We start from the raw sequence: 70,883 nt of genomic DNA on the forward strand, positions 1-70,883 counted from the left end.
AGGTGGTCACCTAATACAATTTCTCCTAAAAACTCAGTTTCTATCAGACTTTTGCTAACATTCATAACAGCAGCAATGAAACTGACTGACTATCCCTATTGTTTATATCAGGGGTCTCTAACCTTTTAGGACCTGGAGTCACAGCTGTAAACCTAAAGAAACTGTTGAGTCCAACACAAAATACTGATTTCATGGGTGGGTGGCGGAGGAAAGGGATTGATGTTCAGATTTCTCCCCAGAAAAAACACCTACACATACACAAAACAAGTATGACCAGAAACAATAGCAGGCAAGTCATAATAAAACAATCCCCCAAAAAAAGCACAACAAAAAGACAAAACTCAAATTAAAAAATCGAAAAGCATGTAGGAGGGAAAGAACTGTATGGGCACAAAGGGGAGTGCCTGTGAGTGCCACACTGGAGACCCTTAGTATACACAGTTGTATTGAGGTGTCTTTCTTCTACCCTTCACTATTTTAGTCGCAAATCTAGTGTTGCCACTTATTTGGGGTCAGCATCAAATGATTTAAAAAGTACAACTTACTTTTTTTTCATTTAGCAGAAACTGGCCAGCATAAGGAAAAGAGATCACAATGAGGAACAGAATTCTGCACATATATCCACAACTCAACTATTTATCACATTATGTCTGGTACGAGGTTACATTCTACATAGCATTACTGGAAAGGATATGCTATCTAAGCTAGAGCGAAATTCTGAAGTCTTTAAGATGGGAGAACAGGGGCTATATAACACTTGAGTCTAAGATCACTAGAATATGCTACTGAACTTCAAGCACTTCCTTTTGCCTAATAATTCAAGCATGTGCATGCCTGGCTTTCACTCCTGGCACTGCTGCAGGTTTTGTCTCCACTAATTATGACTAGTCTGCTTTTCTGCCCCTTAACAATGGTTTTATATGCAGAAATCTATAGGTGAAGATACTCACGGCAATGGTATCACCTGATAATTTCTGCAATAAAGGGGTGAGGATAGGATTCAAAAGCGATAAACTACACTCTCCAATCCAAGCAGAATACAGTTAGGGGAGGAAGAATGCTTTCCTGCAGCACCCAATGAATCTGCAACATTGCATAGGAACAGCAAGATGGTCTCAGTTTCTGAACATATTAAGTAATCCACTACAGCCTCACAACTCCTTCCATTAAAAAAAAATTGTCTGCCACCTTGAAAAGAATCCAAGCCTGAATCATGACGGTTGTTTCTGCATTATTAATGCAAAATCTGAGCAAAAGTGGCAAAAGAATGCAGGCCACCACTGCATACTGTATATATTGAAGCTGAAATTCCAAAGCCTGGCAACTTGTGCTGGCTTGAATTCTCTTCATCTGTAGAACATAATTACATCCAATACTGGATTGAAATCCCTATCCACAATATTTTTCATATTCAACTGTTATATCCCGATTCTAAAAGTTCACTTAAATTGCTGTGTCACAGTAAGTCTCATAGTTACTAAAGCACGGCCCTCTGCTTGGCAGGAGAAGCACAGCCACAAAGCTTCCTTACTTGCCAAACAGAACTTTCTGAACACCGGGGCCGGGGGGGGGGGGAGCAGCACAGAGTTGTGAAAATATTAAGGCAGCTGGAAGGATCCAACAGCCATTTGGATGCCACCTCTGTGAGCAAAACTGGGCCTGCCCCAACCAGTGTCTGGTCCCAATGGGGATGGGGATTAGGCCAAAGAGTTCATAGAAAAATATGAGGTTTGAGGGATGCTCGTCATTTTGGAACTGCACTAATCTTCCACTACCACTAGGTCCCTCAGCCCTAAGAGCAGCTACAAGCTTAAATAGTTCAGCTACCACTGTCACTTTTTACTCAAACAAATTGTTTCTGACTTCATTTTAAAATTAGCTTCAAAAGCCAAGTCTACTTTTAGTGATTTCTGGCAATTTTGTTATTTCTTGGGGAAAAATAACTTGGACACAAATGTTTTGTGAGGGTTTTATACAAACAAAACAAAATGGTTGAGCAGAGAAAAACAAATTAGCTGACTCTGTGGCAAAGTATTTTCAAAAGCAAAAAACACCATTGTTCCCTTACTAGAGCTAATGCTCAGTTTATAAACATCAAGTATATAAACCTATATTTTATTGGCAATTATTTAAAATTTGATTGGAGAAAATTGTAATTCCCAAAATGCACTCATTCTCCTTTAAAAACTATCAGTGAGAATCAGCAAATATCACCTCCCCTGCCACAATCAGATGTGATGAATTGTGTTTAATTTTACTGTATTGTTTTACTCATTAGCTCTAATGTGTAACACAATACTCCTGGTACACATAAGCCAATCATTTAAAATCAGAAACTGCTAGTTTATAGCACAATGATGGCAAACAAATGCAAACACACTCAAATCCAGCACACCCAAGTCCACTGCAAACAACCAAACCTAAGAAACAGATACAACACTCACCTGTATGAGTTCGAATATGTTGCACATAGTTGTTCTTCCGGTCTGAGAAGTAGGAGCATTGTGAGCATGTGTACACTTTCCGTGGGAAATGGTTTCTTAAATGCTTCTTCCAGTGATATTCACTGACAGTTGTATATGTGCAGATGGTGCATTTGTAGACCCTCTCATTTTCTCCAGCTTTGTTGTGGTGCTTCAAATGAGCCAGATAGTGATCATACCTGTTAGTGTTGTAGCCACAGCGATCACATCTAATGGGCCCCTTGGAGAAATCAACTTCATCTGTAGCACTGGAGGCAGCTTCTTTAGCTTGGCCATGCTTCTCAGCTTTTTCTTCTACAATGAATCTCTTGGCACTGTGTACCCGAATGTGATGGACAAACTCCTTCTCTGACTCTGCCTCATACTGACACGGCTTACAACGAAATGGTTTGTTCTTCAAGCTCTTACATTTGTCATCTGCACTCTCTGGAGTATCTGGCACCTCCAACGGGTAGCCCTTGTCTTGGCTGCAAGTATGAGGAACAGAAGGCTCTGTCAGTTCTGCCATTTCCACATTACGAACCTCAGGAGCTTCAAGGGGTCCCAGATCCATATCTTCCAGGCGTCTATGGTTGTTCTCCATGCCTTGTGCTTCATCTATTCCTTCTCCATCGCTATCTGAAAAGTTGGCATTGCCGACGGTTGTCAGTTCAGCCATTTGCCTCTCTTCACCAACCATGTAGTCACAACAGTTGCCATTAACTTCTCCTGTCAGGGCCACATTTGCCAGCATAATAAGCTGTGGAGCTGCTAGCTCAGCTTTGGAAAGTTCTGAAAAGTCATACATGTCATTTGGCAAAGCCATGCCAAGGTTAGTATTTCCAGGAAACAGGCCACTGCCACCAGACTGCCCCAGCACTTGCATTGCCATATTAATAGTTCTGTTAAAAAGGGAGGGAAAGATTGTTTAAGTGTCTGTCTAGAAATTATTGTGTAATAATCCAAAACTGAGAACACTTCCGATAACAGTGACAATTTAATTGATACTGTACTTATCTTGATTAAGAGAAACTGTGGTCAAATACGGCCACATTTTCCAAAGTCAAACTTTTAATTGCATCATGATTTCATTTAATAGCAAAGTCTCAGCGTCCTTCCCTCCTAGCATGCTCCCAGGCAAGGACTTTATTTCAAACAAGTTGTTCACATTCAATCTTTCTGTGTACACAATTGCCATGCTAAATTCCACAACTGATTTTGTTCCAGTTACACTGTTATTCTGCTGCTTGCTGTCCACACCAGTGCCCTTCACTACCTATTTCTGTACCTGCACACACACTGCATTAAAATAGATCTACTGAAAGTAGCTGGGGATTTCTTTAAAACTAATGTCTTGCACAATAATTATATTTGGCTGGGGCAGGTGGCTGTATCCAAAACAATTTGGAATGTCCCACAGTCCCTTTTTACTCTTAAAAGCACAAGCACACTTTCCCTAGACTGCAAAAAAAATCACAGCAGCAATGAAATATTTAAATTATGATAAAGAGGTATTATGCAAAGCCTATGCATTTTAATGTGTTGAGATCTTCAAAGAACAGCTCCTTTGAACTGGGTTGCTGAAATTCAAGCATTTCCAGCATGCAGCAATTGGTAGAAATAGGTCTTTTTCATTTGGTTTTGGGGACCACAGAGGAAAAATGGCTAGGTTTTGCTCAGGTGAGGAGCAAATAGTGATAGTGGCCATCCAATGGAATGTCACCACACATGATAAACTTCTTGACAAACCTCCTACCAAAAAGTGTGCTAATGAGCTTCTATGCCAGTGGTGACTAGATATGCAGCAGGATATACAGTATACTGTATATTTTTTCGTATCAGTTTTCCCACAGTAAGATAAAATCAGGATTATATGCTTAAAAAGCACAACTATAATTTTTATGACATGTGGATGCTGCAAAAAAATTATCTGAATGCACTGATTCCACAATAAACTCCAACAATAAGCACACCTACACCCAAGCATGCTTCATTTAACAGCAAACACCAAGAGCATTGTAACCTAGCCAAGTGTGAATAAGGTTATTAATTATAAACTGGTTATCATTTTAAAAACATGTCTAGGATCCAAAGCATTAAATCTGAAGGCCACACTACTCATCTTGAAATGAAAAGCTGAAACTAGGCATATTTTAGTTAAATGTGCAGGGTTTTATGAATACTGATAACAGTTGTAGTCAAACAATGCTTTGTCTTTTCCAGAACATTACAAGGAAAAAGAGATTTAAAGTGCTAATTGTTTTGAGATGTCTCATGGGAAGATAATTGTTGATTAACTAATGAACATTATTATTAATTCTTTAGCAGCTAGCACATAGTCCAATAATTCTATATAAAACAGGCTTCCTCAACCTCAGCCCTCCAGATGTTTTTGGCCTACAACTCCCATGATCCCTAGCTAGCAGGACCAATGGTCAGGAATAATGGGAAATTGTAGTCTCAAAACATCTGGAGGGCCGAGCTTGAGGAAGCCCAGTATAAAGGGTGAGAGTGGGTCAATAGTTGTCATTGCTCCTTTGCTTTGGAAAACCAACTTTCAACACCAAATTTGAATAAAAATAGCAATTAAACAATGATGGTCTAGATTAAATTTTCTTTAATCCAAATCTTTATTTCTAAACACCAAAATCCTTCTAGCCACACCATCACCCAGACACTTATACAGTGGAACCTCGGTTTATGAACACCTCGGTTTATGAATTTTCGGTTTATGAACACCGCGGACCCATCTGGAACGGATTAATTCATTTTTCATTACTTTCAATGGGAAAGTTCGCTTCAGTTTATGAACAGACTTCCGGAACCAATTACACCCATGCTTCAGTTTATGAACGCTTCAGTTAAAGTACTCCGCGGACCCATCTGGAACGGATTAATCCACTTTCCATTACTTTCAATGGGAAAGTTCGCTTCAGTTTATGAACGCTTCAGTTTATGAACACCGCGGACCGTCTGGAACGGATTAATTCATTTTCCATTACTTTCAATGGGAAAGTTCGCTTCAGTTTATGAACGCTTCAGTTTATGAACAGACTTCCGGAACCAATTGTGTTCATAAACCGAGGTACCACTGTATTAGTTAGTGTAATGCAATACTGCAGAAGTCCCTACCAAGCAAGGAGCTAAGCAGTCCTCTTACCATAATGTAAAGAAGGAAAGGCCATATTAAACATATATTTTGTTAAGGCCTTCTTGAAAGCCAGAACCAATGATCAAACGCTACCTGGAAGACAGTTCCATTATTGCGGAACCTTCACAGCAGCATACACACAGGCGAGTCTCAAACACAGACCTTTGATTACAAGACCAGGCTTGGGCCTTACTTCCTGTTGTACTACTTAACCTTTCCATAGGCCAGACTTCTTAAAACCTACTCAGAGTTGTTCTTCTGATATAATTACCTACACTGCACAAGTAAAAAATAAAACGTTGAAGCTACCTGGAGTAAGGTATCATGTAACCATACATGTTCTTTGAATTAATTCAAAGTAAATACCTACAGACCAGATATATCCCCACACTATGTAAGAATTCACAGCAAAACAGGAACTGCTGTCGGTGATATGTATTTTTGTGCAATTCAGGATTTGTTTTCAAAACTGAAAATGCATTCACCATGGCTTTCTCAGCTCCCTTCTCTTCTACTAAGGTACTGAAGAAAAGCTCAAACACACACACATTCCTCAACAAAGTGTGTTTGGCAGGTTACTTGGTCTTGAAATTAGTCAACCAATAGCAGGGTGGGGATTGTATTTAAATAAAATGCTGGTCTCGTTTTTGGCCTAAACGCAAACGAGCTCAATGACCTACATACACAACGTTGAACTCGATATCAAGGCAGAAAGTAAAGAGAACTAGCAGTGTTTTAAAGTCTGGAAGCTTTCAAATGCCGATGGTCTTTAATTAAGCTTCTGCACGTTTGCTGAGAAATTAAATTCCAATTTTTTACTCCCAAGTAAGTATGCAAAGGAACTTGAGGCCGCAGAAATTCGCCGAAAAAAGCTCACAATGGGAGAAGCCTGTTACCAAATGTGTGTGTACCATCAGCCCCAACCACCATCGACTGCCGCTGTTGCTGTTGCATTCCAGAAATAGGCATTCGGCCATTTTCTCAAATACCAAGTAGAAGCACAAAGCAGCTCTCTTTGCAAAACTCTTGCCTGCAGCACACAACGCACAAACTCACCGAACTTACTGCTCGGGAAACCGGGGGGGGGGGTTGCCTTCGCCTCGACAACCCACTTTGCCTCCCTTTCCTTAAACCTTGCCCCCCCCCCAAACTACCACCTCCCCCACAAAAAATGTTACAACTCTCCAGCAACTTTATAAAGGAAAAAAGTGAGCGAGGGCGAAGATTTGCCCAACTTCCTCCCAGCCACCCCCAACACTCCCCCGCCCCCAAGAGAAGGAGGGCTGGGGCCTTTTCCTTTCTCTCCCGAGACGTAAGCAATGCAGCCCGTGTGTGCGGGGCGATTTTGTTGCCAGGTTGTTCTGCAAACTCTCCTCACAGCTCCCCTCCCCCCCCACCGCCGCCCCAATAATACACATGCAACTTCCCACGGACACACGCCACGAGTCTCCCTCTCAACTCTTCCCTTCGAGGGTGGGGGGCGGAGAAGGAAGCTGGGGGAAGGAGTGGAGAGAGTCAAGTTTCGTACTTTCCTCCTCCCAAGAAAACGTGGTTGGAGGTGGGGGTGGGGGGCTGGGGAACGTGACCCGAGGCCCACCCGATTCCCCCCCCCCGCCCCCGCCCCGCTTTGGAGATGGTGGGGAATGCGCGAGCCTTTCCCTTGCCCCATCCATCCCTCCGCACCGGAGAGCGCAAGGTCACCGCGCGCACAAAAGCGGCAACTCACGGCGAAGAGGCCCAGCGGCGGGGGAGGGCGAGAAATCGCTGTCCAGCTCCACCACGCAGGGCGGCGGCTGAAGCTGCTGCGGCCTCGTCGGCTGCTCTCGGCCCGGGAGACGGCGACGAAGGCGGCTCCTCCTCCCCACCCAGCACCAGCCTTCCTTCCGGCCACCGGGGACTAACGGCCGTTGGTCGTGGCGGCGGAGGAGAGGGCGAAACGGGAGGCTGTTCCTCGGGGGGGCTCCTCCGGCGGCTTCCTTCCTGAGAGGCCCCTCAGCCAGCCTGCCTGGCTGCCTCGGCTTTCCCCCCCGCCCGGCCGCCCTCACTCCACCCACTCCGGCGACGCCGTCCCATGCGCAGCAGCAGCAGCAAGCAGCCGCCCTCAGATCAGCCCTGGACAGCGCCACAGGCTCGCTCCCGCTCCCCTTCCTCCCTCCCACCGCCAGCACCACCAACGCGGCGGCGGCGACGGCGGCGGGGCAACTCACCGCCTCTCCTCCGAGGCCAAAGGGACTCAAGGGGGCGACGACGGCGACGAGCCTCCCCTCAGCGCCGAGACTGGCGGGCGGCGGCGGCGCGCATTCCAGCACTCACCACGCGCGTGGCAACGGCAGCCACGGCGAGCGAGCGAGGAGGCCCGCCCAACCCGAGGCAGTTATTGCCCCGGTCCCGCCCCTTTCCTCATGGCGCGTCCCCTCCTCTCTTTTCCCTCCCCCTCCCCACAGCGCCTCGATAGGCCGGGTCACGCTTAGTCTGGCTCACGAGCAAGGCCTGCCGAAGTGGTGGCGGCGGCTGTGTTGCCGTAGCTGGTGACTCTGCCAGGTTGCTTGGATAACTCTTGCCTCGTTTTTTGTTAGTCCCAGACAGGCAGCTGGAGGAGGTTTATCGAGGGGAGGTGGGGGTGTAGGCCCTGAGTTAAGGAACTTCCTCTTCTCCTCACCCAAGATTTACCACACACAGCCCCTGCTTTTTTGGGGCCTCCGTTGGTTCGTTATCTGCCACCTCAGAAGAACCTACTTAAGAAACACATACAAAACACACACACACACTGTTGACTCAAGAAACTCGAGAGACTCTCATGCACAGGAGCACACTGAGCGCCTCAAACTTGGAAAACTCATGACCAGCTTGTAGAAGAAGAGGAGGAGTGGTGTTGAGGTGATGAGACTTAGGCTAGTTTGGGGATTTTTAGAAATGCCCAACCTCGGCGCATGCTGAAGCTGACCCTGTGCCATAAATCGCATAATTACTCAGGCAGCCTGTTCTTCAACAATATGGAAGGCACTTTCCCCTCCAAAGATTCAACCTGTTCGCTTTCTGTTAAAATAATACTCCCACAGACTGTTCTTGCAATCTTTTTTTTGCAGGCAGAGCTGGGAGAAAGCTCCGATTAATATGGATCTAAGCAGGGCTTTTTCCAGCCAGAACCTCTCAGGTGGGCGCCATTGCCGTTCTAAGAGAACGAGGGAGGCATTCGTGGTGAGTTCTGGCACCTCTTTTTCTAGAAAAATAGCACGGGATCTAAGCAAATGTATTTAAGATTGTGGTGCACAAAGGTTAAGGCTACAGCTCCTTTGCACCAATAGGATCTTCCATCCCATGTAAATAGCAGTGGTGAGACCATGTTGGGAATAGACAAGTTAAAAGTACTCTTCCCTTTATACCTGTCCTCAAATTGCCCCCCCCCCACTTTTTGATTTTTTTTAATAACAATACATAATTAGTGTAATCTCCATATTTGCCTCTGTAGCTTTTCCTTGAGTGTGGTTGATGGGCACCTCATACACCAACTTCGAGTGAGACAGCCAATGTAAACCTGAGAAGTCACACTGAGCTTAATATGGCTTACTGCCGATTAAATGTGCATAATTTTGCATCCCAAGACTGAGTCAGGAAGTCTGTCATTCATTACTACCCTGGATGAACATATGCAATCCAGGCTGATTCCAACCATCATATTGTCTTAAGAATAATGCAGGTTTACCTTATAGGGTTGTTGTAAGGTACATTGAGAAAATATGTCCAAATCACCTAGAACATTCTAAAAAACTAGATAAAAAGCTATGTAATATAAATAATGTTGACCAACTTTTTCTGAAGCCAAGAGTTTCTGGATGCCGTTGGGTCAGCTGCTTAAATCCTAGAAGAGGGCAACTGCCGAGGGAAGAAGGGAAAGAAACAGTGTGGGAAGCAACACAGCGGAGAGTGGGGAAATGAAAGCTGGGATTTAGATATGATTGCCAGATGTCTCAAGGCCTAGACTCGAGAACAGACTTCTGGAGTGAGACTTGGAAGTAATTGTATGTTTTTAGAAATTATTTCTCATCTGATTTCCAGATCAGGATCTCATGGTCATACTCATATGCTATATATTATACTTACCTTTCTTTACTATATTTGTAAAGGGTGTCCTATAAAATAACATTCTCTGGAAGTCTCACTAAAATAAAATGCAACATAAGAATAAAAAGCATTATCCTTGTTTATTTCCAGCAGAGGGAGAAATAATACCAGTTGGCAGCACAGTCATAAATCAAATTCTGAGAACGAGGTACTATTCAGCTAGGTTTTACTCATAGTTAGTCCCAATTAGATTATTTAACATGATTATCAGAGAATCATAGAAAAGTAGAGTTGGAAAGGACCCTGAGGATCATCTAGTCCAACCCCCTGCAATGCAGGAATATGCAGCAATGCAGAATGACACAGCTGTCCCATATGGGGATCAAACCTGCAACCTTGGTGTTATTAGCACCACACTATTACGTTAGGTCCATTAATTTCACACTATTATGTTAGGTCCATTAATTTCAGTGGATCTGCTCTGAGTAAAATTTAGTTGAATACCACCCTCAGATTTTAAAACCACAAGTTGTTTAAAAGGCCCAGGTAGATTAAGAGGACTACATCCGGCAGTGAAAAGGCCATAGAGAAGACATGAGGTGAGCTCTTGGGATACTAGTCCACATCTGGAATGCCACCATTGAGATGGCCCTCTCACTAGTAGACACCTGCCTTGTTTCACTTGGCGGAGCGCCGGGAGTATGGTCTTTTAAGAGGATCTCAAGATTTAGATAGATGTAAGCTAGAAAAGACTACGGTATCTGTCAGGTAGCCAGGCTCCAAGCAGTTAAAGATTAGGACCAGCACTAATGGACCCAATAATTGGGCCCACTAATGGACTAGGGGCCAGTGCAGGCATCCCCAAACTGCGGCCCTCCAGATGTTTTGGCCTACAACTCCCATGATCCCTAGCTAACAAGACCAATGATCAGGGATAATGGGAATTGTAGTCCAAAACATCTGGAGGGCCGAAGTTTGGGGATGCCTGGGCCAGTGCATCTGACAAAGCACTGATGCAATATGGCCAAAACCCCAATCCCAGTCAATAATCTCATCACACTATTTTGAACCAACCACAGCTTTTGGACAATTTTGATACAACACATTGTAATATAGGAGCATAACTGGCCAGCTATCTCCATCCAAGTATGGGCACAGCTAATAGATCACCAGTGTCAACGTCCTAGCACAGAAAGGGAAAGATATAAATACTAACATGATGGGTGGGTGGGTGGGGGAGGATGGTGGAATGAAGGCTGGAAATGGACTCCAAGGAAAACCTCTGGGCCCCTTTCTCCTTGGGATTTAAGTTTTCCCCTAAACTGAACCCTTCCCTAGTCTAAGGAGGTGGCTAAAATCCTGACCAGTTCCAATCCTGAGATCCGGCAACCATTCAGTTAAGAAAAGGTATAGGAGGCAAGAGGTCCAGACCCAAGGAGTCAGGACCAAGGGGGAAAAGAAAATTTAGAAAGAATTAGTAGAGAAAGGAGAGGAGTACACAGTCAGGAGCTGTTGAGTTGAGAAATCATATACTGTAGCTATTTGAACTAACCCGGCATGTTTTTGGCTGTGGGCCAAAGTATATCAAGGATTCTGTATATACTTTTGAGAAATGCTAAAAGGAAGCTCAGAGAAATTTGGCATGTGTGAGGGAGTTACATTTAAATGAGTGTGGTTTGTTTTCATCCACTGAAGTATGGGTCTGTTGAACTTGTTGCCCAATCATTTATGTGAGCTGGAGATCCCATTTTTAGAACAAAAGTGCTATCTGATGAGATGCAAATTGTGACCCCACCTGAAGTTGACACCCTCAGGCACTTTTCTCCCACCCTGCAAATTAAAGGTATGCAGATTGCAGGCTGTTGTTTTGCAGCAAGGAATAGTTTTTGTAATGGGAAGAGGCAGGTGGGGGCATAGTTGCTGGCTTCTTCAGCTGGATATAATTTGACCAGTCCATTAGGCTGTGAGTACATTTTCTAATATTTTTGCAGGTACTGAATGGTTCGTGCATAGCTAGCTTTCCTTGACAGTGCAAAAGCTCGTTGTTGTTGTTTTTTTTTTAAGTAACAGGGTACCTTCAAAAAGTCTGTTATGTGGCCTAGGGAGGGGTTCTGCTTTTGAAAAAGAAAGTCAAAAATTCCACCAGGCACTCCCAAGCCAAGCCCTTAGGCTTATCTATAATACCGTAGCTTTTTGGATCCCAGACTGTTTGCTATAGTTTGAGATGTAGGCTAGATTTTCAATTTACTTGAGTGGCCACAAAAACATGCAACCTAGTCTTTAAATCTTTTGCATTTTTAAAATATCCAAACCTTTTAGGCAGTAGAAATTACAGCATTTTATTGTTTTCTTGATCTCAACCATTCTTTCACAATCAACAGCTAAATCACATGCATACAATCCACGAGTATATCAAAATTATATCAAGTTTAGCATGACATTGTTTACAGTCCTACAGCCTGATTTCACATATCTCTCTCAGGTACCAGTATTCAAGTTACAAAAAGTCAACAATGTTTTCTTTCTAATAATATTTCAGCTAAGAATTTTACATAATCCATAATCAATTATGTAGCTGCACCTTCTGCACCTTGTTATTTCAAAGCATAACAAATAGGTAGAATGTTAAGTTTTATTTATTTATCTCAATATATTTATACATAAACATAAGTGGTTTAGAATAAATATTTAAATAATTGGCAAAAAAGCAAAGAAGTAATTAAAACAATTAAAAGTTTGTTAACATTAGACTAAAAATAAATTAAAACACATCAACATTATGTGTCTGAATGGACTTGCTCAAGCAAAAGTGTTTTAAGCATGCGCTGGTGCCGAAAAGAGGTGCAAAAGCACCTGTCATTAGGCAGGGAGTTTCAAAGTTTACCGATAGGTGCTGCCACAATAAAAGACCAATTTCTTAAAAGTGTTGAACAAGCATTATGTGGCACCTGTAACAATGCTAGTTCTGAAGACTGAAGCAGTCAAGTGATTACATATGGAGTAAGGCAACCTTACAAGTACACTTTCATCTCCTGTTATTCTCCTCAATCATCTCCCAGAGAATCACAATACAGTATTTGAGCAATACTAATAAATATGTGCTATATACTCTGTTACACTTCTATACCTCCAGTTCATATCTTCCACCCCAAATACTATTTTTGAGTGTCAAATGTCATCTTAATATGAGTTTGTAAGATTAATAATATTTATTACAAAGCCCCAAATCCATTTCTAATAATCCTTCCAAATGCTTCTTCCTAAGCCTCTGTTCCATGTATCTTGGTATGAAATGTGTTGCTAGTCTTGCTCAATCAAATACATTTTACTTGTTTATTTACCTTAAATTCTCAAATTCGGAATAAATACTGCATTACGATTGTGCCTTACGTGGAAGTACCAAAAATAAGGGAATTTATGAGCCTCCATTCACTCAGTCATATCATTATATAGCTTCATTTTTCTGATATTATATAATCTATATTTATGATACCTTCTTCCCTTGATTGAATATTACCTAGTAATTTTCTATCCTTTATTTATTTCTTTATTTCAAAAATACTGTCATAAATGATTATCCTGGATGTTCCTTTTAATTTAATGCCTATTTAGGAGGTACCGTACGGTATATAAATGTTCTGTGACTGGATTTAATTTAAAACTGTCTTTTTTCTCTTTTCTTGCAGAGCTGTCAAGTTTTCCCTTTTCTTGTGAGGAAGCCTATTCAGCATAAGGGAATTTCCCTTAAAAAAGGGGAGAACTTGACAGCTATGTTCTTGTAAATAACATTTTCTAGCGAATACCTTGTTGATCAGCAGTTAAGGCTAAACCTTTATCCTGAGTAAACCAAAAGATCACATTGATGTGTTCTTTTACTCATTTTAATTTTTTTTGGGGGGGGGGATATTATACCGTATATCTTTCTTTAATCAATTTATAAAACTTTTTAGGTGCTGTTTAAGATCTTCTCCCTTTCCATAAAATATCTGAAAACAATTGATGCTGAGTATTTCAGAAAATTACAGGCACCAGTAGGGGAATATTTAACAGTAACAACCGTAATCTCAGGAGAACATCCAGTTTTAAAATAGATATTTCCTTTAGCATACAAGGACCCCACCCCACGAAACCAGTCTAACCTGACTTCTCAACTTTTGCGCACAGGAGACAAATCAGTCCTTTGATTTTAACTTCTAATAATTGTTTTTAAGGGCTTTGAACAACTAGTGCTACTTTACTGCACAGTCTTAATGTATACTGTACTCATATGTAAGTGGGGTTAGCTATAATGCGGATGGGGAAAGCTGTAGTTACAGTATTTAAATTTTATTTTATGTGCTCCAGCTCATATCAAATATTACAAAGCCAGCTGGGTAAAAAGGAGCTAGAAATAATATTAATGGTTAATGAGAGTTATGGGAATGAGAGTTATGGGCTTCTATGTTCATTAGCTTCTCATTCCAGTAGTCTGTTGAGATGTTATGAGAAAGATAAGGAGTGCAGAAAAAATAACCTATAATAATATGTATGGTTATAGATAAATCAGCATTATAAATTATGCACAGCACAGTATTATTATAAAATTTTTAGGGTGCACACACATAGCAGACACCCACTCCACAGAGAAACAATCCTTCACCCTTCAAAATTCAGGAAATATTCCCTGAGGAAACAAATACACTTTGAACAATCCCAAAAGGCATCTTTGCTCTCTATTTCCTCTGCAAAATAAAAAAAACGTTTTCCAATAGTTATTTCACTTACAAATCTTTCAAATCCTGCCTTAAGGGCATATTTTCTGTATGAAAAGGGTATGCCTGCGACTTGGATTCAAGACTATTTATCATCTCAAAAGAAGGGCCAGACTGCCCAGGTACTGTATTGCAATCAGTAAAAACATTATCAGACTTTGGGGAGAGAAGCAACACTTCCAAATTTCCATGGAAGTCCCCCCTTTTCTGTGATGTATGTATATTAGGGTGGTATTTGGCTAAGGGGTTGGGAAATTTCTAAAGTCTTTAAAGGTTCCTGCACACTTTGTTCTGGGTCTCTCACCTCATTGCAAAAAGGCGGCAGGGGTGGGGGTGGGGTGGGGGTGGGGAAGGACTCTGTTGCAACAGAATAGTAAAGCAAAATCTGCCTCTCTTTCACTGGATCCTGTCCCCATCCATTCTTCTCTGACTGATCATGGACTTAGGGGACTCACTTGGGAAGTTGGGCAGCAAAAGCCAACCCCCAATTTTTCTACAACAATGCTGTATACTGCTTGTGCAAAATGCAACATTTTACAGAGATTAAAGTTACATGTTTGTAGAAAGTATTTTGGTGGGAAGACGTTCAGAGACAGCATACAAACAGCATAATTCCTGGTACGGAACACAAAAGACATTGTACACAATCCTGCACAAGTTAACTGTGACTAAGGCCTAAGACAAATATAATGTTCTCCAACGTATCTCTTACCTGTGTTTAGAAGATTGGGAACAACCTGCAGGCTTTCACAATGTTTTATCCCTTCCTTTTTTGGAGGTCGTCATGGCACAGCAAAAACTGATAGTTTGGGCACTTGTATGGGGTAATTGGCCAGGGACAGGAGAAGGTGTATATGCCATTATATAGGCAAATGAGACACAATTTACCCACCCACCAACCACAGCTCTTTGTAAATACAGTAAATAAATATGCTTACTTTTGTTGAGGGAAACAACTCAGCCTGTTAGGCCTTATTCTGTGTGTCAGTGGCTATAGGGTGCCATGAGGATTTTTTAGTGGAGGAGGCACAACTATTCCAAGACCCAACAGAAAACACCCAGAGTTCAGCCCCCCTGGGCCAGTACCATATCACATCCCTCCCTTCCTTCTCCCATCCACAAATGTTCTCCTGACTATACCCCCAGTCTGGTGTTCCTCTGGGTTTCCACCCCCCACCCCCACTCCTGCCAAGGTCTGAAATGTAAATGTAAACCTAGAGAATTGGCTTGGGGGGTATTTCCAGGACATAATCAACAGCCATAGGAAGGTTTAAGATCCTCTTCCACCATAGCCAGTGCAGTAAACTTATAATACCTTGGGAAACACAGCTTTGGGAAATAAAGCATGTAGCTGTTACAACTTTTTAGCACGACTTTTTTTGAATACTTTGAAATTCCAAAAAAGTTGTGCTAAAAAGTTGTAATGTGACTTGGGAATGCAAAATATATTTTGATTAAATTATTTTGATTAAATTAGTATAATTTTGTTTAGCTTGGTAAGTAAAATGTTTGTAAAATTGCATAGGAATAATTTTAAAAATTGCCAAATACTTGCAGTTAAAATTAATATTATTTTTATGTATGTAGGTATGTATGTATTATTTAGTGTTATCTGACATTTTCAGAAAGTAAAATTTAAATTCTTTGGTTTTCCAAGAGCAATTTACATGCTTCTTCATCAAATGCATAATTACTAAGAGAAATGCTGCCATTCACAAAAAAATAATAATTTATCACACCCAAAAACATATTTCACTGAAGAAATTTGCAAAAAATAAGTTTCACCTCCTAAAAATCACTCACCCTGCTCTGACATGCTAATCAGCAGAAAAACTGTTCTATCTTGATTCAAACAGTGGTTATATCTTCCGTTGAAAAACTCATAAATAGATCTGTCCTGGGAAATTTTGCTTGAGAGTTTTCCAATAGACAGACAGGTCAAAATTTACATAACAGAAGAATTACTTGGCACCATTTGATCATTTCAAAACATGGGAGAATGTCCAGTTTTGTTTCTTTGTCCCAGCAGCTTCCTCCTGAAATCATTTTGCACTGAACAGCAACTACGGTATTCTAATTAACAAAGAGTCTTGTGGCACCTTAAAAGACAAACAAATTATTATGACAAGTTCAAGTTCCATTCTTCAGATGCATGATGGAGCATTATCAGTTTGCAGGGTTATTCATTCACAACACAAATGATAATGTTAGAAGCTTAGCAATGCTGAGTTAATTAACCTGGGACAGGAAACCATTGCCTGTATTCAGACTCAAATGAACAGAACAAAACTCCAGCATTTTCCCTTTGAGATTCCTTTGTTTTAGGACCAGTAGCAGATCAGCAACAGAATATCCTGGTACAGTCATACCTTGGTTTAAGTACGCTTCGGTTTTAGTACTTTCAGTTTAAGTACTCTGCGGACCCGACTGGAACGGATTAATCCACTTTCCATTACTTCCAATGGGAAAGTTCGCTTCAGGTTAAGTACACTTCAGGTTAAGTACAGACTTCTGGAACCAATTGTGTACTTAAACCAAGGTACCACTGTTCAGAGAAATGGTCTTAGACTGTTTTCAAAATAGTGCCACCTGAAAGTACAATAGTAGGTGAATAATTCAACCAAGTAGGACACTGGTAAGGTAAGGAGACTATAATATCTTTGCTGACTATTTAGCAACATGTGATTGCTGCGGGTCATCCCATGTGTCAAGCCCTAAAGAAACACATCTTCCAACCATCTTATTTGTAAATCATTATTATTATTACTGATATTTCATGGCCTGAATTGTGGTTCATTACTGTGAGAAGTGTTTTACTTGGCCTGTTGAGTATTGCCTGTTCTCTCGAGGGGAAGGGGGCTTTCTAGTTCTTGTATTGCTGATACTTTGACATTTCTATTATTATAAAGGTAGAAAAGATAAAGGCAAAGAACCCCTGGATAGTTAAGTGCAGTCAAACTTGACTATGGGGTGTGGCACTCATCTCCGCTTTCAGGCCGAGGGAGCCAGCATTTGTCCGCAGACAGCTTTCCCAGGTCATGTGGCCAGCATGACTAAACTGCTTCGGGCACACTGAGCACTGTGATGAGTGCCAGAGTGCATGGAAATGCCGTTTACCTTCCTGCTGCAGCACCCACTGCACTCTCTCAACATTAAACATGTGCCCACTGGTCCACTCCCTGCTTTACAGCCTTGGTTCTTTCCTATCTTACTTACTTTGCATGTTTCCCAACTCTGTGAAATCCTTTCAAGGTGAGCCAAGCAGAATCAGCCAGCCAGCCAGCCAGTCGACAGATCCTATCCTGCCTTTCCACCCTGTAGACCTGCAAGGTGGCTTACAAGCAGCTTTGCATACATTTGTTTTGCACATGTAGATCTTCTGCCTTAGTGCAAACCAACAGAATTCCTCACTTGGCATGTGATGTCTACTGCGGAAGGCCAGTACCCTCAGGCGCTGCCTGTAGGAAGATAAACAGCAAGTCCTCCCCCAAAGCACCTGCCAATCTGGGAGTAGTTAATAATGTTAAGGTTAGGGCCTCCTCGCAAGCAGAAACTTGAAGCGACTGTAATTGCTATTCCAGATATGTCGGTATTATCCGTTTCTGCAAAGGCAAAAGCATTTACTGGCTGTTTTATTTTCAATCCTCTCCCTAAGAATCCCAAACGTTACATTTGTCTTTTTCACCACCACTGAGTTGAGGCTCTCCTTGTACCCAAGACAAGCACGTAGCCCTGCTGCTGGATCAAATGAAAGGTGGCCTGCCAGAAGCTTCTGGAAACCCCACATGACAACAGCCCCTCACCCCAGGCTTCCTCAACCTTGGCCCTCTAGATTTTTTGTCCTACAACTCCCATGATCCCTAGCTAGCAGGACCAGTGGTCAGGGATGCTGGGAACTGTAGTCTCAAAACACCTGGAAGGCCAAGGTTGAGGAAGCCTGCCTTACCCCATATTTGCTCCCCAGGCCTTGGAGTAACTGGGAAACGACACACATATGAAAGCATCAAAACATATAGTTGCCCCACTTCAGCCTTCAAAAAGGGACAGGAAGGGCACTGCTCCTACCTATGTTTTCGCCTCAAAAGGGATGACAGGTTTTCCTTCTGCCAGAGAAACCCTAGAATGTGACAGAATGCTGTGACTTATTTTTATAGATTATATAGAATAGGGTAGACCAGGCATCCCCAAACATCAGCCCTCCAGATTTTTTGGACTACACTTCCCATCTTCCCAGACCACTAGTCCTGTTAGCTAGGGATCATGGGAGTTGTAGGCTAAAGCATCTGGAGGGCCACAGTTTGGCGATGCCTGGGGTAGACCAAGGGGTGTGTTGGAATTTGCATGATTTCATACCTGACAATTTGGAAGTGTTTGCTGATTTTCAAAATCTGGTTAATTGAATCCTGGTTTGACTGGTTTGGCATCACTTTAAGTGGAGTTAAGTAAGGAATGACTCAGAAAAGATTAGCATTTCAAAGCCCTGCTAGGGGGGGAAAATTATTTGTGGTAATGTTCAAATTTTACAAGGTGGGTATTTCACATTGCACATGCCCAGTGTGTGTGTGATATCTTCAGCGGGAACAGGGAAACAGGTGCTGGAGCTGCTAGTATGTTATAGCAGTGGTTAGTTTGGGTATTGGAGCAGGCAGATCCAGATTCTCCTCCCCTTTCAGGTATGGATGATTATAGATGGCCTTGGGCCAATCATTGTCCCTTAGCCTAAACTATGTTGCAAGGTGGTTGTGAAGATAAAAAAAGAGGGGGAGGGGAGAGCCATGTGTGTTGTCCTGAGTTCCTTGGTAGGATGTATAATAATTTCATCTTCAGCCTATTAGAGTGCTAGGACTTACACAGTGTATGTTGATACTGATATTAAGTGCCTCACTGTATGGAACTTCATCACCTCGTGAGAGATTTGATAAGTTTTGATAATCAGGTGCACAAATTATTATTTGTTTCTGGCATCTTACAAATTTTAAATTGCAGTCACACACTTCACTTTTACACTCCCAAGCTATTCCTTGCATACTGACATAAAATACTAGAAATGTTGCAAATTTATTTTGTTTGGGGGGGGGGAGAGCTTCATATATGTTACTAGTGAGGAGTGCCCAATGCTGCCCGGGTATTTTTTGAAACAAAAAAGATTGTAATTTTTAAATGTATAGTGCAATTTGAGAATTTGGACCCATCAAGCCCAATATTGGGTAAAATCAATCCAAAGTCATGTTTTGGTATGCCATATTGATTGAAAATTGTACCTGGCATCCAAAATGGATAAAGACCACTGTTCCCATCTGGGGAACCCTTGTGCCAAGTTTGACTTCTCAAGAGATCGTCTCCAAACTTGTTCCTGAGGTGGAAGTGGTGGGACAGAAAACATCCACTTTCGAAAATATAGATTTCAGTATTCCTTCCTGCCCTTGAAGCTTGTCTAATACCATGATCCTCATATTGTAGATGAGGGGCACCTGCTGGGAGAAAAGTGGCTCTCCCAAGGCCACCTAGTAGTGAGTTCATGGCAAGACAAGGATTTGAACCAGGTACAATAGCACATGAAAGCAAGCCTTAGGCTATTGCCTCAGGAAGGCAGGAGATCCTGTCAGGCAAGTTCCCAACTGAGCTGTACTTGCTTGAAGGCAGCAACTGATTTGCATGAGTGTGGGTGCTGCATGGATGGCAATTACCATTTCGATGATGCATGCGAAGACAGGCTCCGGTGGATTGAGCAGGCAAGACCAATAGTGGGTCCAGTGGTCAGTAAGACGGTTTCTGCATGTGTTGGTGCCTTGTATGCCTCCTTCTGGTAACTCCTGCAGCCAAACTGGTGCTCTGCTTTCCTCTGGATCACATCAGTGAGACTGAGAAGGGGCTCTTGCCATTTGGGCAGCCCAGGATCTCCATACACACTGCCCCAGAGAGGTCACTTTGATGCTGCTAACAGTGGTTTGGCTTCACCCTTGGAGGCACACTCTTGTTTCTTGGGACTTTGATTATGCAACAGGAAGAGCTGGTTGGCAACACACTGGTGCCTTAGGCACAGAATCGACATAGTATCCCATAAGAATTAAAACAAGACCCAATTCACAAGAAAGTTCTCTTGCACAATCCCTATTTAAATAGGAGCTCAAATTGAGGACAATTTCAGAGACTTTAGATGTGCAGGTGACTCCAGTAAGGGGACAAGAAACACTCCCCCAATGAACTTCCTTCCATTCAAGTATCTTAGGATCTAAACCATTGTATGTTTCAGCTAGACTTGTTTACCAGAATAGGGCTTAAAGGTAGACCAGACCAAGGAAGAAGTGGAGAAAGAAGGCAGTCCTTGCACTCTTCCTATTTTCTATATGTTACGGTAGAAATAATGCTAGTGAGCTCTCATCACTCTTAGTGCTATTCATTCAATTTATATCACCCCTTCCAAAGGAGCTCAAATGCTAACTAGAACGATGCAGCTATTTTGGTACTAAGGTAAATCATAGCCACTGTAAAGAGAAACTTGAATGGCCTCATCATGGTAAATACCAATATATCTGTGGTTTTCCCAGTAGTGATGTATGGAAGTGAGAGCTGGACCATAAAGAAGGCTGATCGCCGAAGAATTGATGCTTTTGAATTATGGTGCTGGAGGAGACTCCTGAGAGTCCCATGGACTGCAAGAAGATCAAACCTATCCATTCTTAAGGAAATCAGCCCCGAGTGCTCACTGGAAGGACAGATCGTGAAGCTGAGGCTCCAATACTTTGGCCACCTCATGAGAAGAGAAGAATCCTTGGAAAAGACCCTGATGTTGGGAAAGATTGAGGGCACTAGGAGAAGGGGACGACAGAGGACGAGATGGTTGGACAGTGTTCTCGAAGCTACGAACATGAGTTTGACCAAACTGCGGGAGGCAGTGCAAGACAGGAGTGCCTGGCGTGCTATGGTCCATGGGGTCATGAAGAGTCGGACATGACTAAACGACTAAACAACAACAAATCTGTGAAGTTGCCTTTCATGGAGACAGACCAGAACTGTACAAGGTAATTCAAGCATGGTCTCATAGAACTGTTTGGCTGGCATTCGTCTGTCTCACGAGATAATCGAAGAGTGTACCTTCTAGGGAGAAGTCAAACAGCTGGAGAGTTACAGTGCCTGCTGTAGAGACCAATAGGGGAAAGACATGATTTCTTACAGCTGAGGCATTAGAATAGTGGTAGTTTTCAATCCCTTTCCTAATGAACCGTAGCACGGAATTCACCTTTTGCACATCTGCCACAACCTGGGTCAACATCTTAACAGAGGTATCTGCTAAAACCCCAAGGTCTCATTCCATGTCAGTAACCACCAGTCTGGACCCCATGAGTATGTGAAGATACACAGGACAGAAGCAAAGGGAGAGCCTGTGAGGGCCTGGCTTCCTCAATGAAGCTCCAGGCCCTCTCCCCACATGTTCAAAATTCTGTAGTGAAAAAAGAATTATTTCCTTTACTCAGTTTTAGCTTTGCACATATTAAGTTCTGCATTTTATTTCAACATTTGCTGCTTATTATTTGTCAACTGTGCTTATTTACTGAGTTAAGCATACAGCCAAAAGAGAGCATGCCCACTGCTGAATAAAAGGCAACAATATAGACACACAGTTCCAAACCCATTCTCTTCACTGTTACATCTGTTAGATTTCTGATCAATGGGGGGGAAATGCAGAGTGACTAGATAATCAGTAATGCTAAACCCAACCATGGCTCAGTTCTGGGTAGTACAGCAACAACAGGACCAGGGGAGAAGCAAACCAGCTGCATTTTTTTTGCTCTGTGTACCTGCATGTTTGTTCATTCACACCAAGCCAACCTTTGACTTAACATTATGTGCAAACCAAGCCAGTTCCACTATCTCCATTCAATACATTATTCTTTTCCATATAGGAAAGCAGTTTATATAAAACCATCCAGAAGATCACAACTAACAAATCTATACAGTAGTTTTTTTAAGAATGGCTGTCAACTTAATGCAGGACACTGGATTTTTCAGTTAAATTAATCCAGTTCTTATGAATTCATATACCTATTCCATTAGCCATTGTTTCTAGTGTTAAAGAAGTTACAAATTGAAGAAATCAGTTACTTTGACACAGTCTTAAATCCAAAGTATGAAGGTTTTTAAATGCAAACATTTTGGGTTTTTCTCCCCCTCACAGGAGAGGAAGGAGAACCAAGACAACAGTCACAACTGTACTCTCAATAAGAGTAAAAGGTTGTGTACAAGGAACTAGTAACATATATATTCAGCAGAATGAAGGGCATGAAGAAAGAGATGGTATGCCCCACAGAGGACCTTAAGGTCCACAAACAACAATATTCTGGAGATCCCGAGCCATAAGGTGGCTAGATTGGCCTCAACTAGGGCCAGGGCCTTTTCAGTATTGGCCCCAACTCTTTCACAGGAGACCAGGGCCCTGCGGGATTTGTCATCTTTCCGCAGGGCCTGCAAGACAGAGCTGTTCCGCCTGGCCTTTGGGTTGGACTTAGCCTGACCCCTGTGTTTTCCTCCCTCATGGTTTGGATTTATGGACTACTTAAATTTAGGCTGCATTTTAAATTTTAATATTGTATTTTAATATTAAGCCTGGTTTTGACTGGGGAGGGCGGGGTATAAATAAATTATTATTATTATTATTATTAGTGAACACATGTACAAAGTCTATTATGGCACCCAAATTCTACCATATGAAAAAACCCTCTGATGCAGCAAGGGAGATAACTTACAGGGGAGCTGTATTCTGCACAAGGACCTGATATTTTTTAAACTAGTTTTTATTTTTTTTAAATTGCATTACAAAACAAACAGTAAAGCAGGGAAAAGTACACCTATCATCTCCATTTTCCATTCATAAGTCTTTTTCACAGTTTGTTTACCTTTAGTAAAAGTCATTTTTGTCATAGACATCTTGCAGTTGGTGGGAAAGGGGGGGGAGAGATTGTTCTTTCCTTCTGTTGCCTAGTGTTAGTGTAGGGCTTTGTGTCAGCATCATGTGGACAAGGACCTGATGTTGATGAAATCCACATTATGGTGCTCATCTAGGTGAATTGGCTGGATATGTAATTTGATGATATATTACTGTGTACAACTAATGTGATTCTTGCATTGCAGGGGGTTGGGCTAGATGACCCTTGGGACCCCTTCCAACTCTACAGTTCAATGATCTATGTACTAGTGGCCTATGACCAGAACTGGTTAGGGTCAAGGTCTACAATTATATGTATACCTGGAAACCAGCTCCACTGAGCTCAATGGGTTGTAGCCAACCGAATCCACAATGAGTCTACTCAAACTATGACTAAGTTGGTTGCAACCCAAATAAGACTTACTTTTATAAACCGCATGCATGTCTATTCTTGCGTTTCCCCCCAGAAACCAAATAAAAACAAGTTAAAGCAGATTTTTCAAAGATGTAGATATGCCATTTCTTAGTTATTATCCCCAATGTTATTTCCATGTTATTATCCCCAAAAAGCAAACTGGAATTCTCAAAATTTCACTTCTGTTTTTTACTTCTCAGGCATAAAGGTAACCATTCAGAAAGGTCCTTCTCTCTCACCCACCCTTCTCTATCCTTCTTCCCCCCTACAGTGGGAGCTACTTTGAAATCTGTCCCTACTTTGAAATCTGTTTCAAGGTTGACTGATGGGGGGGGTTCTGTTACAAGCTCATCAAGAAGTACAGGCGCTTCTGCCACCAAGAAGAACTTTTTGTCCCACTACAGAACCTTTTTATTTGGAAGGAACGAATCTAAAAGATGTTTTTCCATAAAATGATCAAGAAATAAGAGTTTAACCTTATACTGTAACTGCTACTAAGATTATAACAGCTAAAAATTGGGGACGGGGGGAAGTCTATCTCTTACTATATCTGAATGGATAGAGAAAATTTGGTACAATAGTTACTATGATTACCGTATATTCCGGCGTATAAGACGGCCCCCAACCTTTCCAGTTAAAGTTTGAGTTTGGGATATACTCGCAGTATAAGAAATACGACCCGGTGTATAAGACGACCCCCTACTTTTGAGAAGATTTTCCTGGGTTAAAAAGTAGACTTATACGCAGGAATATACAGTATGGTTTATGGGGAAATGGGTATTTTTTGTAACATTTTGGAACAAGTTTAATGAGAAGATTCACCTTCATGCTTCTTTCAACCTGCTGTAATAGTATTTCTTCGTGCTCTTTATTTTTGGGTTTGTTTGTTTTTTAAATGTTGCTGATTATAAATTATGGTTTACTCAGAAATGTACCATTGTTTTCACTGGGACTTAATGGTTTCAGAAAGAATTTGTGTCCGCTTCTTGTTTTTCTATTCTAAGCAATTATCCAAAACAACTCCTGAAACTATATATTAAAGTTCAAACTCAAATACACATATGTATAACTGAACCAAAGATGAACTTTTACAAAGCTAAAACAGGTTTCAAAATTGTTGGAAATTTTTTTTAAAATTGCTGGAAAGTTGTTTTTATTGACACACTCAAGCAAATCAGGAACTTTATCTCCTTTTTGTGCCTCCAAAACCTAAGAGACAGAAAGAGAAAGATGATCAGTCAATGGGTAATACTTTTGAAAACAGATTGAAAAAATAATTTTATATTATATACATAAATTCTATTAATGTTTACTTGTTTTTAAATTATTCCCCACCCCACCCCCACTCTTTGTTTTCAACTGTTCTTATTTTATCTGTAAGCAGCCTTAAGTCACTGTCAGAGAAAAAGGCAAGGAAAAAATAAATAAATATGTATATAAAAACCACCACCAATTAAACATTACTACAAATGTGTTGTCTTGTGTTGTGTTGTATGTGTGTGTGTCTGTCCATATCCTCTCTCATCTATTACAATGTTCAATAGAGCTGCATTTGAGTAAATATTGTAGACGTAAGACAAGACCTTTTGAAAATAGGTGGAAAGCAGTTCTACTCACATATTTTAATATACGGTACTAATTTTCTATATGCCAGATGCGAGGCAGTAATATGGGAGAGTATTAAATTATGTGTGCTTTCTCCTACATTATGTTGTACAGTCCAGATAGGTTTATCAGCTTGGTGAAAACTAAACCTAAATCGTATGAAAAGTGAGGCAGATGACTTGTCACTTACCTACCCCCAAAGATTTAAACAGGAATTACATTACGGAATGGTAATGACAAAACATCGTTCCAAAACAAATTTATTGATATGCATCAACTAAATTTTGTAAAGCTAAAATATTGACAGACGTCTTATGGGGAAAATAGAATAATAATAATAATAATAATAATAATAATAATTTATTATTTATACCCCGCCCATCTGGCCGGGTTCCCCCAGCCACTCTGGGCGGCTTCCAACAAAACAGAAATTCTAAAATACAGAGATCCATCAAACATTAAAATACAGAAATCCATCAAACATTAAAAGCTTCCCTAAACAGGGCTGCCTTGAGATGCCTTCTAAAGGTCTGGTAATTGTTGTTCTCTTTGACCTCTAGTGGGAGGGCATTCCACAGGGTGGGTGCCACTACCGAGAAGGCCCTCTGCCTGGTTCCCTGTAACTTGGCTTCTCGTAGTGAGGGAACCGCCAGAAGGCCCTCGGAGCTGGACCTCAGTGTCCGGGCAGAACGATGGGGGTGGAGACGCTCCTTCAGGTATACCGGACCGAGGCCGTTTAGGGCTTTAAAGGTCAACACCAACACTTTGAATTGTGCTCGGAAACGTACTGGGAGCCAATGTAGGTCTTTTAGGACCGGTGTTATGTGGTCTCGGCGGCCGCTCCCAGTCACCAGTCTAGCTGCCGCATTCTGGATTAGTTGTAGTTTCCGGGTCACCTTCAAAGGTAGCCCCACGTAGAGCGCATTGCAGTAGTCCAAGCGAGAGATAACTAGAGCATGCACCACTCTGGAGAGACAGTCAGTGGGCAGGTAGGGACTCAGCCTGCGTACCAGATGGAGCTGATAAACAGCTGCCCTGGACACGGAGTTGACCTGTGCCTCCATGGACAGCTGTGAGTCTAAGATGACTCCCAGGCTGCGCACCTGGTCTTTCAGGGGCACAGTTACCCCATTCAGGACCAGGGAGTCCTCCACACCCGCCCGCCTCCTGTCCCCCACAAACAGTACTTCTGTCTTGTCAGGATTCAATCTCAATCTGTTAGCCGCCATCCATCCTCCAACCGCCTCCAAGCACTCACACAGGACCTTCACCGCCTTCACTGGTTCTGATTTAAAAGAGAGGTAGAGCTGGGTATCATCAGCATACTGATGGACACCCAGCCCAAACCCCCTGATGATCTCTCCCAGCGGCTGCATATAGATGTTAAAAAGCATGGGGGAGAGGACAGAACCCTGAGGCACCCCACAAGTGAGAGCCCAGGGGTCTGAACACTCATCCCCCACCACCACTTTCTGAACACGGCCCAGGAGGAAGGAGCGGAACCACTGCATGACAGTGCCCCCAGCTCCCAAACCCTCTAGACGATCCAGAAGGATGTTATGGTCGATGGTGTCAAAAGCCGCTGAGAGATCCAGCAGAACAAGGAAACAGCTCTTACCTTTGTCCCTAGCCCGCCGGAGATCATCGACCAGTGCGACCAAGGCAGTTTCAGTCCCATGGTGAGGCCTGAATCCTGACTGGAAGGGATCCAAATGGTCCGCTTCTTCCAGGCGTGCCTGAAGTTGTTCAGCAACCACTCGCTCAATCACCTTGCCCAAGAATGGAAGATTTGAGACTGGGCGATAGTTGGCCATATTGGCCGGATCTAAAGATGGTTTTTTAAGAAGCGGTTTAATAACCGCCTCTTTCAGCGGGTCTGGGAAGGCTCCTTCATGGAGAGAAGCATTTACCAACCCGCGAAGCCCATCGCCCAGCCCCTCCTGGCTAGCTTTTATAAGCCAGGATGGGCAAGGATCAAGGAGACAGGTGGTTGGTTTCACTCGTCGAAGCAGCCTGTCCACATCCTCGGAGGTAACAGATTGAAATTGATCCCACAAAACTTGACTAGACAGGACTCTAGCACTCCCCCGCCCCGGCCCTGCTCCCACGGTGGAGTCTACCTCTTCCCGAATCTGAGCGACTTTATCTGCAAAAAACTTTGCAAAATCATTGCAGGAGATCATGTGGCCCGTACTGGGCCCGGATGGAGCAGGTGGTTCCGCTAAATTGCGAACCACCTGGAAGAGTCTCCTGCTGCTGTTTTCTGCAGATGCGATGGAGACGGTGAAGAAGGTCCTCTTCGCTGTCGCCATTGCCACTTGGTAGGCTCGAAGTTGAGCTCTAGCCCGTGTCCGGTCTGATTCAAAATGAGTTTTCCGCCACCGGCGCTCTAGCCGTCTCAACGACTGTTTCATCGCCCTCAGCACCGGGGAAAACCACGGGGCTGTCCGGGCTCCATGCAATCTGGTAAGGTGAATGTGGGTGATAGAAAATAGAAACAATATATACAACACAATACAAAAACAAACAAAAACAAAAGGTGTACAGTGGTGGAGGGAAGTCACAGGGGTTGGAATAAGGAAATATATAAACAGAGATATACATATATAATTTTGAATGTATCGCTAAGAATGTTAAAATGTGTAACAATGTAATAATGCAAATAAAATAAAAATATCACGAAGAAGCAAAATTAAAATTAATCAGGAATTAAATGCAATCAATTTCTCTGGACTGCAGTGAAGTGATTAAAGTTACCGCCCCTAAGGTTCACCAGGAAAATAAAGATAACATAGCTTATAACTTACCTGAGGTGGACTTTGTCCCTGAATAAGATGTTGCAGAGCTGTTTGAAGCACCAAATGTAGGAGGTGGGGCAGTTGGGCCAGCCCACGTATTATGGTAAGGTGAATGTGGGTGATATGTAGATGACCTGTGGTGGGGAGAAATCGATTAAACTATTTTAGTGGCAAATGTCATTTCCCCACCACATGCAATAGCAGTACTAATACAAATGTTTAAAGAAACAGATAAGCTAGAATAGAAGTGGGGAGATAAAAATATAAAATATTTTCCCCCTATAGATTTTATTAAAGTTTGAAAGAAAATAATACAGTAAATATATTGGATGTTTGATACTAAGCTTTGTATCAAAAAAGCAAAAACAAAACTAATCTACATAAAAACAATTCAAAATTAAGAAAAAAGAACTGCTGATTCTTTGTTAGCTATATATAGAAAATTATTCCAAACATCCACTCTAAGGTAACACCCTACAATTACACTTTTTATAAACCAATATTTTCTTCAGTCCTTAAACCCAGATATCGCACGTTCATGTTCTTTATCAGGCAAAAAAGTCTACTGTATAAGGAGTCTGTTTTTTAAAAAGTGGAAGGTCATAAAATGTGAAACTCCTCACCAGCAACAAAGGCATTGTGAACCCAGAAACCAACCACCCCTTTCTTTTAAAAAGGTCACTAAAGGAAAAACACATTTATATACGCAAGTGGATATTCAGTAATTTTGGGAAGAGTCATAGCACAGTAGCAGATTCTAAGGGCTGAGGAAGAACCCTGCCTCAAACCCTAGAGTTATGCTACCAGTCAGTGTTGAGAATACAGAGGTAGGTGAACCAATGGGTCTGACATATAAAGCAGCTTTCTAGTTCCTAACAGCAAGAAATTACAAGTAAACTTTCACCATACAAGTAACACATGACTGGTTATTTTAATAAGAACTCTGCTGGAATGCCAGTGATGCATTCATCCAGATACTGGAAGCTTTTTTATTTTTTTTAGAAAAATTCAAATCAAAATGTTGGATGTAGCTTTCAGTTCTTGTTGCTATTATTTATTCAATAAGAAAATAGGGATCCTAGTGTGGTTACAGTTAAAAAAAATTATATTAAAAACAATTAAAACCCATTACAGGCACAAGAATAGGATGGGTCTTGAAAACACAAGTTGTAAACATAGCTCACCCAGCAAAAGTTGCAGGTTTGAGACAAGACAATTTATATCAGTAATCAAGAACAGCTTTTGAGTCAGTCTCATGTTTTGCATCCTTTAATTTCTAAATGTGTCAAGAAACCCCAAAGGGACATTTCTTTGTAACATTTCTTGATTTTGCATTGGCCTTAAACCAGCAGCACAACTGGACACCTTCATCTGCCCCAGCCGCAAACAAAACGTGTCTCTCCCATAATGGTCTCTACAGCCACAGGAGGCGCTGTAACCTTCCAACAATGACTTCACCCCCAAAGGCACATTCTTCCATTGTCCCCCAAGACAGACAGATGCAAACCAATCTAGTAAACAAGGATCAATTATGGCATAAGCTGCTACAACCAATGCTGGTAAAAGATTGCTATCTAGGCCCCATCTATAAATTCAAAGAGGGACGCGGTGGTTTAAACCACAAAGTCTAGGGATTGCCGATTGGAAGGTCGGCAGTTCGAATCCCTGCGACGGAGTGAGCTCCCGTTGTTCGGTCCCTGCTCCTGCCCACCTAGCAGTTCGAAAGCACGTCAAAGTGCAAGTAGATTAATAGGTCCGATGGGAAGGTAAATGGCGTTTCCGTGTGCTGCTCTGGTTTGCCAGAAGAGACTTAGTCATGCTGGCCGCATGACCCGGAAGCTGTACGTCAGCTCCCTCAGCCAGTAAAGCGAGATGAGCGCACAACCCCAGAGTCGTCCATGGCTTTCCCCAAAGCACCCCTATATTCCCCTCACAGGTCTCCTAACAAATCTGTAATAAATAAAACCTGCCCTTATTCCCTTATCTCCTTTGTAGGTTCTCCATCAGTAGGAGAGAATAGCAGAGGCCAACCAGAGAATATTGAGAAGCAAAGCAGCTAGGTAGTAAGCCTGATCTTTATTGAACTGTTGCAACAATGGTGCTCCCCTCACAGGCAGGAGAAAGAGTACCTAGAACCAAGGCGTGCCTGCCCTTATATAGACATTTAAAACTGCCCATTCTCGAGTCCAAGACCACCCCCAGAAGCATCATACATACATCGCAGAAAAGGCGGTCTACAGCAGATATCTGAGTCGGTTGTTTATCCCGTCTGCCAAGTTATCTGATAATGCCTTATCTGATTGCCCTTCCTGGTAGTCTGGCCATTCCTTTGAGATGGTAATCACTTTAATTCCTGAGACAATGGGAAGGTTCCCTCACCCCCTCCTTTCCTTGCAGAGAAACATTTTGTAAGTTTGGGAGTCAAAATGGTTTCAGGGCTGTCCTCCTGTGCTGCTTCACACATGGGGCCCATACATGGTACATTGGTGAACATATATATATATATATACACATACATACATACATACATACATACATACATACATACATAAGACCTTAAATTTTTTTGTTTCTACTCTCAGCACCCTTAACAAACCACAGTTTCCAAGATTCTTTGAGGGAAGCCATGGCTGTTTAAAGTGATATGATACTGCTTTAAATGTATAATTCAGATGGGGTATTATATACAGGTTAGATCACAATAGGGCCATGTTGGTAACAGTGTTTTAACAGAAATACTGTTAATAGCAAGACGGAAAACAACAGGATTGCATTTTAGCTCTTTTTCTGTTTCTTTTTCTATGTAAATAACATGGTTACTGAGTTGTCATCAACTTCCTTTTTCCTCTGATTTACATGGGCTGTGATCTTGGCTGTGTTTTACACTGATAACTGAGCACTGATAAGCTGTTACTTAAATTTCATTCCTTTTGAAGCAGCAGTTAATAAACTATACTACAAAACAATTATGTCGGGGGGGGGGGGGAAGCACAAAGGGAAATGGAGAGAAAAGGGAGGCTTGATAAGCAAAAGGAGCCAAAGAAACCAGTCTGGGGAGAAATAACCTGGAATGTAAAATGAGCTAAGAGGAGCTGGAGATCAAATAAGTAATTAACAGAATTATACCTAGATCTGGTAATGTAAAGTAGCTAGTTCATAACGAACGAAACTGGAGAAACATTACTGTAGTTGTATATTGGAATAGGCAGGCCGCAGGAATGCAAAACAAATATTAGAAGCTTATGTTAGAAAGAAGGAAGACCAGCTTAAAGACGATTTATAGTAACTTGACCTTTGAATTATATTTTCAAATGTACACCTCTCCTTTTTGTTTTTTAAGAACTCCCCAAAACAAAAGATAATATGCAACAAGCAAAACACAATTTAAGAATTTTTAGTATTTGAAATATTCTGTTATTTGAAAGCAAAGACCACCATTGAACACCTCATTTCTCCTGAAGCTGCTGCTTTACTATAAACAGGGTAGCAGGAATTTCTTCACTGAATGATGCAATGCTATGCAACTGCAAAACAAGGAGCCTAATTAAAAGAGCATTGTATCAAGGATAGCCAATTTCTATATTCTCTGGTGGCCAATCTGGTTTCCAGACTGTGGGCCTGAAGAATACTTTGCACACAACCTAACTCCTTCATGGCTACTATAATAAAGTCTCCAAGTGACTACAGGCTTGATTACTATGTACAGAGATGCAGCACTTCAAGTACAAGATAAATATTTCTCAGAACTTTAAGCATTTTTTCCCCTTTTGAAACTGTAGCATGCTTAATAAAATATTACAAATTATATCACGTCAAATGCTAGAAACGCAATATCAATACTGCAGATTTTATATCATCTCTAGAAGAAATATATTCCAAATGAAATGAGAACAGATTCTGGAAGTTTTTGGCTTTACGTTAGGGATTAATTTTACTCTAGATGTTAGGGCTCATAATTGATTTTGAATGTATTGATTGCAGCGACGATTGTTTTAGCTATACACCAAAAAATTCCAGTTATTCCCCTAATTGTTGTTGTTGTTTAGTCATTTAATAGTGTCCGACTCTTCGTGACCCCATGAACCAGAGCATGCCAGGCACTCCTGTCTTTATTCCCCAAATTAGAGAATGGTTAATCAAAACTTTAAAAATAGAAGACATAAATTATTGGATGTTGCATGAAGAAGACAATCTCTCACTTTGGTTTCTTGTCCTTGGGAATGCCATTCCTTTCACCTCTCACACATTTTATGTAAATATATCACCCACCAGGCCCAGAAAGTATTGTTGCCAAGAGAAAACAAGGTAGATAGTCTTAGAGCTTACCTTTGGTTGCCTGCCAGGTATCCCAGTAGCCCTCCAGCACCTAACCCAGTCCAGAATCCAGGCCCAGAATTTGAATTTGAACCAGAATACGAGCCACTAGCATCACCTTAATCCAAATAAAATTATATAGATTTAGATTAAACAATCTTTGAAACAGAAGCAGTGCTGCTATGTTTAAGAAAAGTTACAAGAGGGCTATTTGCTTTGGAATGTCACTCAAGATCAAGGAATCCTCTCAAATTATTTCAGACGTTGAATCAAGGGCTGCTTAAAAACTCTGAAATAATGAAGGGGAACTACACTAACAGTTCACACATGCACACTCATAATTCCCATTACGTAATGCTTCCAGATTCACAATGGGTAATATGAAGGCAATTCATCCGATGTTAATTCATACATGCAAATCATCATGATGCTATAGTTAACAAGGTAAAGGTAAGGTAAAGGGACCCCTGACCATTAGGTCCAGTCGTGACCGACTCTGGGGTTGCGCACTCATCTCGCATTATTGGCCGAGGGAGCCGGCGTACAGCTTCCAGGTCATGTGGCCAGCATGACAAAGCCGCTTCTGGCAAACCAGAGCAGCACATGGAAACGCCGTTTACCTTCCCGCTGTAGAAGTTCCTATTTATCTACTTGCATTTTGACATGCTTTCGAACTGCTAGGTTGGCAGGAGCTGGGACCAAGCAACGGGGGCTCACCCCATCACAGGGATTCGAACCGCCGACCTTCTGATCGGCAAGCCCTAGGCTCAGTGGTTTAACCACAGCGCCACCTGGGCCCCAAATAGTGCCCCCAAATAAAAAAATAAAAATAAATAAAAAATAGCATCACTGCTATGTCAGCAAACACTATTGTCCAGCTTCGGACAAGATCTCTCAATGCCTGTGTTCCTGTTGTCATATACAAGAGAGAACGTTACCTGTGAAGTGGGATTTATATGCTGGAGGAGGTGAGAAGTCTGATTTAAATCCTGGTGGAGGGGGACTTCGATGATCCTGCCCATTGGTTCCTGGATAGCCATCATCGTGAGAGAAACCATGTTGTGGCCGGTTATCACAGAGGAATAGCTTGTAGACGCCGTAAACAAGGACCACAAATAATATTAAGAGGACCACTCCAACACCTGAGCCTAATGAATCATGAGACGTTGTGGAATAGTAACTCCCACCAAAGGAATTTGCTTTCTGCTGTCCTTCCTTGGTTAATTCTAATGTGTACTCCAAGCCACATGATCCTTTTAATATGTAAGGGTCATCCGGGTAATCGTATCCTTCACAGCTTACTTCGATTTTTCCAAAGCGATATGAAATATCCATATGTGCTTTACACTCCCACTGAAAAAGGAAACATCATTTGTTATTTTTGCTTCCTTTTAAGTAGAATAATATAAACTACAGATACCAAATTGTGTCTGTCCACAAGTGGACTAGATATCTATGAGCAAAATGGATTCCCCCTCCCTGCCCCTTAAATGTAAGCTAGATGACTTTATGGAGCAGATCTGACTGAGCATACAGGGAGAGAAGGAGAAGTCCTATCATATGAAAGGACTTCTGCTCACATGACCGTGGATCTCACAAATAATGTTACTTAAAAACAGTGTAACACGCACAGCATTTCTGTTTCCTGCAGATTGGGGGCAGGTTCTCAAAAGGAATTTCACAAGAACATAACACTAAATAATTAATAAATTTGGACCTTGTAGTAAGACTTTAAACATTCATTCTCTGAGTTCTGTAGCAGTCAACACCAACTGTTTGATTGCATATATATGGTACTTTATTTTTATTCTCAAGGGCTTTTTAAATTTATTAGGATGCATGTATCCTCAAAATATTAAAACAGCATGTCATTATTATTATTTTAAATGGTTAAAGTTTTAAACAAAAGTTGGCAGAGAGGCTGTCAAAACTTTTGTTCAGAGTGAAATAGCATACATTTCATACATTCTGTGCCAGCTTCTTCTCTGCCTGAGATTTAAAAAGTAAGCCAGAAATGAATATGTCTTTTAGAAGTCACATCCCTTTGGTAAGGAACTACAGTGGTACCTCGACATCCGAATGCCTTGACTTCCGAAGGTTTCGACTTACGAAGTTGGCAAACCCGGAAGTCTTTTTGCCATGCGTGTGGTCCACGCATGCGCAGAAGTGCAAAATCTCGCTTTGCGCATGCACAAAATGGACGCTTCGACATCCAAAGGTTTTGACTTACGAAGGGCGCCATGGAACGGATTGTCTTCGTAAGTCGAGGTACCGCTGTAAAGCACTTCTCTATTTTCTAATGACTTGGCACAATGCATTATCAAATTACAAAAAAAGAAAACCAAAACAGTACTTGACTTTATTATATGCCGTAAATACTGTATTTTTGGCCTAAAGAGTTCAATCTTCCAGGATTATAAATTAGTTATTTTAAAGAATGCAATGCAATAAAAAATTATCCTTATGGAGTTTACTCATCTAACATTCAAACCAGAATCGTCAGTCTACTTGTTGTAGAAGACTTCAAAATATTCCACTAATTCATTCTTGTGGCTGAGGAAGCAGGTTGGTCAACAATCTTGTTTGGAGAACTTTTATTACAGTTCAGTTTTTCTAAAAAAACAGAGTCCCATAAATGAGGGAAGCTTGTCTTTACCCACTTAACAGGATTCACAAAGTGGCTCGGGGAAGACTGTCAAACAGAAGTACGTACTCTTTAATAGCACAGGAACACTTGAAAGAAATATGGACCCACTTTGTAGAGGAGTTAGCTTCTCTCAATCTAGCTGTTTGTTTTTTACCTCCTACGGTACATCTGGCTGGAAATGGAAGCATCAATGGTTCATCACCTTAAGTCCTGCCCATTTTGCCTTATGTATGCCTTATCAAGGGAACATACAGCATTTTCTCACCCCAACACCAGGATTAATTTATACAGATTCCCAAGTAACTATACCTGTACATCGTAGCCATCCCAGCCTTTGTTGTAACACTGGACAACCTCAGGGGTGTACGCTGCACATCCAGCTGAGCCGCCAGTACAGTGCAACTGGGGAACTGGAGATGTCCGTCGAGAATTTGTAAACCTGCCTGGGTAGAGTGTCAGGGCTTGGATTTCTCGCAACAAAATTTTATCTGGAAGAATGTGTGAGTTACAAAAATACATTGAGAAACACTAGGCAAAAATAGGAATGCAGACTTTTCCTTTTTTAAAAAAAAAATCCAGGGTAAACACTAAAAGCCAACAGTTAACTTCTCAGTAGAATAATTCCTGTTACCATTTTCCCAGTATTTCCCAGCTGCCTATGACAATCCCAAATACTGATTTAACAAATAATATTACAAAGCTCTCTACTGTCTGAAAACTAAGCACAGAAAAAAGGATTTTCTTTTCTTATGCTCTACATATATGCTGATACATAATTACTGGAGGACAGGAAAGCACTGCCTTGCTGGATCAGGCCAATACCCCATTTCACCTTTTCTCAAACTTGGTTCCCCAGATGTTGGACTACCAACACCCATCATCCTGGCCCACTCGTCCTGGTAACTAGGAGTGATGGGAGTTGTAGTCCAACAACATCTGGGGAACAAAGTTTGAGAAAGGCTGTTCCATATTGTCAAGTATTTTGTTTCCAAGATCTGTCAGCCAGGTGTCTTTGAAATCTCAGTAAGCAAGGTACTGTATGTACAGTGGTACCTCGGTTTATGAGCACAATTGGTTCCGGAAGTCTGTTCATAAACTGAAGCGTTCATAAACTGAAGCAAACTTTCCCATTGAAAGTAATGGAAAGTGGATTAATCCGTTCCAGATGGGTCCGCGGAGTACTCAACCTGAAGCGTACTTAACCCGAAGCATGGGTGTAATTGGTTCTGGAAGTCTGTCCATAAACTGAAGCGTTCATAAACTGAAGTGAACTTTCCCATTGAAAGTAATGGAAAGTGAATTAATCCGTTCCAGATGGGTCCGCGGCGGTCGTAAACCGAAAATTCATAAACTGAGGTGTTCATAAACCGAGGTTCCACTGTATCTTATTTTATACTAGTGTCATTCAGCCCATTAAATAAATGGGCGCTAGAACGGGCCCCTCCCACAGCCGCCGCTTCGTCGTTGCGCTCTGCTGAGCCCAGCTGGCGCCCAGGAGAAGGCCGCGATTCGGCCTCTTTCTGCGGTGGCGGCGCCCACGGCTGCTGCTTCGTTGGGGCGCTCCACTTGCTGCTGGTCGCAGGGGGGGAGCGTAGGGGGGGAGGAAAAGCAAGCAGCCTCCTCCTCGCGCAGTGAGGCGCTTGTCCAGCCGGGAGCAACGGTTGGCGGCCACAGGTAAACGGTAGGCAGAGGGGTGGGGTGAGGAGTGTGTGTGTGTGTGTCCAGTCTCTGCGTCCAATCCGTGTCCGTGGGGCACATGCGCAGTAGCGTGGACACAGGGACTGGACGCAGACACACTTGCACATTATTATATAGGATTTGCCCAGCATAATAATAATAATCAAATATACTGTATATAGTGTTTGGACATGGAGGTTCCATTTAATTTACAATCCTATCTACAACCGAACTGCAGCACATTGGATCTGAATTCCACATTCCATGAAATACACAGCATTGGGCTGTTACACTGAAGCCCAATTAGCCCACTACCTATTCATAAGATGCCTTTGAAAGCTACAGCTTTCCCCTGGTCTGACTAGTGATTACGGTAGTATGCAGAGAGATACTGCTGCTGAATAGGAAGGTTTTCATGTTGTCACCACCGTTACTGAGAATATGAAAAGACACTTGTTGCATCACACCAAATATTCACTTAGTGACCAGATTATTCTGGAACTCTTACAAAAAGGCAACTGCTCTCCTGTTTATTTCTCTCCCCCACCTACACCCCCAAAACCCCAGTCATATCCAGAGACAAACTGCCTCGGAGCCTGCATCTTTCATTTGTTAATTCATTAATTCATCCTATATAATAATGTCCAAGTTGTCCCTGCGTCCAAGCTGTCCCGTGTGTCCCTGGGTCACTGCGCATGTGCCCCAGGGATACAGGGATTGGACGGAGGGACAACGGCCAACCGCCGCTCCGCCAACCGCCACTCCGAAGCCCAGTCTCATGCTGGAGGTGCGCGGCGAGGCGGCGGGGGAAAGAAGTGCTCCCCCCCCTCCGGCAGCCTTGCCGCGCACCTCCGGCAAGGGACAGCGCTTCCTCGGCCGAAGCGGCAGCGGGCGCCGGGGGAAGCCGGCTTTGGCTTGGCGGCGGCGGGAAGAAGAGAAGGAATTCCTCCTCTTTTTCCTGCCGCCGCCAAGCCAGTCCCCAAGCTGAAGTGCGGCGCGGCGGGGGCTTTTCGCTGTTTGACTTCCCGGAGTGAAGGGGGAGGCAAACGGCGAAAAGCACCCGCCGCGCCGCACTTCGGCTCGGGGACTGACTTGGCAGCGGCGGGAAGAAGGGGAGGAATTCCTCCCCTTCTTCCCGCCGCCGCCAAGCCAGTCCCGGCCCGCCGCGCCGCACTTCGGCTCGGGGACTGGCTTGGCAGCGGCGGGAAGAAGGGGAGGAATTCCTCCCCTTCTTCCCACCGCCGCCAAGCCAGTCCCGGAGCCGAAGTATGGCGTGGCGGGGTTTTTCGCTGTTTGCCTCCCCCTGGGGGGAAGGCAAACGGTGAGAAGCCCCCGCTGCGGGGTTGCCGGCTCTGTCGGGTGGGGGGGAGGGAGAAGCAGAAGATCTGATCGGTCTTCGGCTTCTCCCTTCCCCTGCCCAACAGAGCCGGCATTTGGCTCTGTCAGGTGGAGGAAGGGAGAAGCAGAGGATCGGATTGCTTCTCCCTCCCCCCACCCGACAGAGGCGGCAACCCCGGGATCTGTGCTTTCTGTCGGTGGTGGTGGGAGGGGAACGAATGGAGAGAAAGGGCTGCTTTCTCTCCGTTCGTTCCTCTCCCCTCACCACCAACAGAAAGGGCTGTCGGTGGCGGAGGGAGAGGAAGGAAGGAGGAGAAAGGGCTGCTTTCTCCTCCTTTGTTCCTGTCCCTCTGCCGCCGACAGCAAGGACAGGTCCGTGGCGAGGCGGCGGGTGTGTGTGTGTGAGAAGCACTCCTCCCCCCCGCCGCCTTGGCACGCAGCGCCGGCATGGGACGGAGTTTCGGAGAAGATCTCCGGCCCCCCCCCTCGCCGCGCACCTCCCGCATGAGACGGGGCTTTGGAGACCTCCGAAGCTCCGTCCCATGCCGGCGCTGCACGAGAGCAGCGTTCTAGCGCCCGTTTCTAAACGGGCTGAATTCCACTAGTAGAATCATAATACTGTTGAGTTGGAAGGGGCTCTGTGGTCCATTCACTACTACTACTACTACTACTACTACTAAATTTGTATACTGCCCCATACCTGCAGGACTCAGATGTTTCACAAGATAAAATTGCAATATAAAAACATAAAATACATAATAAAAATAAAAAAGTGAACCACCCAATAACCCCCTACTCCAACACATTTTAAAAGGGCATTGGTCCCAGCCCTTTGCAATTCAATGAATTTGTCAACAAAAGCAACACAGCTCAGGCTTACAACCACACCCACCACCAGTCACAGGAGGAAAAAGGGGATGTGGAGGCAAGTGGGAAACGACCAAGTTCAGGCATCAAGTTCTCTAAAAGCTTACAAATGCCCGCTTGGGCGGAAAGTAGTATAATACATGCAACACGTGGGCGACACACAATGATCTCCAAATCAATTCTACATTATTCATCATACAATGTTTATCAAACTTCTTAGATATATATATTTATGTAAAAGCCACAGAGACTTACAAGCTAACAACTCTGAAAACAAACTGTTGATATCTAATTCCAATGCACTTTTCAAATTTTAAACTCCAACTGAATGTCCAATTCTAGTGTGTTTTCCAAATATTAAACTCAGTCTTTTGGGGGCTGTCACCCTTTGGACGCCCCGACATGCCACCTTTTGGCGTGGCCGGTCCCGCTTCTGCCTGCAACGAACGCCAAAACCCGGAAGCTCCCAAGCAAGCAGGACGCCGGGAGAGCCGCCCTCCCGCACCGAAGGCGTTTCCGAGGTAAACTGCTCCTGAGCCTGGAAGCCCCATTTCCCTGTCAAGACTGACAACAGAAGCCTCTGACAGGATGTCAGGAAGCGGTGTCAAGGAAGCGGCAACACTCCTTTCCACTTCCCCACACGCCCGCCGCTCCGGCCTGGCCTTACCCTGCTGGGCCCAGCCCCACGCCAGCCCGGTCCCCGTCAGCACCACCAACAGCGGCAAGACCAGCGGCAGCCTCAGCGGCGCCACCATCGCGGCGCCTCCGCCGACGAGTCTTCTTTCTCAGCGACTGTGGCGTCGGAGATCTCGACGTCTGTGATTGGCTCCCTCGCCGGCTCGCGGCTGCTGCCTTCTTCAAGGATCGAACCTTCTCGACAGCGCAACGGTGTTTTAACCGCCACGCAGTTGGAGGGGGGCGGGAATTTGTCGCTCGCCTTTCGCGACTGGAGGGTCGTCCGACAAGGCAATGGGATGATTGGCCATTCCGCCCGCCCACCACCACCTCCACCACCTGTCGCCCGGCAATCCTATTCGCTGGCTGGAGAAGCTCCTCTCCTCTCATTGGCTCTGCTTGCTATAGGAGGCGGGGCAAAGCAAGCAGCAGCCGGGAACCAATGGGCTTGCGCTGGGTGTACATTAAAGTGTAGTGTCGCTTCCGGTGAGTCAGTGTCAATAAACAAAGGCCGCTTAGGGGGCGATTAATAATACTACAGGGACATAGCTGCCAAGTTTTCACTTTTCTCGCGAGGAAGCCTATTCAGCATAAGGGAAAATCCCTGTAAAAAAGGGATAACTTGGCAGCTATGTACAGGGATCAAACTTGGGTCCCCAACTTTTGTTGGACTACAACTCCCACGATCCCTTTCTAGCAGGACCAATCGTCACGGGTGATGATGGGTGTTGTAGTCCATCGACAGCCGGTGACCCAAGTTTGAGGAACACGGGACCGGACACGGGAAAAGTTCCCCAGTGATAGTGGATTATTATTGTGGTTGTTTGGTGGCAAGCAAGCTGGAGTCTTGTGACACCTTACATTGAGCACAATGTGGCTTGAGCTGTTGTAGGCAGGGCTATACTTGCGCAAATCCATGCATGAAGCACAACAGATATAATATATGATGCAATATATTACCCAGCCGTGCAATGCACTATGATTCAGTTAAGGTTGTGAACAGAGATTTTTTTAAAAAAGAGCCTGACCTGACATTTTAACAGCACCTTGATCTATGGGTAGTGACATTATAGTAAAAGGTAAAGATAAAGGACCCCTGGACGGTGAAGTCCAGTCAAAGGCGACTGGGGTGTGGCGCTCATCTTGCTTCGGACCGACGTTTGTCCACATACAGCTTTCCGGGTCATGTGGCCAGCATGACTAAACTGCTTCTGGCGCAACGGAAGCCAGGGTGCACAGAAACACCTTTTACCTTCCTGCCACAGTGGTACCTATTTATCTACTTGCACTGGTGTGCTTTCGAACTGCTAAGTTGGCAGGAGCTGGGACCGTCACCCCATCACACGGATTTGAACCGCTGACCTGATCAGCAAGCCCAGGAAGCTCAGTGGTTTGGACCACAGCACCACCATCTCCCTTCGACATTTACTTGACATTATAGTAAAAGGTGTTGGCTCCTTTATATTAAGTAATTGCAACAAAATGATTTTTCCAATGCCATGGATATTTGACCTTTAATTCCCCACTCCCACACACATTCAATTGTATTAATTAATCTGTACTGATTTACAACACTCTATGCCTTCCAATTGCTTTATAGAGCATACACGATGCCACCTTAAAAAACCCCACAATAATTTTACACATATATTTGTTGAGAGCTGTTGCGAATATCCTAGGCCAGGGAATCTCTGCATGCCTTCTGGACTTGGTGGATTGATGATTTTCCTTGAATCAAGGTGTGGTTTCAAAAAATAGGCTCAGGCACTGGTACAATTTAAATGATTTTATTATTTGCATCTTGTTGCAACACCATTGTACACACAACCATGAAATTAAAAGTTAAGTGTTATACAAACAGTTTTAACTTGGTCTCACAGAAAGCTGCTTATACTCTACCACACGAGTAAGAAGAACCAGCGATGTTGAATGGTGATGAAGGGAAGTAATGAGGTTGGAGGAAAAGGGCATAAAAAGGAGGCAGGACAAAAGGTTGCATGAATTCCATTCCCTTTTGGTGTCTGGGCGGCAGGATTGCATCATTCCCTGCTCTTATGAGAAAGAGCATCATCTCTACCTTTCAAACCATAAAGTTGTAGAGCTGGAAGGGATTCCAAGGGTCATCTAGTCCAACCCCCTGCAATGCAGGAATCTCAACTAAATCATGCGCGACAGAACAGAATTTCCCATGAGGTTCAAGAGTTGCCCACCTCCAAATACATTCAATCAAAGAAATAAGAATATAAGCAGGCGGGTAACATATTTCATTGTCGGCGGGGGTGACGGACTTCCAGATTCATGGTCGAAGCCATGTTTTTTTAAGATTACCCCAGGAAAGTAGTGAAAGCTGCCTACGCAATAGGCGAATCTAGAATATTAAAGTGTAGTAGGTATTATTGGGCACAAAGAGCCCCCCTCCAAACACCACCAACAACAAAAGGCAGCTGCAAAGACAGGAGTTCACGCTGCTTCCAGCTCAGTTCTTATTTTACGTGAAAATTAACGCTACTTCAATTCTCTTATCTCTATATTACAAGGTGGATGGGGCTGTATTTGGGAGAGAGTGACTGTCTTCCGTTAATATTTTAAGGAGGAGATAGAGCTGAAGCTGGTTTAGATTTGAAATCAAAAGCCCCTTCCCCTTCTCTCTTTCATTCTGGCTTTCGTTGGATAAGCCAAGGCGCCGTCCGATCGCATCTTGCGCTAAAATCCCTGTTCCAATAGACGTGTTTTATTTCCGCCCTGGAGGAAGACGCAGGCGAAACGCCCTACAGAACCTGGAAGTTGCGCCCTACGTGTCTATCTACCCATTTTTATTTTTTATTTAAGTCTATGGTGCCATCCGGCTTCTGACCGCCCGAAATCCTCCTCTCGTCTTAAAGAGCGCTCACTTCCGGGTTTTGTCTGGCCGTCTTCCTCCCGCTTTGTGGTTGGCTGGGAGCGGCCTGTGCGCGACAATAACAGCAGCATCATGGCCGGCATCAAAGGTAGCGCCGCTGTGGCGGTTCCGAGGGGTGGCATGGAAAGGGCCTGGGAGAAAGCTAAAGGCGGGCGGGCGGGGGGGGGTCTTCCGTGCCCTGTAAAGGAGGACGTCGCCCATCTGCCCTGGCGGTGACGTCTTCTGTCGGGGGGGGAGGGACCGCGTTGTTTCCATGGCAACGTGCGCCTTCCCCGCCTGTGAGGATGCGCCGCTTGGCTAGAAAAGCGCGCAAACGGAACGAGTGTCTCGATGTCTCTTTCTCTCCTCCCCTCAATACCTGGACCCACATTTCAAGGCCTGTGTGGGTTTGACGCTCCCCACCCCTCACGTCCGGTTCCGACATCCCTAGGCATGGGCCGGGTCACAAGGCGATCCCAGTGTTGTTGCCGGAAGCAAGGCCCGCCTCATAGGAGTTTTAACTTTTCGAGTTACCGGTAGCGGGTGTAGGAGATGCTGCTGCAGAGCCTGTGCAGAGATAGTATTCCCCCCACTTTCCCTAGCGCCAGGTACTGGGACAGAACAGGGAGGGGATGACAACTTAATGTTACTGTTAATTATTAAATCTGGATACTGCCCTTCTCATGCGTAGATATCAGTACGGTTCACAACATAAAAATGCAATATTAAAAACACATAATAATAATAATAATAATAGCCCTTCTTGTAAGCTCTCCAAAGGTATTCCGATTGTCATGCAAAATGAAATCTTGGGCTCTGCAAGCCTTTGGGCTGCAACCTGATGCACACTCGTGGCAATGGGCATGGCTAAACTTTGTCAGCCAAGCTTTGCGGTACCTTAAAATGCAAGAAACATTGTGATCCTGTGGCCTTTCTAGGCAGACGCAATGCCCCGCTGAGTGCAGTGGGGCTGCCAAATACTGTAAGTGTGTGTAAGATTGCAGCTACACATTTATTGTGGCATAAACTATGAACCTGATCTCTTCCACAAAAGATCCTGCCACAATGAATTTGTTAGTCTGAGCTGTGAAAGGACTTTTTGATGGTTTTATTGCATTAGACCAGGCATCCCCAAACTTTGGCCCTCCAGATGTTTTGGACTACAATTCCCATCTTCCCCGACTACTGGTCCTGTTAGGTAGGGATCATGGGAGTTGTAGGCCAAAACATCTGGAGGGCCGCAGTTTGGGGATGCCTGCATTAGACTATGCAGCTTCTTCTGGAATTCAGCACCATTTAGCTTGGAAAAATTTGCTGATTAAGAAACACACATAGGTTTACCAATGTTTCTCAGACTTGGATCCCTAGCTGTGGTTAGGGGTGATAGCTAGGGAAGATAGGAGTTGCATACAACAACAGCTGGGGACCCACATTTGAGAAGGACTGAATCCATTCCAGTAAGTACACTTGATCGTGCAACCTATTGAGTCTACAGTAAAAGTTATCAGATGCAAAGGAGGAAGATGAGGCTCCGTGCATTTAAATAACTGTTTATTTCACACATTTCTTATTTGTCTCTCATCTTGAAGTGGTTCGCAATGTTAATCTTACACCTTTAAATAGCAATATACATACATACTTGGAGGGAGGCTGGGCTAAGTTTTGTAAATAGGCGAGCATGAATAAAAGAAAGTGGAGTGGCTTTATGAGAACTCACTGATTCAATCACTGATACTGGGGCAGACAACAGGGAAGTGCTGATACCTTAATACACAAACTTATATAAATTAACACAAAAGTAAGCCTTTTTGAGTTCAAGAATGAGACTTCATCTTATGTAAGTATATAGGATTTTGCTTTTGCTTTTGCCATGAACTTGCTCGGTATACCTAGGTAAGCTACTTTGTCTCCGCGTCAGTCCCAGTCTGAAATATGGAAAAATTAATATTCATCTACCTTACAGAGATCTTGTAGGAATGATGGGTGTAATTTTTGCGAAGTGCTATGAACAGTCAGAAAAGGCCATATAAGACTTTTGCAGTCTTAACAGTTCAGTCAATATCATTTAGTAATTTATTTACTGATGTTCTTCCTTTCCATAAAATCAGCAGCAACCCAGCATAAAATTGGGTTCTCACCAGCAGTACTTAAATTCAACAGAACAGTCATGAGATCCCCAATTATCAGCATCAAATTTAGAAAGTGCAAATACAACTGTTTTTCATCTCACATAATGCATTACTTGTATTATTTTCATAAATAACATTCTACCAGGAGCTGTCAAAGCAGCTCACAGCTTATATAGATATAATTTTTGGAAAGGGGGCCATTTGCACTATTTAGTAATGCCCCTCTCTTATTTTCCCCCAAGCTGGATTTGCATCTTTGCTGTTGTATGGTATATTCAAAGTGACTGAATGAGAAGGCTGTAGATGAGAGGAATAGAAGCGGTACTCTGGTCTCCCTTCTGCCTGCAGTTCTTGTTGGTAGAGGGGGGAAACTGATCAAGTATTTTGGAGGACTGATACAGTTTTATGTCTGTCTTTACAGCTTTGATTAGCCTGTCCTTTGGGGGAGCTGTTGGACTAATGTTCCTGATGCTTGGTTGTGCCCTTCCGCAGTACAAGTAATGCATTTTCAAAAGCATATTCTTGTTTGCTGTTGTCTTAGTTTCCTTTTAATTTCTAACTCTCTTTTCTTACTTCGTAGCTATTGGGTTTAAATAAGCAAACAAAACCAACACCAATCCTGGCAAATCACTAGCACCCCTTTGTTGATACACTCCAGTGATACACTCCAGTGAGAAAATGAAGCAAGCTATGGTCTTATGTTAAATCAGACAATTAGTCTGTTAAGGCAGTAACATCACATTAGCTGCAAACTCTTTAGCGTTTCAGAGTGTCTACCAGACCTGTCTGGCGATGCCAGAGATTGAAACCAGGGACTTCTGCCACTGCCCTTCCCAACGTCTGCCAACTGAGCACAGACCCTTCCTAGCTATGTGATGAAATTCAAATTGTAATTTGCAGCTACAAAGGTGCTCTGTTCATTATAATCCATACTGGATAGTTCAGGGGCAGCCAATTTGACCCCCAGGCGCTGCTGGACTATCGCTATCCCATCATTTCTGCCTTTTTGCCATACTGGCTGGAGTTTATGGGAGTTGGAGTCCAACAATATCTGAGGAGCACCACATTGACTTATCTCGGAATCGTGTATAGACTTGGAGATAGAAAGCCTCTCAGGTTGTAATCCAAAAAGTTTATTCTTCTGAAGAGTCCTAAAGCAATAAACAGAGTGGCCTTCACAGCTTCAATCTGCTCTACAATATAGCTTTGGGTAAAGCCTGAACTATAAATTGAAACAAATTGTATGATTTTCTATCCCACTCTCTTCAGTGCATCAGTTTTGTTACTACAGTTGAATAGTTGCTTATATGCTTAATAAATTTGTTCTTCTTAAGGTGGACATACCAATGTTAAGAGATTATGGGCCATTCCATTGTCACGGGTGGGACACTTGGACCATGTTTTTTGGTATTCACACATGTGTAAGAATGTAAATATACATAAAAATTAACAACCAAAATTTGAACTATGTTCTTAATAAGATACTGAACATTTTACTAATTTTTTATTATTTTTATGGATATTTTTGACAATTTTATTAAATGTTAAAGTATTGTCACGGGTGGGACAAAAAAAGGACACGGAGCTTGAGATAAGTTTGATTTATGGAAAAACTCTGTGAGTTGGGAGGTGAATCAATTATAAACTCAGCATATCTGTTTAAATCAATGTTTATTGGTTACAACTATGCAATCAGAAATTTAGGTTAAGAAATTTAATGATACAAAATTAAGGAAAAAATGCTGTCACGGGTGGGACAATGAAATGTCACGGGTGGGACGCGTCTGGCATACACTTGATTTAACATACAATTAAGGTTGTTAAAAATGGAATAATTACAAAAAAACCTTTTGCTATTACTATACTTACTATCTACTATAGCCTACAAAGTATAATGTTGTATTTACTAAAATTAAAATCTATTTAAAAAATATTTTCTTCTAGTCCATCTCTGGGCCAATTAACCACTTTCAAACACATCTACATTTTCAGTAAATTCATAAAAAATGTTCCTTCTGACTCGTTTAACATTAGGTTGGGGTAAGATACTAAGAATATGTTCAAACTGCACATATGATATGTCTTTTTCATCAACTTGAAACAGCTTTCCAGAATTGTTAACTGCTCGCATACACATCACCTTGACTTCTCCATCATCTTCAACATTACTTTGGCATATTGCAGCATATCTATATTTAGTAGGCCTGGTTCTTTGTCTTTTTGTAGTTGTTTCAAATTCAACTAAAACATATGTCCCAATAGTCACTCCATCAACGAACGGCTTCACTCCAACCACCGGCACATCTGTTTCATTTGTACAACTTGCTACACCATCTTGTTTTTCTGTGTCACTATCAGAATCTCTGTAAACATCAGAAACTTTTAACTTGAACAGTTCTGTGAAGACTACGTGGGTGGACTTTTGAAAAGAAGGTCCATAAACTAAACTTCTTTTGTCTTTAGCTTTAAAAAAATGGTTGGACTGCACGTTTGGAATCTTCCTCACCAAAGTCCAGCGCTCATCTAGCATCGCCATATTTGCACTGATATCAGTAGGTGTTAAAAGGACAAACTTCACTCTCGGTACTGCTTTTTCAGCACATTTAACAAAATCTGATGCTGAATTGATTACTACTCTCCTTTGTTTCACTGCATTCCAAACTGCTTGCTTAGTTAATCCACCAATCCCATCCACGGCACCCTTGCCGTGGGATGTAGCAAAAAAAAACCATTCCCCATCAACACCAAAGTCTTCAGGCATAAAACACAGATTGGACAGTGTGTACTTATTTTTGAACTGACCAGCACACCCATCAGAAAAGATTTTGACCTTTGTCAGTCTGTTAAATTCTTTCTTAAGTTCTTCAATTATGGCTTTTAGGCATGCATATACTGAGTATTTGTCGTGGGTTAAGTGATCCGAAACCACGGCAAAAGAACGTACTTTGCCTTGAGTCCAAGCGCAACCAGTAAATACTGTGATTTGGTTGTGGGTCCAGTGTGCACTTTGGATTTCATCTTGCGATGTTGCCAAATAGTTTTCAGCAAAATCCACTTGAAGAATCACCTCATCATCAGCTACTGTGTCCTTCATATTTTTGAAAGCTTTAGCTTGTAATCGCTTTACAAAGAAGTGCTTCTTAAATTTACTAAATTGATTTTGTAGCTCATTGACAGCTTCTTCTATGGTTCCTTTTGCTTCAAAAACCTTAGGCCGGCTAGAACAGTCATCTTTCCATTGCTTCCAGAAAATCTCAGACGACATGTTTAAGTCTTCATCAATTAGGGTGTGCAAATTAAGTACACACTTTTTGCATTCACCATTCATGCACTTTTCATTTTCCAAATCACAACAAGTAAGGCTCAAAAGATCAGAATGTGTGGAAGGAAAAAAAATGTCTTTCCTACTTATGGCTTCAATTAGGAAATTGAAATTAGCGTGGTATTTGCAAACGCAAACATTGTGTGGCATTTGAGAAGCTAAGTCAATATTTTTAGGCCTCAGTTCATAAAATTTTGATTTGCTGATTTCAACTGTTGGGTTATCAATCTTAAATAAGGCATAGGCCTCTTGGACTGTCATATTCATATGCCGCTTTTGGATTTTGATTCTTTTTCCACTTGTTGGATCTTTAATAGATTTGACATCCTTAATTCCTGGTGCCTGCCTGCTAATATCATCTGAATTATAAAACTCATGGACCTTTGCGATATTATCTTGTGAAATAATAGAACTTTTGGTGTTCTGTTTAGGGCTTTTATCAAATAGTGTTTTTGACGCTTGAGGTGAACTCTCATACACAAGCTTTCGTAACACGGCTATTCTTTTCCGTGGACTTAATGGCAACACTCTTTTAACTTTGGTAACAGCCTTTCCAAGAGATTGTGGGCATTTAAATGACCCAATCTCTGGAATAGTAGTGTCGCCAATTGGCCTAGATTCTTTTTCTTTTATCTTTTGTCTGTACTTTCTTTTGCGCTCAGTTTCTTTCCGTCTGTATTCCATAAGTGATTTTGCAGACAAATTCTTTACCAACTTCATCTTTTCTCGCCTCTTCTTATCTCTGACCCTCTCCTTTTCTTTGAAGCTTTCACATTTGTTTTTATCTTGTTTTAGTTTTTCACGCAGCTTTCTCATACGTTCTGCAGATGTAGTCTTTCCCATTTTGTGTATTGATTCAAAGGTTATATTATCTGTATTACTGTATGTATTCGCATTAGGGTAAAGTAACGGTAACTGCCTTTATGTTCCAGAAGGAACAGCTACTATTGGTTCATTCAAGCAGCTGCATTTGGCTCCTTAGTCTTATTGGTTTCCACCAAAAGGCAGCTTTGTGATTGCTTGAGATTGTTCCCTCCAAAATGTATCTCTTTCTAGCTAGTTCCCCTCTCCTCAGTCCCTCAGTCTTGTTTGCCAGAATAAAGAATTATTACATGAGGAATCTGTCTCCTGTCTGCAGAGAGCTGAAATCACTTGCTGAAATCACTAACTCAAGCTACAACAGTTAGCAACCTAATAAAATAAGCTGAAAACTGTCACGGGTGGGACAGAAAAAAATTATTAAAATTTCATGGTGTTTACATTAATTAACTGCATTTTTATTATTGATAGGTGTGTTATACTCTAATACATACTCCCACAATAAAACAAACATAACCTATAAATTAGTTTTATCACAAAATAAACTTTTGTACCTTTTGCTGTCACGGGTGGGACACTGAAACAGCATCCCATTCAATAATAAAAATAAAATAGAAATAACTTACCTATTTAAAAATTTTCAAGTCCAATGTGTAGACAAAGTTATTCACTTTAATAATATACCAACAATGACAACCACAATTTTTGTTTATCTTTAAAAAATAATGCCAACCTAAATGAACAGAATTAAGCTACACAATCAGAAAAGTGATACTGAAACTTCAAGCTCAAATTTCTCATGAAAAAAATAATTTCAAATTCTTTTTTCCTTTGGAATATTGAACTTTAATATGTTTAGTTAATGAAACTATAAGTAAAATAAGTATATTTTAAAAATAATTTTTTTCTTATCAGGCTCATTTTTCACGGAATGGCCCTTATTTCAAAAACTCATATTAGGTCTGAGCATCAAACTCACATGGGCTGATGTTAATCGGTAGTGCCTAAGCTTTCTTACCGTGTACCTCAGCTGGTCCTAAAAAAATGGTCCCTCCTATTCCAAAGGGCACCAAGCCTTGGTTTAGATGTTTTGTTGGGCTTGTATTTTCCCCAGCTGTCTTTGCACATGACTTTTATTTGCTTTATCGTAAATTATTACATTACTTATATATGGGTGTGGCTGTTTTATTGTGTTTTGCTGTGTATTGTAAAGGCAGACTTTATCTAAAGATACTCTGAGGACAAGAAGAAGAATACCTGTAAAATGCTATTTGCTTTCTTTTCTTCTAGCGAATATTGGCCTCTCTTTGTCCTGTTCTTCTACACCCTTTCTCCAATTCCATACTGCATAGCAAGAAGAGTCGTCGAAGACACAGATGCTACAAGTAATGCCTGCAAGGAACTTGCCATATTTCTTACGACGGGCATTGTTGTCTCAGCATTTGGGCTCCCAATTGTGTTTGCCAGAGCACTACTGGTTAGTAATTCCTCCTTTTGAGCATGTGTTTCACTGTGGTGTTCTGTTTGTTTAAAAAGTGAGAAGCATAGAACAGGGAAAACGATGATGGGTAGTTTATAAAGCTTGTAGGCAGGACTGTAGATTATTTGACAGAGCATCTGGCAGATATATAGCCCAGATTATGGTATCAGGCACATAAAACAGTTGAAACAAATAGGATCTATTTGGGAGGCCACCTGGGAACCCTCTGAGCTCCTAGGAACAATGGGTTCCACATATAAGCAAATATTATAAAAGTATGAAGTGGCTTGCATCCAGTGTAATCACTCTGAACAGAAAGAGCTTCCTCCATTCACAGAGCAATTACGTTGGTTGCAACTCAATAGGTAGCATAATGTGTACGTGTTTGTTTGCTTCTTTGTATATGCCATGTAACTCTCCTTTCCCCCCTCGACCATAGATTCGTTGGGGAGCCTGTGCGCTTGTTCTCACAGGAAACACAGTCATCTTTGCTACCATCCTAGGGTTTTTCTTGGTATTTGGCAGCAATGACGACTTCAGCTGGCAACAGTGGTGAAAAGAGTTGGAAAGAGAACTATCGGCATCTTGTTTCATTCAGTGGCCATCCACCCAACAGCAAGAACGGGCAATAAAGCGAATGTACTCTTTCCACAGAGGGACTCTAGGTGTAGGATACTCTGTAGTCACTTTTCCTCTCCTTCCACATTCAACTTCTAACGTCTTGCTTGATTTAAATGTTATTAATTGTTGATGCTGTTTTAGTTTAATGCTTTACTTTAATGTGGGGATCAGAATGCTTAAATGTGATGTTTAAATCTGTTTTATTTCTTTGTTTTGTTTTTTGAAGAACATAACTGCGTTTAAATATAAAATTGATCTTTTGACCATGAATTATTTTTAAGCTACAATGTACAATCGTGTAACCAAACTGGCAACAAATGGAGGACACAGTCCAGTCATATGGAAGTGTTTTTGAAGCCCTATCCTGCACAGGTATTTTTTGAAGCAAGTCCCACTGAGTTCAATAGGGCTTACTCCCAAGCAAGTGTGCATAGGATTGTTCACGTGTCCTATTGAACTCAGTAGGAGTGAAGCATATGCTCAACGCTCACCCACTTTTGAAATAAATAGAAAGTGCTTAGATATAGCTGGCATGTGCTGTTTATTAGCAAATGTGTACATGGTTATGGGATTTTGGAAGTGAAGTGTAAAGAGCTTTGCAGTGCTTAATGGGTTGCTTGTTTCCATAGACAGCTGAAAATGTGATAATGCCAATGGTATGGGGATAGCTTTTAATAAGGGGGAATTTTTTTATTGTTTTGGAAGTTTATGCTCATTGTACAAATATTTTGCAAGTTTTTATTGTTGACACTCCAGATGAGGAGGGGGAAACCTAATTTCTCAATGGGAAGTGGAAGACGTCTGACATTTAAAATCCACTTTTTAAAAATCCCATTTTGAAATCTTTCTGTTTATATGTATTATACGCTTTGAAAATCTATGAAGTCAACTCTTTATAGGTTTTACCAAAGGGGAGGTAAAAGGAACACCCATGGAACTACTGATTATGGGCACAACTCAGAAGATCTCCTGCACAGGCCACATAGAAATGAATGGTAGTACTCTTGTCCAGCTCACTTTCAATGTCACCGTGACATGTACAGGAGAACTACTGAGTGGACTGCACCCACTATGTTTGCAAAGTATAAAAGGAGAATTTCTGCTTCCCTTTTTAATTTATTTTATAAATGGTATAAAAAGGCTTTTCAAATCTAGATTGAAACTTTTCACTGTAGGTAATAACTTACCTGACAGATCAATTATTGTATTGATATACAGTCAAAGCTTGGCTACCTTGCAAGATCTTTGACTATGAAGGTTTTATAGTGGTCCTGTCAATGTTCCGGTTTATGCATTAATAAATGTTAATCATAATTGTAGTTCTGTTAGAGTATATTACACATACCATACAATATTTATATTTGTTGCATACCTCTTAATTGTCTTTTCCATTAACCATAAATAACCGTATTTTGTAGACCCAATTCTTTTGGAGTGGTGCTTTGCTGGTGACTCGTTAGTAAGATACTCAGATGTCTCTGTCTATGCTCTGTCTATGCAGTCATGCAAACTAGCCCAGTCTAGCCAAGTGGTATAGTCACCTGAACACATTCCCCTCTTAATATACCCTTCTGCTGGCACAACTCAGTGGAGCTTTCTTCTTTCCTTCCCTGACTGGTTCATAGACATGCATGCTCCACATACCCATCTAGGCATCACTCACCTCCCCAGGATCTTGGGAGGGTGAGGGGCATCTGGATAGAGATAGAGGCAGTGAGTATGCATTGGTCTCCCACTGCAAGTAGGAGAGTTGAATGGAAACTCTTTGCTGCATCCTTTTACTGAGAGAACTCTGTCCATGGAAGGGAAGCTGCATCATGTCCTCCTTCATGTGCTGGCATCATAAAACAAAGGAGTTGGTGAACAGATTGTAGTTATCAGGGCATCAGTCTACAGAAGCATAGGCGATGAATGGGTTCTGTTTCCTAAAAATAATGTGATACCGACTTAAAATTCAAAACTCAAAAGTCTGAGGGTGATATTGACAATTACATCCCTATTGTAACTTCAAAAGCATTTTTGTCCTGAGATTCAAGAAGAGAAGAGGGACATGTACAAAGTGATTGTGAAGTACTTGTGCCCAGTTATTTGAATCTTGGTCCAAGTTTTAAATGTCTGAACATTTATCCAGGTCCTTCAAGGATGTTGAAGCATGACTTCTGCATGACACAGATATTTATGCTCTCAAATCCCTGAAATTCCTTTGGAAATTCTTTACATTGACAGTGGAACAGTTATAGCTGTCCAATAGATAACTCATTTAGTGATCCTTCCAATCATGTATTATAGCAAATGAGTTCTCTTCTCCCCTGTTGTACTGTTACTTTTCTTTGTGAAATTACTGGCTACTCTTCAGTTGGGCGCCAAGTCTATTATATTTAATAGTAGTGTATTTCCTGTGTATTAATTGTGTGGACAGCATTGTGGTGGTGATCTTGCTTATTTTTAGACATAGTGCTGTCTCCTATTATCAGGTTAGACATTTGAGAGGTATGTCTTTCTTCATGTAATATGCACTGAGCAGCATTGCCATGCTTCTACAAAGAGAAATTTTGATGAGAAAACAATAAAAAATTTAAATATCAGAATGTTTTGGCTTTTTAATGACCATCTTCTCTTAATAACAGGATAGAAATCCAGCTTCACTATAATGTGTGAAGTAGTTTTTCATGCTTGGAGAGCAGCAAGCCAATTACCTAGTCCTGATATATAGACGTTAGCTGGTCTGATGAAATTGACTCAGACAGTCAAATAGATCTATCTATGGCTTGGCTCTCTTTAAGACAGGGATCAGCAAACTTTTTCAGCAGGGGGCCGGTCCACTGTCCCTCAGACCTTGTGGAGGGCCGGACTATATTTTGAAAAAAAAAAAATGAACGAATTCCTATGCCCCACAAATAACCCAGAGATGCATTTTAAATAAAAGGACACATTCTATTCATTTTAAAACATGCTGATTCCCAGACCGTCCGCGGGCCGGATTTAGAAGCTGATTGGGCCGCATCCGGCCCCCGGGCCTTAGTTTGGGAACCCCTGCTTTAAGACTTGTGCCATAAGCTGAGCATATAGACAGAGCTGTGTGTATTCCCCATCTAAAAAATAAAAATTCACTGCAAATTCTGTCTCCACAAATTCACAAGTTGCAGGAACTCAATTTAGCAAAAGTAAAAGTGATATTGATGTACTAAACATGTACAGAATAGTCCAATGAACTACAGATAATACAATAAGCTAAAACTAATACAAGCCAAGGTCACTGAATGTATACAAGCTAGTGCCACTATGTAAACCAAAACTACAGGAACAAGATTTTCCATTCATAGAAAAGGGGTGAAAATGGTTTACACTTGGTATTTTTGTTACCTGCCATTGGGGACTCCTGTGTTTTTCATCACGAATTCACAAGACAGGGTATTACTCATCTGCAGAGGCTGTGGAGCATTAAAGGAAAGACTAGTTTGGAGGGCAGCAGTGCCACAGGTGAAAGGATATTGGCCTTTCTTGCTTATTGCTATATAACAACAAAAGAAGCACGTGGACCAAGGGGGAAATGCAGCATTTTAGGGCCAAGATTGGCCCAGGTTTGAAGTTTCAGTATGAGAGAGGAAAAAAGGGAACGAGGCTGGAGTTTTTTTGACCCTTCGCAGTGTTTCTCAAACTTTACAGACCCTCCAAGTGTCCCAGGGACAGTCCCAGATTTACAAAGGCCACCCCGGTTTCTGATTTGATTTCCTTAGGACATCCCTGTTTTAATCAGGGTATAGAGTTGTCTGACCCCGGGGCCATCTGAAAGCAGCCCTGTATTGGGAAGTTTTTAAAAAAATAAATGTGTAATGTTTTATTGTGTTTTTATATATGTTGGAACCTGCCCAGAATGGCTGGGGCAACCCAGTCAGATGGGCAGGGTATAATAAAATTAATAATGGAATAGGATGTCCCTATTTTCATCGGAGAAGTGTTGGAGGGTATGAACTTAGGTCCCCAGCTGTTGTTGGACAACTCCCATCATCCCTAGCTAGCAGGACCAGTGGTCAGGGTTGTAGTTCAACAACTGCTGGAAACCCAAGTTTGAGCAACACCACTTGAGGTAAAGGAATTCTGCCTACGGTATGTCCAGAGGCGCCAAGATTTCCCAGGAAACGAGTAGGGAATAAAACACGCCCACCGCAGGGGCTTGGACTAGCTGACCCTCGGGGGACACCTGCCAACTCTATGATTCTAAGCCAAACCAGTCTCAACAACTTGCGCATGCGGCTTCGCTGCACGCCTGCTTGGGAGGCCCGAGCGCGTGGGCCCTGGAGACGCATGCGCATTTGCCCCCCGTTATCCTAGAGCGGCGCGGGGTTTTTGTACACGACGAAGGCTTATAGTGCTACGTGGATGCACTTCCGGGTCGAAAGGCCATTGCCGGCGACTACTTTCCTTGGCCTATCCTGCACCCCCGCCCTCCGTTGCTTCTCTCCCTCTGCCAAGATGGCGGCGGGCGCGGGTGGCGGAAGTGGTGCCGGCGCGGCCGGGGCTGCCTCGGTGGCCTCGCTGTGGAGCGAAGTGAACCGCTGCGGCCAGAACGGCGACTTCGGGCGCGCCCTCAAGTCGGTCAATAAAAGTGAGTGGAGGGCGACGGAAGTCGCACAGGGCGAGGGACGGTGCTTTGCGCCTGGCGTCGCCTCCCTTATGCTCTCTCTCCAGGGTGGGCGCTCTGGGGCGCCCCTTCGGGGAGACGCGGTGGGGTGGCGGTGGCGGGCAGCCGGCAACTTTTTCTTAGTTAACCCCCTTCCCTTTGCGCGGGAGGTAGCTTCGAAACACGTTCCCAAGCGCTTCGCGTGCATTAGCTTCGCTGGAACCTTCACAACAACCCTTCAGGGCGGGAAGAACGGCTTGCCTCAGATTTGCTGGTGGCTGAGGGGTGGCTCAATCGCTTAGCTACTCCAGTAACACACAGCAGGCTGTGCTCCCGTGCCCCTTTCGTGCTGATCCTGCATTAAGAAAGTCTCTCTCCTCGTTTGGATCTTCATGAGTGACAAGGCTTGGTTCACCCTAGTCCTTCAACTTTAGCACTGTTGCCCCACTTCAGTATGGGAATGATGATGATGATGATGATTTTATTATTTATACTGCGTCCATCTGGCTGGGTTTCCCCAGCCACTCGGCGACTTCCATCACATCTTAAAAACATAAGGAAACGTCAAACATTAAAAATGGTTTAACGGCAATATCGGCCTGGTATCTAGGGTGCTTGTAAAGACCGCAGTGAGGTAATAATGCAGGTAAAGTGTTTTGAATGTTTCAAAGCGTGCTGTAACTTGAGTATTAGTAACAGTGCAGTTCAATTCAGTGGACTTACTCCCAGGTAAGTGAGGCTAGGATTGCAGCCACTTATTCCTTGAAGTGCTCTGTGGCTTTAACAGTTGTGTGACAGGCAGAAATACCTGATGTGGTCATTCATGTCACTGTACTTGCTTGCTGAATTGTTATTTGGTTGTACAGGGGATGTGCTAGGGAATAACCTGCCACGTATGTAAATAGGAAGCGGGTTGTACAGTTATGCATCTGTAGGTTAAAGAATTGAATTGCCATACTGAATTGAGTTAGGATGCTAATCTATGGAACTGTCATATCACTTTGAAATAAGTCCTGCTATGTTCAGTGGGACTTAATGCCTGGAATGTGTGTTTAGGCTTGCAGCAAAGTATTCCCTCCTGCAGCTATACATTGCCCTCTCACTGTTGATGTTCCCTAGCAATCTGTCTTTCTACCATTGTATCATAGACTTGTAGAGTTGTAAAGGAGCCCAAGGGTAATCTATTCCAACCCCCTGCAGGGCAGGAATCTCAGCTGAAGCATCCATGACAGATGGTCATCCACACTCTGCTTAAAAACCTCCCAAGGAAGGAGGTTTGCCCACCAAACTTCTCACTAAGGATCCTTTAATAAGCTTCCAACTGGTATTATTTGGTTCCCTGGACCACAGTTGGAAAAGTGCTGTGATAATCTAAACTGGTTGTTTTCAAGATATAAATAACAGTGCCTGGGTTCTCATTGTTTAATTCATTGCCTTTGCTTTTCCTAGTACTGCAGATCAGCAAGGATGATGCAACTGCTCTTCACTGCAAAGTGGTATGCCTTATCCACAATGGAAGTTTTAAGGAAGCCCTCAGTGTGATTAACACCCATACCAAAGTATTAACCAGGTGAGTGTTAAATATTAGCTGCTTATCAAACAACATGGCTTTTAGACGGTGCAAGAGTTCTTTCAGTTTTTCAAAATATGCAAACGGAAACATTTACAAAATAAAGAAAAATACAGTTTCAAGAAAATTTTCTTTCTTCTTAGTCAATTAATTCTCAAAAGTGTAGGCTAACAAATTCCCAGATGTTACAGGAGTTATTCAGCTGGGTTTCTATGTGCATTACTGTAATGAGCATTCTTCCTAATTGGAAGGAATTCCCCAACAAATTCATGTTGCAGCCTCTGCTAAGGATGGGTAACACTGGTGAGTCTCTGTATCACACCCATACAGAGAGACAACAGAATTAGCTGCTGCCAGTGAAAGCTAATTGGGAGGAGACAAGACCATGCAGAGATGCAAAAGGCAGCCTTCAGTGTGAATGTGTGCTTTTAGGTGCACTAGAGCTTTTTATTGTTGAATAAGTTTCTTGGTACAGTAGAAGTTCTTTTGCAGCACACTAATATGTCCCAGCATGCAGCTGCATAATTGCTGACCTAAATCCTGTGTGTCTGTATGTATCAAAAAAGGTTTCCTAGTTGCATTGTGGGAAAAGAAGCTACAAGACAAGTCATAGAATCATAGAATTGTAGAGTTGGAAGAGAACCCAAGGGCCCTCTTGTCCAACCCCCTACAATGCAAGAATGTTAATATAGTGTTAATAAAAAAGCAGTTTATGGGATATCAAGAAAAATATCAGTCAAATAAGGATTGTATCAGTCAGTAAGCCAGCACTTTCAAAAGCAGACCCATTCAGTGTGGCGTGCAAAAGGATTGTGTGTTCAGTGCACAAAATATAGACACACTCCTTTGTCTTGTTAAGCAAATAAGAATTATTATTGTGAAGCCATTCTATCTTTGCTTTTTCTGTGTTGCAATATATCTGTTTTGTTTGAATATTGTTGCCATATTAGTCTGATGCAATGAGAAATTTATGAATATTAGCACATTTCTTGAAGCTTATCATATTGATTATTTTACATAATTACAAACTTGACACATGTCCAAAAATATGTCTTTATGATTTCTAAAGTATTAGTTCCCTTTTCTTGTGTTGTTTGGTTCAATATAATGTCAGTGTATATAGGATTCCCTCTTCAGTAATGAGTCTTAGCAAACACAACTGCTTTTTGAAGAGTTGATAATGAGAAATCACATCCCACTTCTGGCTTATGTTTCAGTGATTTGATAGCCTTTGAGAAGGCTTACTGTGAATACAGGCTGAATAGGATTGAAAATGCTCTGAAGACCATTCAAGGAGCCAGTCAGCAGACAGACAAGCTAAAGGAGCTGTATGGACAAGTGGTAACTACTGCCTTGCAAACTCTTACTGCTTTTAATAACTGGATATAAGGCTTCAGATGCTGTGGTGGAGGAGTTTTCTCAATCTAAATGTGTGCTCTTTTACGGCAGGTTAGCAATCGCCTAAATAGGTCAGCCACAGTATAGTCCTGCAGCAATGGATGCTGACAGTATACCAAGACTGTGTTGAATAATGAAGACTGATTATAATAGTTCTTGTTAATTAAGCCGACCTGTTCTTACTTTTTGCCATCTTTCTTGTCCTCGTGGATGGTGCTATGAAATAAGAACATTTCAAAACTGAAAATGCAGCTTAGTCATGTATTTTTCATAGTGCACAACATCATGAGATCAGAATTTTATATGATTCTTCACTGGTATTTCACTTCACCTAAAGATCACTGATCTTTAAAACCAGCAGGTTTTAATGCTGGAAATGTCAATATAAGCAAGTGATAATATTTTTTCATTTATGGGGGTATTCTGCATATGTATGAACCTATTGGACTCATATAATAATAATAATAAATAAAGGCAAGAATAAAATTTTGATCTTCTACTTGCTTTTCAATATCTTCCTGGTTGAGGATTAAGGTGTGATAAAATGCTTTAGAGAAACATCTTGTAGAAACTAGAATTGCCTGGGCTTAGCATGGAAACTTATTCCAGCAATTGTGAAGTGTTCTGAGAATTACCAAGAGGGATATTTTATGATGGACAAAATGCATTGGAGGAAGAGTGTATTTCCCATGACAACTCTGGGTCTATAGGCACATGCCATGTTGTTGCTCTTCAGCCTAGAACTTTTGGGATTGATTTTCTCAACAACCAGAGGTAATAGTTTGGAATTTATGACCTTGGTAACTATTATACATTCACTCTTTCTGCTGGAAGAAAGTTGTTGCTTAGTGACATGAACGCCATGGATGGGGCTTGGTCTTTGTTCAGTGTTTCTTCCATAACACTGTGCATGTTTGTGTTTGTTTTTTCAATAAAGTTTTTTTTTCAAAAAAGAAGAAGAACTGGGGGTGTGGATTTCATTGTAGTGTAAAGTGGGGTATGCATGTGCAGAACAAGGCCTACTCGCACAATGGGACTTCCCCTGTGTGCCCCCTGAACCTGTTCTGGGGGTTCCCCATCACTCCAATGAAGATTTAGGGGGATGCAAGGGAGAAGAGGAGGAAATCCCATTTTGCGACCTGACTACGTTCTGTGCATGCAGCAACTTAGTTGAACCCCGTCCAATACCTGCCTAGATTACAGGTATAGTATAAACATTACTGAGATATTATGGTTGCTATTTTATTTTGCAGACCTAGTTTTGACTATTTTCTGTTCTGTTGAGCTGCTAATCTAGATTTTTCCTTCCAGTTGTACAGATTAGAACGTTACGACGACTGTTTAGCTGTGTACCGGGACCTCATACGCAACTCACAAGATGATTATGAAGAGGAACGGAAAACAAACCTCTCTGCAGTTGTTGCTGCACAGAGCACATGGGAGAAAGTCGTGCCAGTAAGTAAGTTTGTGGCAGTGTGTATGTGCACGTGCAAGAGAGAGAGAGAGAGACTTCTTCCTTCATCTATTCTTGCTGTAAGGCTACAACAGGTGAACTGCATAAACGCCATGAAATACAGGGATGTGTCTTATTGGAACACCTACGTATGAAGTCATACCTCTGTTATTCTCAAGTCTGGTGAAGACCAAACTAGTCCAAATTATAGGCCAATCACCTTAATTATTGTAGTCAGCAAGATAATAATAGCAGTCATTGCTAACCAGACTGTGGTGGCTATAGTAGTACATTGATATTATTTGCCAAAGATGGGAAGCAGATAATTTAAGGTTGGTAGGAAAAGAGGATGCTTCAAACAGTAAAGGAGCTGATGTGGCTGCAGTTATTTCTCTTGATGCTGAAAAGGCTTTTTGTCAAACTACATTGATAGTTTATTTCTGTTACTTTGGGGGGTGAGGACAAATGGAATTTGGCATTTGAGGAAATTCATACACTTTTAAATTCCTGTAACATGGGGACGTGGGTGGCGCTATGGGTTAAACCACAGAGCCTAGGGCTTGCTGGCGGTTCGAATCCCTGTGATGGGGTGAGCTCCTGTTGCTTGGTCCCAGCTCCTGCCAACCTAGCAGTTCGAAAGCACTTCAAAGTGCAAGTAGATAAATAGGTACCGCTCCGGTGGGAAGGTAAATAGCATTTCTGTGTGTTGCTCTGGTTCACCAGAAGCGGCTTAGTCATGCTGGCCACATGACCTAGAAGCTGTTCGCCGGCTCCCTCGGCCAATAAAGCGAGATGAGCGCCGCAACCCCAGAGTCGTCCGCGACTGGACCTAATAGTCAGGGATCCCTTTACCTTTAACGTGGGGACTGATGGACAACAAAAGTGGATTCTGCAATATTTCAAGGCTGGAAGGATAAACACCCAGCTGCTGCTCACTTGACTCCTGGTTGTTTGTACCACTGCTGCTCACTGGGAGGTAGAGGGCAAGGTGCAAGGTCAGCACAGTGCAAATGCACCAGCAGGAGCTCCGGATTAGCTCTGGCAGTGCATTTGCACTGTATTGACTTCACTGCTGCCGCCTCTCTCACTTCCTAGCAAACATTAACATGACTGACCAGATGCATTCCACAGCCCCATCGTGCCATCAGAGACTGTTCCTGCTACACACACACACACACACACACACACACACACACACACACACACCATGAGAAGGTACAGCAGTTGGAAACACCGGATGGCCTCATCTGTGGTAGCTTTAAGACCATGGAGTGCCCCATCCAAGGAAGCTTGCTTGAACACAGGGTTGTGTATATTTAGATGGGCAGTTAGAAAAACAAACTTGCATTTTCCTACAATCTTCCTTAGATACAGTTTTTAAAATTCCGATTGCCTTTTTATATTGATTGTTATACTGGTTGAGTGTTACTTTTGCGTTTTTCATGTGGTTATTGTTTGTTGCCTTAAATGTGTATGCATAATTGTGAGGGACAGGGGATATCGCGAAGTCCCTCCCCTCCTGAGTTCAAGCCAATCACCGAGCACAGGGGAAAGCAGAGAGAGTTCCGATTCCAGTAGGGAAGCAGGAAGTCGGGTCCGAGGCTCAGGCAAGGTAGAGGAGCCAGGGTCCCAGGCGGGACAGGAAGGGGCGAATAAGGGAGGGAGACCCATCCCCCCAACGCCAGAACTACGCAGAAAGAGGAGGGGAAAGAGGATGGGTCTGCCAAAGCTTTTGTGTTGGAGAAAGACGCGCCAAAAGCCATTAGGAGGTTCTGAAACCGACTGATCACATCACTCCGTGTAAATAGCATGACTTCAGCACTGTAAATACGCAGCACCAATAAAAGAATAAAATGCAGAGCTGCGTAGCGTCGTTACTCTGAAGTAGTCCCCTCCGGCCACTGTGACAGCAACCTCCTAATCCTTTTTGGGCTACTTTGGAGTTGCCGGGATGAGCGTGTCAGAGGCGGAGAAATGGCGGCAGATCGCGGAGCAAGCCCAGCAAGAACTGCAGCAGCTGTCGCTGCAGGCGCAGGGGGAATTGAAGGCAGCTAAAGAAGAGACTAGGAAGGTCCAGGACGACCGGCTACAACTGGCGGAACAGGTGAGAGCGCTACAGGAAAGAGAGCAGGAATTAAGGGCGGTGGCGGTAGACCTCCAAAACAAGCTGGATGCAGAGAAAAACAAGGCGGGAGGGGCACCCCAAGTCCAAGTGCTGCCAGGAAGGAGAGCCGGGACGCTAGTAAGCAAGTTCAATGGAGACCCGAGGGAATATCAGGGCTTTGAGACTGAGATTGTGTATGCTCTTGAGCTGCACCACGCTGAGTTCCCTGATGATGAGCACAGGGTAGCGTTTATTGTGGAGCACCTTACCGGGGCAGCCAGGGAGTGGCTAAGACCGTTAATCGCAACAAAGAATCCTTGCATGAAGAATGTCAAACTATTTCTAGAAGGTTTGAAAACGATCTATTCGTCCGATAGTCATATGGACCAGACTAAGGAGGAACTTCATAATTTACGCCAAGGAAATATGACAGTTCGCGCGTATTGGGCGAAATTCACCATGCTGGTGCACAGATTGGGGTGGGAACTCGAGTCACCCCCAATGCAAGCGGCGTTCTACTTGGGGTTGCATGAGGAGGTGAAGGATGAGCTCTCGAGAGGTCCAAAGCCCAGTAATATGGATCAGCTGAGCAAAGCGGCTCTGGCGGTGGGGGTGAGACAGGAATCCCGGTGGAGCGACAAGCAAGCAACGCGCGCAAAGCGGGCTTGGTTCCCACGGTCGCAGGAAAAGCCACTCCCCCAACAACCCTTTCAAGCCACGCCTGGGGCCAGTCAGGACCAGGAACCCATGCAGATTGATAGCGCGCGCGCGCGCGGGCTTTTCAAACCCCAGCGGCGCCAAGACGCAAGGAGGGAAGGGGTGGGAATTGCTTTCTCTGCAACTCCCCCCAGCATCTCGTCAGAGACTGCCCACATCGCAGGGAGTGGCAAGGAAAGGCGGGAACGGTTGTGCCCTCCCCCACTGACGCAGCACCACAGCAGGGAAACGGGAAAGCCTGGCTGCAGGAGACAAGGGGCAGCAGCCAGGCACAGTCAGCAGACAACAGCCCCAGCCCACCCACCCGCACAGAGAGGAGCAGAGCCAGCCCACCCCTCCCAGAGCAGGAGTGGTTCTAGAAGTGACGCTCACGCTCCCAAATGGCTATCCCCTGACGGTCCTCGCCCTAATTGACAGTGGTGCCTCAGCCAACTTCTTCTCGAGAAACTTTGCAGAAGAGCACCAGATCCAGCTTCTGCAGCTGGATTTTCCCCTGCACGTGGCAACCATTGACGGCAGAGAGCTGCTGGGAGGGGCCATCACTCATCAAACCCCCCCCCCATGAGAATGACGGTGGGAAGGCACTCAGAGACACTGGCATTCAACGTCACAACCATCTCAGACCCCCCCATCGTCTTGGGCATGAGCTGGCTGGCGCGCCACGACCCCTCCATCAGTTGGCACCAGAGATGCATCACTTTTGGATCGGACTTTTGCCTGGAACATTGCATGCAGCACCAACCAGGGGAGGGGCCTCCGATAGCCACGGTGGCCACCATGCACATCAAAGGGGGTGAGGCGATACCCAAGCCGTACTGGGACCTGCAGGAGGTCTTCAGCGAAGCGGAGTCCGACCACCTACCCCCACACAGGCCTTTTGACTGCCAGATCAACCTGGTGCCAGGGGCAACTATACCCCCAGCCAAGCTGTACGCCATGTCAGACCAGGAACTGGAGGATCTGCGCGCTTTCATCGACAAGAACCTCAAGCGGGGGTTCATCAGAGAAAGCAAGGCAGCAGGGGGCAGCCCAGTCTTCTGGGTGGACAAGAAAGACACGCAACAGCGCCGTCTTGTGGTGGATTTTAGACGGCTGAATTCAGTAACAGAGCCAGTGGCTTTCCCCATGCCCAGAGTGGATGATCTCCTGACAGCGGCACGCAGGGGCAAGATTTTCACCAAGCTAGACCTGAGGGGGGCGTACAACTTGATCAGGATCCGGGAAGGCGATGAATGGAAAACCACGATGTTCACGCCTCTGGGCTCTTTTGAATATCTGGTGATGCCCTTCGGGTTGCAAGGGGGCTCAGCATGCTTCCAGGCCTTCATGCACCACGTCCTGGGGTCCCTCCTCTTCAGGAAATGCTTGGTCTTCCTGGATGACATCCTTATCTACTCCGATGACCCAGTGCAGCATGTGAAGGATGTCAGGGAGGTGTTGCAGCGCCTGAAGGAGAACCACCTGTATGTGAAGCTGGAGAAGTGCAAGTTTCACACCAAGGAGGTGGACTTCCTAGGCTACAAGCTGTCAGACAAGGGGCTGGCGATGGACAAGGACAAGGTGCAGGCCATCCTGGACTGGCACAGCCCCAGGACGCGCAAAGATGCCCAACGCCTACTAGGCTTCGCCAACTTCTACAGGAAGTTCATCAAGAACTTCTCTCGCGTTACGGCTCCCATCACTGACTGCCTGAGAGGCAAGCAGAAGTTCAGGTGGACACCAGAGGCGCAAGCAGCGTTTGAAAGCCTCAAGAGGGTGTTCGCCTCAGACCAGAACCTGTTCCACGTGGTTCAGGACGCGCCCCTACGCGTGGAGACAGATGCTTCTGATAAAGCTGTGGGCGCCATTTTGTTGCAACTGGACGCCAACAGAGAGTGGAGACCCTGTGCCTTCTTCTCCAGGAAGTTGACCCAGCCAGAGCGAAACTACACGGTGTTTGATCGGGAACTTCTTGCGATCCACGCTGCGTTCCAGCACTGGAGACACTTCCTGGTGGGCGCCAAGCACCCCATCCAGGTGTGCACAGACCACAAGAACCTGGAGTTCTGGAGAACTGCCAGGGTGCTCAACCAGCGGCAGATACGGTGGGCAGAGTTCTTCTCGAACTTCAACTTCTCCATACACTACATCCCGGGAGAGCAGAATGTCAGGGCGGATGCCCTCTCCCGCAAGCCAGAGTACATGGAGGAGGAGGCGCCACCGGCACCCAGGCACATCTTCCCCCCGTCAGCTTGGTCCTGCGGAGCAGCAGTGGTAAGCGAGGCAGAACTCACAGCACTGACAGCAGCGGATGAATTTGCCAACCGCATCTTCAGAGAACTGAGAGGGGGGGGGAGCAGGCAAACGACTTTGCAGAACGCAGGGGACTGCTTTTCTACAAGGGTGCACTGTACCTGCCCACCACCCAGCTCAGACGTACGGTCCTCAAGCAGATGCACGACAACCCAACGGCGGGTCATTTTGGGAGGGATAAAACCACTCACCTAGTCATGAGACACTTCTGGTGGCCAGGGGTGCGGGAGGATGTGAGGGATTATGTAAGGGGCTGTGACACCTGCCAGCGGGCAAAGGTGGTCAGAGCGCCACCAGCAGGTTTGCTGGAGCCCTTAGCCACACCGCACAGGCCGTGGGAAGTAGTGTCCATGGACTTCATCACAGACCTGCCGTCGTCCAGGGGCAAGACCGCAGTGTTGGTGGTGGTGGACCTCATGTCCAAAATGTGCCACTTTATACCGTGTGCCAGGGCGGTCTCTGCAGAAGAGACAGCCAAACTGTTTGTGGATCACGTATTCAGACTGCATGGATTACCTTTAAGGGTTATTTCGGATCGTGGCCGCCAATTTGTTTCCAGGTTCTGGCGGCGGCTCATGAACCTCCTGCAGGTGGAGGTCAGCTTGTCGACGGCTAGACACCCGCAGACCAATGGACAGGCGGAGAGGGTCAACGCCATTCTGCAGCAGTACCTGAGATGCTACGTCAGCCAGCGGCAAACGGACTGGGTGGATCGCCTGCCACTGGCAGAATTTGCCTACAACAATGCGGTGCACGTCTCCACAGGGGTGTCGCCCTTTAAGGCCAATTACGGGCGCGACCTCAGATCTTTCCCAGAGAGGGAGGGGGAGGAGGAGGAGGAGGGCCCACAGGCTGAGGATTGGGCAGAGGAACTGGAGACGGTGCACCAGCAGCTCAGAGAACACTTGGAGAGAGCCAAGGAAGCGTACAAGAAGGGGGCAGATCGCCACAGGCGACCGGGGGAGGTCATTAGGGTGGGGGACAAAGTGTGGTTGTCCTCGGAGGGCCTTCCCATCAGAGGGCGATGCAAAAAGCTGGCGCCCAGAAGGTTGGGCCCCTTCACGGTCACGCAACAGGTCAACCCGGTGGCATACAGGCTGGCACTGCCAGAGGACATGAGGGTGCACCCTGTGTTTCATAGATCGCTGCTGTCGCCGTACAGGGAAAGCAGCAGGCTCCGAGACAGCGAACAAACCCCTGAGGGAGGGGGGGGAGAGGGAAGGCAGGGAGCAACTCAATGAGGCCACGGCCATCCTGGATTCAAGGTGGGGGGTGGGGGGACTGGAGTACCTCATGGCATGGGAGGATGCTCCACCGTCCCAGAATGAATGGGTCCCAGCCACTCAGATACAGGAGGAATTCCTGGTAGAAGAATTTCACGCCCTCTTTCCCCATAGACCCAAGCCCTGGCACATGGAAAGGGAGGGGGAGGGGGAGGAAGCACGGGAGAGCAGTTCACCATGGCGCTGGGAAGCGGAGTTTGAGGAACCAGAGGATGAGGTATGGGTGTCACCGAGATCCACCCAGTCAGAGGAAGGAGCAGATTGGCAGAACATTTTTACCCCCACCAGCTCTGACGCCACGGACTTTTTGGGATTCCCATCCTCCCAGGCGGAAGGGGGGGGCTTGCAGGACTGGGGGGAGGTGTTCACACCAACGGGCTCGGAAAGCACTGAGTTCTTAGGCTTCCAGTCGTCACCGACACCTGGGGGGGACCTGGGGAGGGGTGAAGGAGAGCTTGGGAGGGGGGTGGATGTGAGGGACAGGGGATATCGCGAAGTCCCTCCCCTCCTGAGTTCAAGCCAATCACCGAGCACAGGGGAAAGCAGAGAGAGTTCCGATTCCAGTAGGGAAGCAGGAAGTCGGGTCCGAGGCTCAGGCAAGGTAGAGGAGCCAGGGTCCCAGGCGGGACAGGAAGGGGCGAATAAGGGAGGGAGACCCATCCCCCCAACGCCAGAACTACGCAGAAAGAGGAGGGGAAAGAGGATGGGTCTGCCAAAGCTTTTGTGTTGGAGAAAGACGCGCCAAAAGCCATTAGGAGGTTCTGAAACCGACTGATCACATCACTCCGTGTAAATAGCATGACTTCAGCACTGTAAATACGCAGCACCAATAAAAGAATAAAATGCAGAGCTGCGTAGCGTCGTTACTCTGAAGTAGTCCCCTCCGGCCACTGTGACAATAATCCTTTGTTTAGCAATTTACTTAACATCTGTTTATATGCAAAAGAATATGCTCCTACAACATCTTGCCGCCGATGTGTGCTCAGGAATAAAAAAAAATGCTTGATGAAAGGAGCTTGGACTTCTAGAATCGTGTGATGATTTGCTTGCATATTGTTTTGTTAGAAAGAAGGGTGTTCATACAGCTTCCTGTTGGCATGTATCACCTGCTTGTGGTTTTCAAATTTACTGTATGTTAATTTAAGAACCCTTCATGCTTTGGAAGAATTGTTTTGATCTGCGTCTAGCCATCTGACCCAAAGTGTTCATGCAAACTGGTTCACACTGTAATTCGGAACAAGGTATCCCTTCACTTACTTAGTTATTTTTGCTCTGTCCAGGAGGATCTTGGCCTTCAAGAAGCCACATATGAGCTGAGCTACAATGCTGCTTGTTCTTTGGTTGGGCAGGCCAGGCTGAACGAGGCAATGAAAAGCCTACAAAAAGCAGAAGGTAATGAATGATAAGTTTAATTTGTCCTTTCCTTGTAACCTGTTGTCCTGCTTTTGTGGAAAGCCGTCACAAGGTCTAAAACCTTTAATAAATGAAATTGAGAAAATAGATATGGGGATTATTGTGTCCCTAAATTTATTCTCTGCATCTGCAAATGTATTTCAAGAATGCCTTTACAGCCACCAGTAACCCGTCATTCCTATAGACTGCACAGGATTTCCTCCCTGCACTAATTTGCATTCATTTTGGTAAGCAAAATCAAGTTTCGAATAGCTAAATCCGCCCCCCGCCCCCGTAGCAACCTGGAAAAGCAAGCAAAGACCAAGCAAAATAGAACTGAAGGGAGATTCGGGGAGAATTCAAGATGGTTAAATTGATAGTACAGTGGTACCTCAGGTTACAAACACTTCGGGTTACAGACTCTGTTAACCCGGCAGTAGTACCTCGGGTTAAGAACTTTGCCCCAGGATGAGAACAAATCATGCGGCAGCAGTGGGAGGCCGCATTAGCTAAAGTGGTACCTCAGGTTAAGAACGGTTTCAGGTTAAGAACGGACCTCTGGAACGAATGAAGTTTGTAACCAGAGGTACCACTGTACGACTAAGAAATCCATAATTGTATCATGTATCGACATGCAGTTGGAAATTTAGGATCTAGTATAAGATTAGGGCAGATTAGGAATTAAGGTATGTGGAGAATGATTATAGGATGCTGTCAAATATAGAGAAATATCAGCATCCTTGCACTTCTGTGATGCGAATGAAGTTTCTATAGGCAGGTGTTAATCAGTGGTGGAACTGTGATTGGTGGCTCATATCTATGGCAAAATGTGTGCTACCTCCACTGTCAGAGGCAGTGTGACTCTGAATGCCAGTTTTTGGGCAGCACGCGTGGGAAGAGTGCTGCTGCACTTCTGCCTATAGGCTTCCTGTATGCATCTGGTTCACCACACTGAGAACAAGGTACGTCCTGGAATGGATGGGCCTTCGGTCTGATCCAGCAGGGCTCTTCTTATGTCCAAAATTAATGTGTCACACTTTCCTTGTAGATCTGTGTCGCCAGTCTCTCTCAGAAGATTCGGTGAGTCACTATTGTTACACCCGAGAATACTTTTTCCGCTAGGCAGGTTTTAATATTCTCAGTATGTGTGCATGTAAGCTAATTGCATAAATCTGCTTGGCTATGTGTTACCTGTCTGCTTTCCTTCGTAACACTGGATCCATCAGCACTTTTCTTTTTACTTCTTTGCCTTTAAATAGCAGTGTGCCTCTTCCACATGAATGGCTTCACTGAGAAGTGTTAACAGTGTAGAATCAAACTTTGCGAATTCTGTGGCAAGGGCCGTTGCTGGTATTAACAATTTAAATATCCAGAGCTTCCCTTATCCGCTGAAGCCATTTTAAAAAGTATTCTTAGTGAACACAATACAGTGGTACCTCGGTTTATGAACATAATTGGTTCCGGAAGTCTGTTCATAAACTGAAGCGTTCATAAACTGAAGCAAACTTTCCCATTGAAAGTAATGGAAAGTGAATTAATCCGTTCCAGACGGTCCACGGAGTAAGCGTTCATAAACTGAAGCAAACTTTCCCATTGAAAGTAATGGAAAGTGGATTCATCCGTTCCAGACGGGTCCGCAGAGTACTTAAACTGAAGCGTTCATAAACTGAAGCATGGGTGTAATTGGTTCCGGAAGTCTGTTCATAAACTGAAGCGTTCATAAACTGAAGCAAACTTTCCCATTGAAAGTAATGGAAAATGAATTAATCCGTTCCAGATGGGTCCGCGGTGTTCATAAACCGAAAATTCATAAACCGAGGTGTTCATAAACCGAGGTTCCACTGTAATGGCAAAGTGAGGCAGTTTTATGTCCCGTTGATTTCAATGGATGAGATTTGCATGCTTGTGTGACTCACTCAACGAGAGAAATGGTACCAGGAGTGCAATCCAATGCTTATTTTCTCTATTCAATGAGGCTTACTCTCTAGCTGTGTTACTAGTAAGTTTGCTAGTTACCAATAGATTTATTTGCAGGTTTAGGTGATACTAAATTCCAACTTGCACGAATTGGATTTACGTTTTCTCTCCCCTTGCCCTCCTTGACAGCCCCATGAATACTTCCCCAAAAAATCTGCTCTGGAGGGTTGAGGTCCACTGACTTGATATTGGATTCCACCCATTGATTTGTGGATATTATATAACTGCATACCTACCAAGTTCCTGTAGGAGAAATAAGGGACCGGACTGGAAGTAGCAGACCGGAAGTAGCGCTGCCGCCATTTTGGAACTGGGCGGAGCATGCTCAAAAGCGACTTTTGATGCTGTTTTGCCCAGTTCCAAAATGGCCGCCGCGCCAGAAGTCGCACTGCAGCCATTTTGGAACTGGGCAGAGCTGCATCGCATCAAAAGTCGCTTCTGAGCATGCTCCGCCCAGTTCCAAAATGGCCGCCACGCCAGAATAAACCAGGGAAAAACAAAAAACTCCGTTTTTTCAGCTGAGAACAGCTGGAAAAACGGGGGTTTCCCGGGGAATACGGGAGACTTGGCAGCTATGTATAACTGGTGCAAGGTTTCAAGGTTGTGCGTTAACTTCTTTTTTTACTGTTTCCTTTTAGGATGTTACCGAAGAAGACATTGAGGCTGAACTGGCTATTATTCATGGTCAGATGGCTTATATCTTGCAGTTGCAAGGTCACACAGAGGAAGCCCTGCAGCTTTACAATCAGATAATCAAACTGAAGTAAGTGACTTTTGTAAAATGGTGGCATTAGTGGACTTGGCATCTTTTTAAAAAAAGACGACATATTTACAAATGCACATATGCCCTGTTCTCTGCAGGCCAACAGACGTCGGGTTGCTTGCTGTCATCGCCAACAACATAATTACCATTAACAAGGTATGGCATTATCTACCTAGTAATTCCTCAAGCATGATTTGCAGAAGAAATCACACAAAAGGAGTGTGATGTGTCTTAATTGCAGCCTGGGAAACATCATGTTCCTATTGATTGTGTGACGGATCTTGGGATGCTGTCTTTCACAGGACCAAAATGTCTTTGACTCAAAGAAAAAGGTGAAACTGACCAACGCTGAGGGTGTTGAACATAAACTCTCGAAGAA

At 43.7% G+C, this 70,883-nt stretch overlaps 5 protein-coding genes across 6 annotated transcripts in view; 2 read left to right on the forward strand and 3 right to left on the reverse strand.

Moving 5' to 3' along the window:
- The window catches only part of REST (RE1 silencing transcription factor), a 14,821-nt gene extending 6,840 nt beyond the window's left edge, over positions 1–7,981 (reverse strand). Inside the window, exons 1-2 of one of the 2 annotated variants that reach the window (XM_035097396.2) lie at positions 7,821–7,981; positions 2,445–3,364 (exon numbers count right to left, since the gene is read on the reverse strand). In XM_035097396.2, coding sequence (XP_034953287.1) covers positions 2,445–3,354 — 910 coding nt within the window. In that variant the 5' untranslated portion in view covers positions 3,355–3,364; positions 7,821–7,981. Of the gene's footprint in view, positions 1–2,444; positions 3,365–7,339; positions 7,751–7,820 lie in introns of those variants that run through there. The other variant, XM_035097395.2, reaches the window with a different exon arrangement.
- A 15,738-nt stretch (positions 7,982–23,719) lies between these two features.
- SARAF (store-operated calcium entry associated regulatory factor) lies at positions 23,720–39,965 on the reverse strand. The gene is made up of 6 exons (XM_035140513.2): positions 39,678–39,965; positions 35,438–35,616; positions 33,420–33,834; positions 32,494–32,599; positions 28,177–28,301; positions 23,720–24,973 (listed from the first exon to the last, which is right to left on the reverse strand). The coding sequence occupies exons 1-6, from the start codon at positions 39,763–39,765 to the stop codon at positions 24,948–24,950; spliced, it is 939 nt and encodes a 312-aa protein (XP_034996404.1). The 5' UTR covers positions 39,766–39,965; the 3' UTR covers positions 23,720–24,947.
- Positions 25,107–28,170, reverse strand: LOC132591228 (uncharacterized). Its single transcript, XM_060268775.1, has 2 exons — positions 26,988–28,170; positions 25,107–26,654 (listed from the first exon to the last, which is right to left on the reverse strand). Exons 1-2 carry the CDS (start codon positions 27,781–27,783, stop codon positions 25,846–25,848), a joined length of 1,605 nt encoding a protein of 534 aa, XP_060124758.1. The 5' UTR covers positions 27,784–28,170; the 3' UTR covers positions 25,107–25,845.
- A 2,582-nt stretch (positions 39,966–42,547) lies between the features above and the next one.
- Positions 42,548–53,539, forward strand: LEPROTL1 (leptin receptor overlapping transcript like 1). Its single transcript, XM_035140514.2, has 4 exons — positions 42,548–42,672; positions 45,114–45,189; positions 50,124–50,310; positions 50,753–53,539. The coding sequence occupies exons 1-4, from the start codon at positions 42,657–42,659 to the stop codon at positions 50,867–50,869; spliced, it is 396 nt and encodes a 131-aa protein (XP_034996405.1). The 5' UTR covers positions 42,548–42,656; the 3' UTR covers positions 50,870–53,539.
- A 1,842-nt stretch (positions 53,540–55,381) lies between these two features.
- The window catches only part of SRP72 (signal recognition particle 72), a 26,476-nt gene continuing 10,974 nt past the window's right edge, over positions 55,382–70,883 (forward strand). Inside the window, exons 1-9 of the mRNA XM_035140515.2 lie at positions 55,382–55,540; positions 57,005–57,125; positions 58,343–58,466; positions 59,835–59,978; positions 67,653–67,764; positions 68,813–68,844; positions 70,380–70,504; positions 70,603–70,660; positions 70,807–70,883. The exon at positions 70,807–70,883 is cut by the window's right edge and continues 55 nt beyond it. Of these exons, the coding sequence (XP_034996406.1) occupies positions 55,408–55,540; positions 57,005–57,125; positions 58,343–58,466; positions 59,835–59,978; positions 67,653–67,764; positions 68,813–68,844; positions 70,380–70,504; positions 70,603–70,660; positions 70,807–70,883 (926 nt within the window). The 5' untranslated portion in view covers positions 55,382–55,407. The remainder of the gene's footprint in view (positions 55,541–57,004; positions 57,126–58,342; positions 58,467–59,834; positions 59,979–67,652; positions 67,765–68,812; positions 68,845–70,379; positions 70,505–70,602; positions 70,661–70,806) is intronic.

Source organism: Zootoca vivipara, chromosome 16 (genome assembly GCF_963506605.1).
Source record: "Zootoca vivipara chromosome 16, rZooViv1.1, whole genome shotgun sequence".
NCBI classification, from domain to species: domain Eukaryota; kingdom Metazoa; phylum Chordata; class Lepidosauria; order Squamata; family Lacertidae; genus Zootoca; species Zootoca vivipara.

Excerpts from the sequence above, each read along its gene's own strand:
- LOC132591228 (XM_060268775.1), bottom strand. The coding sequence starts at position 27,783 with ATGAAACAGTCGTTGAGACGGCTAGAGCGCCGGTGGCGGAAAACTCAT. Across the intron at positions 26,655-26,987 it reads CCGGCGGGCTAGGGACAAAG|AACCAGTGAAGGCGGTGAAG; the intron begins GTAAGAGCTGTT and ends CTTTTAAATCAG.
- SARAF (XM_035140513.2), bottom strand. The coding sequence starts at position 39,765 with ATGGTGGCGCCGCTGAGGCTGCCGCTGGTCTTGCCGCTGTTGGTGGTG. Across the intron at positions 35,617-39,677 it reads GTGGGGCTGGGCCCAGCAGG|ATAAAATTTTGTTGCGAGAA; the intron begins GTAAGGCCAGGC and ends ACATTCTTCCAG. Across the intron at positions 33,835-35,437 it reads GGGATGGCTACGATGTACAG|TGGGAGTGTAAAGCACATAT; the intron begins GTATAGTTACTT and ends TTCCTTTTTCAG.
- LEPROTL1 (XM_035140514.2), top strand. Across the intron at positions 45,190-50,123 it reads TGTGCCCTTCCGCAGTACAA|CGAATATTGGCCTCTCTTTG; the intron begins GTAATGCATTTT and ends CTTTTCTTCTAG. Across the intron at positions 50,311-50,752 it reads TGTTTGCCAGAGCACTACTG|ATTCGTTGGGGAGCCTGTGC; the intron begins GTTAGTAATTCC and ends CCTCGACCATAG.